Source organism: Panthera pardus, unplaced genomic scaffold, assembly GCF_024362965.1.
Source record: "Panthera pardus isolate Hobbes unplaced genomic scaffold, ASM2436296v1 HiC_scaffold_17, whole genome shotgun sequence".
Lineage (NCBI taxonomy): Eukaryota > Metazoa > Chordata > Mammalia > Carnivora > Felidae > Panthera > Panthera pardus.
Genome location: NW_026526732.1, coordinates 47,834,373 through 47,906,461, shown reverse-complemented (window position 1 = coordinate 47,906,461; position 72,089 = coordinate 47,834,373).

Below are 72,089 nucleotides of genomic sequence, written 5' to 3'. Positions count from 1 at the left end.
AAAATTTAGTCAATAAACTTGCCAAATGTGGGAGAAAAAATATCCTTCTTTACAATTCAGAAAACAAACAAAAGAGATGAAAAGGTCAAATCAAAATTCATATCACCTATAATCAAAAAGAAACTAGGTGCACAGAAGTAGTCTAATTATACCACATGCTGAGGCTAATGAAAACGTCCCATAAGTTTTCAAAAAGAGAGCCAAAGCATAAGAGACTCTTAAAAACTGAGGGGCGCCTGGGTGGCTTGGTCGGTTAAGCGTCCGACTTCGGCTCAGGTCATGATCTCACGGCCCGTGAGTTCGAGCCCCGCGTCGGGCTCTGTGCTGACCGCTCAGAGCCTGGAGCCTGTTTCAGATTCTGTGTCTCCCTCTCTCTCTGACCCTCCCCCATTCATGCTCTGTCTCTCTCTGTCTCAAAAATAAATTAAAAAAACGTTAAAAAAAATTAAAAAAAAAAAAGAGACTTAAAAACTGAGAACAAACTGAGGGTTGATGGGGGGTACGAGGGAGGGGTGGGTGATGGGTATTGAGGAGGGCACCTTTTGGGATGAGCACTGGGTGTTGTATGGAAACCAATTTGACAATAAATTTCATATATTGGAAAAAAAAAGAGAACAACACTCTACAGTACTATAAACACGTTCCTCAACACTATCTTTACAGTGAATGGGGACTATAAGATTTTTAAAGGCACTTTTGGATAACATCCTTGCAGGTGGGCTAAAAGCGCAATAACAACCCTTTTAACAATCGAAACAATAAAGCCCAACTTCCGGATAAGGATAAGGAAAGTAGAGCGCCTCTCCCATGAATTAAAACTAAAACACATGAATAAAAATTTTCAGTGTCTCTAGACAGAGTGACCTCCAAGAAAAACGCTCTTTTTTAGGTCAGAGAATTTGGAAGGTCCTCCTGTGTATGAGAGTGAAAGGAAATCTTTTTGTTTTCTTTCTCTTTCACTCTCCCAACACTGCCTCAGCTTGAGCTTTCCAGCCAGAGCACCAAAATCATTCCCGTGGGAGTGAAAGTACATGAAATACAGACAGAGTATGCCAGAGAAGCACAGAGATATTTTTGGGAAGTAAAAGGTGTTTAATAATGGATGAGATACAGGGTGAAGGAGAGAGGCTATGAAGAAAGGCTGTTAGAAATCTGGTTAGGGAGGGCGACAAAACAAAAGAGACTCATAAATATGGAGAACAAACAAGGTTGCTGGAGGGGTTGTGGCAGGGGGGATGGGCTAAATGGGTAAGGGGCATTAAGGAATCTACTCTTGAAATCATTGTTTCACTATATGCTCACTAACTGGGATGTAAATTTTAAAAACTAAAAAATAAAATTAAAAAAAAAAAAGAAATCTGGTTGAACTACATGCTGGATAGGTTCCACTCACTCGATTTACTAACCTAAGAAGAGAACCAGATTTGATGGGTTAGCTCTTGACTTTAATTGTGAACATAAGAGAGTTCAGAGTACTTTAGGAGCATCAAATTTCATAGGTCATGTATTTTTGGGTCCAAAGCTTAAGGAACACATTAAAAAAAAGATATATTTGGGAAATATTGGAGATACAGAGTTTTTTTAAGAGAACACAATTTTTTTTGCATTCTGTTTTTTATTTTATTTTTTTTTGCAATTTTACATGAAGGCTTTATTGCACTTGCACAATTTCTTCTATTTTTATAAATTAAAATACATTTATTTTTTATCTTTTTTTAAATTTTATTTTTTATTTTTTAAAACTTACATCCCAATTAGTTAGCATATAGTGCAACAATGATTTCAGGAGTAGATTCCTTAATGCCCCTTGCCCGTTTAGCCCATCCCCCCTCCCAAAACCCCTCCTGTAACCCTCAGTTTGTTCTCCATATTTATGTCTCTTCTGTTTTGTCCCCCTCCCTGTGTTTATATTATTTTTGTTTCCCTTCCCTTATGTTCACCTGTTTTGTCTCTTAAAGTCTTCATAGGAGTGAAGTCATATGATTTTTGTCTTTCTCTAATTTCACTTAGCATAATATCCTCCAGTTCCATCCACGTAGTTGCAAATGGCAAGATTTCATTCTTTTTGATTGCTGAGTAATACTCCATCGTGTGTGTGTGTGTGTGTGTGTGTGTGTGTGTGTGTGTGTGTATGTGTGTGTGTGTGTGTGTATCACATTTTCTTCATCCATTCATCCATTGATGGACATTTGGACTCTTTCCATACTTTGGCTATTGTTGATAGTGCTCCTATAAACATGGGGGTGCATGTGTCCCTTTGAAACAGCACACCTGTATCCCATGGATAAATGCCTAGTAGTGCAATTGCTAGGTCGTAGGGTAGTTCTATTTTTAGTTTTTTGAGGAACCCCCATACTGTTTTCCAGAGTGGCTGCACCAGCTTGCATTCCCATAAAGAGAACACAATTAATGGTATACAATTTTATCAAGAATTCAAGTCAAAAAAGACTCAAAAGCAAAGTTTTATTAATAGGTGGTCATTGGTGACATTTGTGATAGCTTAAGTATAGTGTTTTTATTTTTCTTCGAAGTAGGGAGCAAGACTGAATAAGAAGAAGAGATTGATAGTTATGAGGAGCATAGTAATGCATCTAGATAGCATGATGGGCAGGCCCAGTATGTTGGTGTGATTATAATTAATTCATGTTACCAATCTACCATATTTTTTCAGTAGTGATTACCTTACTGGACATTGTTAAGTTCACATACCTCTTCAAAGAAGAAATTTGAAGAGGAAACAAAATATGTGTTTTTTTATTCCTATACACTGAAAAGAACATATCAAGGATCCAATATATTTATTTAAAGAAGAAAAAGTTGGGGTGCCTGGGTGGTTCAGTCAGTTGAGCGTCAGACTCTTGACCTTGGCTCAGGTCATGATCTCAAAGTTTGTGAGTTAAAGACCCATGTCAGGCTCTGCATTGACAGTGTGGAGCCTGCTTGGGATTCTGTCTCTCCCTCTCTCTGTTCTTCCCCAGCTTGTGTTAACTGTCTCTCTGTCTCTGTCTCTCAGAATAAATAAACTTACAATAAATAAGTAAATAAATAAAATAAAGAGGAGAAGGTCATCTCATAAGAGACACAAAAAGCAGATGGGCTTTGTTGCTGATGGAGTAGTGATTAAAATTACTTTTAAGTAAAATTACTTTTAATGCCTGAGGGAGGGGGGATGCATTGACACATAGTCATGACTCCTTGGCCCAATTCACAATTTTATGTTACTCACCTTCTCTCTGTAGACATTTGAGTATATAATTCTTCCCATGCGATATGGTTACCATGATAGTATTTCTTATATAAACAATTAAGTCATATATAATTCATTAAGAAAATCAATGAATAGGTTAATTTTGAACTTCCCACCATAAATTAACATAGTTAAGAAAATGGATGAGATTATTAAACACAAACTGTTAAACATTAGAGATATCAATAAAAGTAATAATTTTGATTTTATAATAAATGTATGCTCTCCCTATCACTCTACCTATACTCTTGTATATTTAATCCCCTTCCTTTGAGTGTGGGTGAAGCCTATTTATATGATGGGACCATGATTACATCACATTATATGGCACAAAAAGATTTTGAAGATGTAATTTGGGTCTCTGATCAGTTGATTTTAGCTAATCAAAAAGGAGTTTATGCATGGTTAGTCTGACCTAATCAGGAGATGATTTTAAAGAGACTCAAGATGAAAGAGAATCTCCCACTGGGCTTTAAAGTAAGAAGCTACCATGTCATGAAAACGCCACATGTCTAGGACTTGAAGGCAGCCTCTATTACAAGTTGAGAGTGACCCCCAGTCAACCAACAGCCAGTAAGAAAATGGAGACTTCAGTTCTATAACCCCCAGGAACTAAATTCTGCCAATACCCTGAATGCACTTAGAAGATGAACCCAAGTTTCAGATGAAACTATGACCAAGCTGATACTTTGACCCAGTCTGTGAGACTGAGCAAAGAACCCAGTTACATGAACTCCTACACTACAGATGGATGGGTGGATGGATGTTGTTTTAAGACATTAAGTTTGTGGGGCGCCTGGGTGGCTCAGTTGGTTAAGCAGCCGACTTCGGCTCAGGTCATGATCTCACGGTCTGTGAGTTCGAGCCCTGTTTCGGGCTCTGTGCTGACAGCTCAGAGCCTGGAGCCTGTTTCGGATTCTGTGTCTCCCTCTCTCTGACCCTCCCCCATTCATGCTCTGTCTCTCTCTGTCTCAAAAATAAATAAACGTTTAAAAAAAAAAGACATTAAGTTTGTGATAATTTTTCATGCTGCAATAGAAAACCAATACAGGGGCACCTGGGTGGCTCTGTTGATTGAGCATACAATTTCAGCTCCCGTCATGATCTCACAGTTCATGAGTTCAAGCCGTGCGTCAGACTCGGTGGACAGCTCAGAGCCTGGAGTCTGTTTCAGATTCTGTGTCTCCCTGTCTCTGCCTTCCCCTGATGGTACTCTGTCTTTCTCTCTCTCTCTCTCTCTCTCTCTCTCTCTCAAAAGTAAATAAACATTTAAAAAAATTTAAAAAGAAAAAGAAAACCAATACATATATTAAAGCCACACCTACTTTGTAATAATTAATTCATAATATTCATCTACATGAGAATTGCCATATCTGTTTTCCATTTAGCAAAGTTTTAAAATTATCTGTCAAACATTAGAAACCTATTTTATAACTCCATAAAATTCAAAAGCAGTAAAAAATATGTATAGGCCATTTGTTTTTTTCTGAAAAAATGAATCCTTATAGGGTCCTACACAGGGAGCTCAGGGGAGGAAACGTATAATCTTACAGTGTAAGATTAGCTACTTCATCATATAAAAAATACCAGTGAAAAAATTGGCAATTCTTTTAGTACTAAAATGGTAACATCTGGGTATATATGAGAAGTCGCAACATGAAGGCAGCATTCAAATTTTTATATCCTGAAATTAGATATCAGGCTGTACTGAGAAGCCAGTCATGGCCAGGGTTTTTCATTGCCAATATGGACTATCATGAAGCAGTAGTTTTAAAGAACGCATTTTGGCTTTCTAACTGCCACTTTCCTATGCATCGTGGGATTTTATAGTTTCTAAATGCAAAGGGAGTTCAGAAAACCCCTTTCAACACTTCAGTATGAAAAAATGGCAGGAAGTCTTCATAAACATCATACTATGTAGTAAAAGAAATATTATCAGTATTGTTTTATTAGTCTTCTTACCTAGCTTCCAATTGATTATATTATTAGTTATTCCTGAATGTGTTTGATTTTGAAGCAATTTGCTTAGCCTTTTAAAGAATCTTTGGCTTATCCAATCTTATAAGAAAACAAAAGCATATATTATGGTTGCACTTTTGATTTTAGTCTTTGAAATTGCAAATAATTTTGAATTGTCAACTTGTTAGTTAAAAGAAAAGTTATGTATTTGTGTTAATGCTGTACTTCAGTCAGATGTTCAGGGAAGAGAATGGCGTGCTATTGGGCAAACCTCATGAACCATCTTTCATTTCTATGTGAAGAATACATATAGTAGTTACTTTGTAGGTAAAGATCTGATTTTCTTCCTCAAAATTTGTATTAGTCAAATTTACTTATCAAGATTTGTATTAGCATTCGTCAGCTGTGTTGTGTCATAACCCCTTCATCTCCTATCTCACTGGCTGATAACATCTAGCCTGAAGGACCAGCCAAGTATTTTCACAGTAGAGAAGAGCAGGGGCTGAGCCAAACCATGCAATAGTACTTAAAGCTTCTGCTCAGACATGGTGTACATCACGTAGCTCACTTGCCATTAGCCAAAGTAAGTCACACAATCAAGCTGGAGTGCAATGACGCGGGGATCAAGGAGAAAGGTAAAATCACAAGGCGATGGTCAGGGATATATAATCTTACTGAGAAAGAGGAGTCAGTAACTATAAAAAATAATACAATCAAGATCAGAATTGATGTTAAATGTTGTGGTAAAATGTATTTGAATACAATCTTTCATTTAATTAGTTCACTATCAAATTCAGAGATTTGTACATTCACAGATAAGAGTTAACATTTTCAAACTTTAGATCGTAAGTATTAATGGAAATTTAGGCATGAACAATTGCTGATTTCTACTCAAGCACAATAGAAATAGAGACAAATATACTCAGAAAATTAAATATTATATTCAGGAAAAAATAGTGATCAAATACATTTCAAAGGCAGAATGTGAATATTCTGTATATATTATAATATATATATATGTGTGTGTATATATATATGTGTGTACGTATATATATATGTATATACATATACACATATGTATATATGTATGTGTGGGTGTGTATATATAAATATATATATATATAATGTAAATATAAATATACATTATTTAGATTTCACCAAAATCAAGATATACTGTGATGTATTTTCAGGCTGACTAACCATATGAAGAATACAATCTTTAGAAGCATCCAGGGAATTTCTCCAGGCATACCCTGAAGAAATATACCATTAAATGTTTAATTTTGTTTTGAATCTTCACATCTGATGATTTTAAGTTTAATAAATAAAGGAGGACTTGTTCTACTATCAACTATTTCAAAAAAGTCTGCTTAAGTAGTATACTCAACAGCATTTTATAAAAGCTAGATCTCACTTGTAAATTTGCAATGAATTTGTTTTCATTTAAAATAAATGTCTTTGTCTTTAGCCTGACAAATAATTTAAGTTCGTCCTCTTTACAACACTTTCATCTTGTAATCTAGTATCTATTTCTAAAATATTTTCAGAATAATAGCCTTTAATATTAATAACCTATGCATGCATGGCTCTGAGTATATGTGGACCTACAATAATGTATACCAAATTGTTTATTTTGGTTATTCTGAAAGTGCAATGGATGGAAAATAGAATCAAGTGTTTTAAAAATGTTTATGTGTTGACTTGAACAAGAATATATTCATTTTTAAATAAATATGTTAAATGGTTAGACCAGAAAAGAAATTCTGTGCATTCTTTTTTATCCTTCAGAATTTTATTCTGAATTTTAGTTCAACATAGATCCCTGGGAACATATTAAAGTTCCAAATTATAAAACAGCTGGCTGTTATTCAATGATAATTCTAGATTCAGAATTCAAGGATGTTAAAAGATAAGTGTAGGAACATTTTTATTTTATTGGAAAATTTAACCTCAAAAGGTCTCACTTGGTCTCAGTATTGTGAAGCCATCAATGTTATTTCAAGGACATATGCACATTTCTGAATAAGAGATATTACAGAAGAAAAAGTTTAGCCAATTCTCTATGAAAAATTCATGTGTTTCTCAATTATTTTCCCATAGTTACCTGGATATTACCTAAACTATTTGGAATATTAAAATTAATTCTATTATAATTTAAAATACACTACAATATTTTGTCTAAATCTGTATTATCTATGGCACACAATTGTGGTTTTATTTTTTGGTAAAGAAAATTTATTCTATTATCTTTACATATTTTTTATAGCTTTTGTTTTTGTCACTGATAATATAGTCAAATTTGTATAAGGAACTAGGAAACTTCTGGGAAAGAAAGGGAGGCTAAATTGGTTTCCCCTTACCCACAAATTCAAAGCTACTGAATTCTGTCCTGTGGGTAGAGCTGATCTCTCTCAAAGCCACTGTCTGGCGAGAGGAGAGGGTCTCAAAGTGGTAAAGCTCAAAACTGATGAGCCACAGCGTAAAGTCTCTCAGTGCAGACACCACTAAGTCTTTCCCAAATGCATCATCCTGAAAGAAAGCAATTGTTCCAGGCTAAGAAGAATGGTGAGTAATTGTTTAAGGGACCAGTTTGGAAAACTCAGTTCCATTCTGACACCGGCTCAACTTTGGCAAAATTTGACACAGGCAGATGATCCCACCTTGTATCTTGTGGGCCTGATGCAGGCCAGGATGAGCTCTATCAGTTCCCAAGGCAGGAACCAGACTGAAATGTTTACAACCCACCTCCCTTCTTTGGGTATGACATGGAGTGGACTCCAGCCGGTACAGCAGCCTCTGAATGCAGAGACCTCTTTTGGCCATTTGTGTGACAAGCCTATGCCAGGCTCTTGTGGCAACAGAGCAGCACTGAACCAAATCATTTTGAAGCAACCAGCTTGAAATATGATTGGAAAATTCTCTATATCAAGGAGGCAGGTGAGTTCAAGGTCAAGCATAAGGTTCACAGAAGATACAAACAAGAAAAAGGACAGTATGAATCTGGGGGTTCTAAGACATCAACATTGGGAGAATGAGTGAAAAGGACATAAGGGCAGGAGACTAGACTTCCTGTTGTATTGCTCAATATTTCACGTGCTACAGTTTGAGGTCTCTGTTGCTTATAATCTAAAGAGCCTGTGGTTTGTATCTCAAGATTTTAAGAGGAACACTTTAATTAAAGAAACATTATTTTGTTTAATTTTCAAAACAACTCGTTATGAAGAAACTATTATCCCTATTACATACCACAAGGAAATGAAATTTTGAAAGGTTATCTTGCCTCAGTCCACACTGGTAGTAACAAGTGCACAGATAGGATCGAAAACTAGGTTTATCTGACTCAAAGCCTCTTTCTTTTTAGAACCTCAGGGTGAAGAAAGTAAATGTTATAACTATATTTTGGATGTTGAAATGCCAATTGTGATAAGTGGAGTGGTTTGCTTCAGAGTCCAGACCTTAATGAGTAGCAAAGCCAAAATGGGAACATGGGTTTTCTCATTCCTGGCATTGCATTTTATTGGCCCTTGAAGTAATTTATTAAATTATTTTCCTGTTTACTTAATGACAAAAAACCTCAGGAATATACTACTCACTTCATTTAAGGTCATTTCCCTCATAGTCTTAGATCTTTTGAAACCCAAAGTTTCCTAAGTGTGAACACTGAGACATTATTTATGCCAGAAATTTATCTCCAAGTGTATTTTTTAGGCTAAAGGAATAAAGCTGTTGGCCAAAAATAGACCTCGTGTTTGCACTGAAGTTCAGTCCTACAGGATGTTGAAAGAATAACTTAATCACATATTCATCAGTGTTTTCTTATGTTCTTGAAGCAGAGAAAGAGCATCGTTAATCTTGTTGGGCTTGTGACAATTTATCTTCAAAGACTTCAAGTGGTGTAGAGTTTATCAAAAGATTAATAAACCTTGAGTGCAATTTGGGTTGAATTAGCAAACTGTCCAAAGTAATTGATTTGGTTTAATATTAATCTTTATTTATGAAAATATAAATTTAAAAAATCAGGAACCTGGCAAAATGCTTTAGACTTTGAAATATTTGCAGGTTTATATTTTTGAGAATGTAGAATTAATACCTATGGTTAAAATACTTTTAATCCTGACCATTTGAAGATTTTTTTTTAAACATGCTAATTAGTTTCAAGCTATGAGCTGTATTACTACTTAGTATGGTATTAGTGCATATATTTTCTTTGTTTAATTTTGTTTAAATGACTACTTTTTCCAGCTTATACAAAGTCTTTTCAATCAATTTTTATGAAGGTGAAAGAAATCAAATATGAAGGAAATTGTTAGGATATTTTTTGTGTTGCCAATGTGTAGGTCCAAATCAGAAATTGTTCCTCTATGTATCAACATCTATTTTTTATCGCTTTACCAATTGCAATTTGTGATAAATTTGTGAAAAATTAATTTCTAGAAAAAAGACTTTAGTTCATATCTTGCTGGCAGCCAGATTTTTAGATAGGGTCAAATCACATTGTTCTAACAAAAGTCTTGCAGCAGTTGTACAATGACATCTAGTTTGCTTTAACAAAATAAAACTTCAGAATCATAGCAAAGCATAACCAGTTTAGGAGTATCAGTTAATGTACTCTGTTTACCTTTTCAGCAAACATTTATTAGGACTTACTATGAACCAGGCAGTGTACGTGGCACTGGTGATACTAAAAACAAATAAGACTGAGTCCTGTCTGCACAAAGCACACAGTCTAATAAGAAGGCAGGTATATGAAAACTATAATTACAAGATAAAGTGGAAGTGGATGTAGTGGGAGAATTGGCAGACCCAAAGCAAGGTGTGCCTTGTATGTTAAGGAACTGGAATGTTATCTATGGAAGGCATTAACTTTTTTATTCTGTTTTTAATCTCCTAATTTTATTTAAATCCAAGTTAGTTAACATATAGTGCAATAATGGTTTTAGGAGTAGAATTGAGTGATTCATCATTTACATATAACACCCAGTGCTCATCCCATCAAGTGCCCTCCTTAATGCTCATCACCCATTTAGTCCATCCCCCTACCCAACACCCACCAGCAACACACACTTTGTTCTCTGTATTTAAGAGTCTCTTATGGTTTGCATCCCTCTCTCTTTTTAGCTTATTTTTCCTTCCCTTCCCCTATGTTCATCTGTTCTGTTTCTTAAATTCCACATGTGAGTGAAATCTTATATTTGTCTTTCTCTGACTGACTTATTTCACTTAACATAATACACTCTAGTTCCACCTATGTTGTTGCAAATGGCAAGATTTCATTCTTTTTGATCACCAAGTAATATTCCATTGAATATATATTCCACATCTTCTTTATCTATTCATCAATTGATGGACATTTGGGCTCTTTCCATACTTTGGCTATTGTTGATAGTGCTGCTATAAACATTGGGGTGCATGTGCCCCTTTGAATCAGCATTTTTGTATCTGTTGGATAAATACCTAGTTGTGCAATTGTTGGGTCATAGGGTAGTTCTATTTTTAATTTTTTGAGGACCCTCCATACTGTTTTCAGGAGTGGCTGATTTTTTATTCAGTTGGGAACTTTGGGGAGAATAGTTGAAGAAGACTGAAGCAGAGGTGTAATTATGGGGGTCATCAGAGTCCAAGAGAAGATCTGATCCAGGACAGTGATAGCAACTCTAGAGAGGATATATTCAATTTTAAGAGATTCTTTAGAAGACAGATCAGCAGCATTTGGAAATATATAAGAAATATATAAGAAAAAGAAAAAGTAAATACAGTTAAGAATTATTGTTTTACTTGCTTTATTTAATTCTTTTGTATCTTTAATGAGGTGGGATTACACTACAATAATGTTGAGATCTTAAGTATATAGTTTGATAAGCTTTGAAAAATGTATACATCTGTGCAGACCATACCTTAAGATACAGTACATTCCCATCTCCCCAGAAAGAGCCCTTTTAACTTTTTTCTGTCTCTCTGTACCTCACCTGCCATATGGAACCACCATTCTAACTTCTATATCCTTGGGTTAGTTGGTTTGTTATTTAACTTTCATATGTACACCTAGCTTCTTTTTCTCACCATGATTTTGAGATTAATTCCTGTTGCTGAGTGTTCATTCTTTATTATTGCTGAGTAGTATTCTAGTGTATGAATATACTAGAATTTGTATATGCATTATTCTGCTCATGGGTATTTAAGTCCCTGATAATTTATTTGCTCTTTCCTCTGAGACTTCTTCCTTGATTTATGGATTATTTAGAATTTGTTTTCTAGTCTGAAAATCTTTGGAGATTTTCTTTTTATGTTAATAATATCGAATTCTAGTATAATTGCATTATGATCAGAGGACAAACTCTGTATGATTTCATTTCTTTTATATTTTTCAAGATCTGTTTTATGGCCCAGGATATGGTCTGTATTGGAATTTATCCCACGAGCTCTTAAAAAAATGTATGTTCTGGGTCACCCGGGTGGCTCAGTTGGTTGAGAGTCTGACTCTTGATTTTGACTCAGGTCATGATGCCAAGGTCATGGGATCAAGCCCCACATCAGGCTCTGCACCGAGTGTGGAGCCTGCTTGAGATTCTCTTTCTGTCTCTCTCTGTTACTTGCCTCTCTACCCACCTCTTTTTCTCTCTCTAAAATTAAAAAGAAAACAAAAGTGTATTCTGCTGATGTTGAATGGAGTATTCTGAGAATGTTGACTACATCCTTTTGCTGATGTTGTTGAATCCTTCTAAGTCCATGTTAATTTCTTGCCCAGTTTTTCCACTAATTGTTGACAGAAGGATATTGATATCTCCAATATAATTGTGGATTTGTCTACTTCTCTTTTTACTTTTTAAATATTTTTTAAAAATTTTAATTGTGGTAAAGTTCTAACACTCTTTGCTTTACATAGTTTGTACCTCTATTGTTTGTTTCAAACACACTTAGGATTGCCATATCTTCTTGGTAGGATTACTTTTTTTTTCATTTTTTTCAAGTTTATTTATTTATATTTAGAGTCATAGAGGGTCAGAGAGAGGGAGAGAGAGAATCCCAGGCAGGCTCTGTGTGGTTAGCACAGAGCCCGACATGGGCCTTGATCTCAGGAACTGTGAGATCATGATGTGAACCAAGATCAAGATTCAGATGCTTAACTGAATGAGCCACCCAGGTGGCCCTATTCTTTTTTCATTACACAATATCCTTCTCTGTCTCTTGTTACTTTATTTGATCTAAAGTCTACTTTATCCAGTTTACCTACTCTTGCTTCTATAGAATAATTATTGATGGATGCTGGACGGCTCAGCCAGGTGAGTATCCGACTTTGGCTCAGGTCATGATCTGACCGTTTGTAGGTTCGAGCCTGGCATCAGGCTCTGTGCTGACAGCTCAAAACCTGGATCCTGTTTTGGATTCTGTGTCTCCTTCTCTCTCTGCCCCTCTCTTGTCTGTGTTCTGTCTCACTCTGTCTCAAAAATAAACATTTAAATTTTTTTATAATGCAATTATTGAAAAAATTTATTTTGCATATATTTACAACCATAGCAGACAGTGCTATAATTTTTGCTTCAATCATCGAACATAACTTAGAAAATTCAAGAGAAGAAAAGTCAGTTTTATTTATCCACATTTTTACCTACTGTCTTCTTCTTTCCTTCCTGATATTCCAAGGTTTATTCATTTACTGTTTTCTTTGTGTTTAGAGAACTTAATTTCAATTTGGGTAATATCTACTACTCCATCTTCTAGTTCATTGATTCTTTCTTCTGTCTTCTTTATTTCTATTGTTGCATCCTTCTGTTGAGATTTATTTCAGTTATGTATTTTAGTTCTAAAATTGTCATTTCTTTCCTTTCTTATATACTCTATTTTTTGGAGTAGATTATTTCTTTATTGAAATTTTCTAATGTTTCATTTGTTGAAAGTGTGCTTGTAATTCTTCCTTGAGGCATTTTTATCATGATCACTTTAAAATATTTGCCAGATACTTCTAATATATCTGTCTTCTCGATCTATTGCTTGTCTTTTTTCACTCATTTTGAGATTTTCCTGGTTCTTGGTATGACAAATGATTTTTGATTGAAACCTTGGCACTTTTGTATTATGTTAGGAGACTGTATCTTATGTAAACTTTCGATTTTAGCTGGTTACCTCCCATACTTCTCTGGCAGGGGAAGGCCTGGTGCCTCTTTGTTAATGCTAAGGTGGCGATGAATGTCCAGATTCCCTACTTGGCTCCCATTGACACCTAAAAGTTTCCTTCATTACTGTTGGGCAAGGTAGAAGTTCAGGTATCCCATGTGATTTCTAGTGACACTGCAGTGGAGATGGCTTTATAACCACTGGGCAATTGTGAAAGTGCTGACTTTCTACTTATTTCCAGCACCATCCTAGTGGAGAGGGGAAGAGGTGTTGGTTGGGGATGGAAGTCCAGGCTTCTCATGTTGTCTCCACTGACCGGTGAGGTTCATAGGCAGGAAATTGGTGATGGTCTTATTTCTGGCTAATGGGGATGAAATTCTCAAACCTCTACTTGGCCTTCTCTGAAACAACCACACAACAGTGGCTTTAGGGTGCCTCAATACAGCTTCAAGAAGGTGCAAGTCTAGTTCCCTACCTGGCTTTTGCTGGCATGGGTGAGTGTGGGGAAAAGGTTTATATCTTGCTCTATCGCCCATTTCTTGGTCTGTTAGCTAGAAAGTAGTGTTTGTCAAAGCTTTTGTTATCTATGCCTGTTGACATTTCTGGGTTGTCAGTTTCTTCAACTCCATGCCTGGGATCTATGGGATGAAAAAGAAAACCCAGGAGAAATCACCATCATGTCCCAAGATAGTCTCTTTTCTTCTCTCTACCTTTCAGAATTTTCTTGTGTTTTTGCTATATGTAGCTCAGAGATTTTAGCTATTTTTGGAGGACAAATTCTAATTTGTTCTTTTGTATATCTTTCATGTTTCTTCTGAGATTTCTGTATCTATTCATCAATCATTTGAATCTTTTCCTGTATATTTGTGAATTTATTGATAATAGTTGCTTTAAAGTCTTTGACTGCTAATTCAAGTCTCTAGGTCATCTGAATGTTAAACTCTGTTGATTTAATTCTTGATTGTGTGTCACATTACTTGCATCTTTAACTTTCCTATGCTTTAAAAAAAATTTGTACTGGATATTTTCCATAAAAAAGAACAATGATGAGGCAGGTATGGTAATATTTTGTTTTTTATTCACCAGAAAGTGTGAGCTTATTCCGATGCGTTCTATTTAAGCTGAGAAGCCAAGTATTCTGTTTGTCTGGTATTGAGCCACAGCATTAGGAAGATTGACCTCACTTCTGATTAACCCAGCTCTTATTCTGCATTACCACTGCTGCTGGGAGCTCATAGTCTCATTGGTCTTAACAGTGTTTTAGCTTGAAGCCAAGAGTCTTGTTGAGCCAAGGTATTACCTTTGGGTGAAAGTTCTAGACATGGGGAAATTGAGTGAAGCTGTCAACATTCTTTCTTCTGTTCAGTTTCAACTTTATTGCACTTTTCTCAGCAAAATTGGGATAAGTAGAGATAGGTATAATACCAACCCAAATAATTGTTGCATTTTGGGAATACTGCAGATTTCAATCTTTCCCATCTTTCCCATCTGTCCCTATCATCACCAATAGCTTGGCTGGCCTCTTTTAAGCCCGGTGAAGTGACTGTTTCTGGCACATCTTTTCATCCATCTGTCTGAAAGACATGGAATTTGTTCCTGCTTGTACTGTGATGGAATTATAGGTCCGGAAACCAGTTCATAAGGTTTTCTGTAAAAAGAAATTAAAGATCTTTTGGGATCTTTTGTATCCTAGTTATTGATGGTTGTTTTATTTCATTTTGTTTTATTTTTTTTCATATATTAGTTAGCTTATTGAGAGCCAATTTGTGAACAAAGACATTGAATTTGAGATTTTTCAAGTACAAAAAACACCTCACACAGGTAGAATGCCATTCCATTCTGAAACCAAGCACAGGTGTGGAAAGCTATGGGAAGGCTCAATTAGAGAGCTGGAAATAAGGATATGGGTGGTGGAATATTTACAGACTTTTCTTTTTCTTTTTAAAGAGGATGTTCTATAATTTTACCAAAATGACTATACACTATAGATAGAATTTTTTTATACCTTAGATAATAGAAAGAATGTGGTAGAATCACTCTAAATGGATTTGAAAATGCTTACAAACTTTATCTTCATAAATCACACCTTTTCTTTCTCTGTCATTACTTTCATCCTCCTAAGGCTTATACATCTGTTTGCTCAATGTTTCTGTCTTTCTCCTTTAGTGCCTGTGCTCCAACAGTTTTCTCTGTATCTCCATTATCTTTAAAATTTCCTCCTTTTCTGGCTATTTCTCATAGTCCTTTAAATGTTTTCAAATCTTTCTACCTTAAACACAAACAAATAATTTTCCCTTCCTCATCATGAATGATAAAATTCCTTTCAGAATGATCATTAAGCATATTTAAAAAAAATCTGAACAAAATATATAAAACAAGTCCCTGAAGACACTGGAGAGTGGATAAAATAAGGTTGGTATTACAGGGGACTTAACATTTAGACAAGAAAAGAGCCTGGGGTTAGTTTTCCACTTTTTAGGAATTTTGATTTGTTTTACAGTTTCTTCCCTGACATCTGCTCAAGTCAGCTTGGCTACAAGAGGGTATCTGGAACTCAGATAGAAACCTATGTTTCACAGTCATGAAGAAATGGGAAGTCAGACTTCAATGCAAACATAGGTACCAGAAATTGACATATGAATCTCAGAAAGAAGACATCCAGTGAGAGGAAGCCCAGGTGCTATGTTAGCTTTATTCCACTCTTTTAACCATGTAGTATAACTGGCTGGTGAGGGGGGAAAAGTGAACTTACACTTGATCTGTTGTTCTGCAGGTGACAGGGGCAGTTTCAAATGTTAGTTCATCAAAGTTAATTGCCTACTTAAAAAATTACTGACACACTTTGTTTCATTGAGCTCTACTTGATTGCACTTTGCAATTACTGAGTTTTTTTAAAAAAATTGAAGGTCTGTGACAATTCTTGGGTTGAGAAACTCTATTGGCACCATTTCTCCAGAAGCATTTGCTCACTTTGTTTATCTGTGTCATATTTTGGTAATTCTCACAATATTCTAAGTGTTTTCCTTATTATTATATAGTGATCTGTGATTAGTGATCTTTGGTTACTGTTGCAATTATTTCAGGGTGCAACAAACCATGCCTATATAAGACAATGAACTTAATTGATAAATGTATGTATTCAGATGGCTCTACCAACCAGCTGGTCCCTCATCTCTGCCCCTTGCCTCAGGCCTCCCTATTCCCTGAGACACAACAATATTAAAATTAGGGCAATTAAGAACCCTTACAATGGCTTCTCAGTGTTAAAGTGGAAGGAAGAGTCATATATCTCTCACTTTAAATTAAGGCTAGAAATGATTAAACTTAGTGGTGAAGGCATGTCAAAAGCCTAGATAGACTGAAAGCTGGGCCACTGCACAAGTTAGACAAGTTGGGAATTCAGAGGAAAAATTCTTTTCCTTTTTAAAAAGTTTATTTATTTATTGAGGGGGGAGAGAGAGAGTAGGGGTGGGGAGCAGAGAGAAGGAGACAGAGAATCCCGGGCAGGTTCTGTGCTGTCAGCACACACCCAAATGCAGGGTTTTAACTCACACACCATGAGAGCATGACCTGAGTTGAAATCAAGTCAGTCACTTAACTGAGTGAGCCACCTAGGCACCCCAGGAAAAATTTTTGAAGGAAATCAAAAGTGCTACTCCAGTGAACACAAGAATGATAAGAAAGTCAAATAGCCTATTGTTGATATGAAGAAAGTTTTGGTGATCTGGAGAGATCAAACCAGCCACAACATTCCCTTCAGCCACAGCCTAATCTACAGCAAGGCTCTAACTCTCTTCAATTCTATGAAGCCTAAAAGAAGTGAGGAAGATACAGAAGAAAAGTTTGAAGCTAGAAGAGGTTGGTTCATGAGGTTTGAGGGAAGAAGCCATCTTTATAACATTAGAGGGCAAGATGAAGTATTAAGTGCTGATGTAGAAACTGCAGAAAGTTATCCAAAGATCTAACCAAGATCATTAACGAAGGTGACTACATAAACAGTAGATTTTCAGTGTAGATAGAATAGCCTTATATTGTAAGAAAATGGCATATAAGATTTGCCATTACACTAGAGAGAATTCAACGCCTGGCTTCAGAGCTTCAGAGGACAGGCTGACTTTCTTTTTAAAGGTTAACGTAGCTGGTGACTTTAAATTAAAGCCAGTGCTCACTTACCAGTCTGAAAATCCTAAAGTCCTTAAGAATTATACTAAATCTACTCTGCCTGAGTTCTCCAAATGGAACAACAAAGCCTGGATGACACCTGATTACAGCATGGTTCACTGAATATTTTAAGCCCACTGTTATGAACTACTGGTAAGACAAAAAGTTTCCTTCCAAAATATTACTGTTCATTGACAAGGTACCTGGTAGCCCAAGAGGTAAGCTGGAGATGTAAAATAGTAATGTTTTCATTGCTGCTAACCCATGGATCAAGGAATCATTTCAATGCTGAAGTCCTATTACTTAAGAAATACATTTTGAAAGGCTCTAGCTGCCATAGATAGTGGTTCCTTTAATGGATTTGGGCAAAGTAAATGGAAAACCTTCTGGAAAGGGTTCACCATTCTAGATGCCATCAAGAATATTCATGATTCATGGGGAGAGGTCAAAATATCAACATGTACAGGAGTTTGGAAGATGCTGATTCCAACCCTGAAGGATGACTGTGAGGGGTTCAGGACTTTGTTGGAGGAAGTAACTGCAGACGTGGATGAAATAACAAGAGATCTAGATAGAATCAGAAGTAGAGTCTGAATATGGGACTGAATTGCTGCACTCTCATGAGAAAACTTGAGCAGATGAGGAGTTGCTTCTTATGGATGAGCAAAGACAGTGGTTTCTTGAGATGGATTCTACTTTGGTGAAGTTGCTGTGAAGATTGTTGAAATGACAGTGAAGGATTTAAACTATCCCATAAACTTAACTGACAAAGCAGTGTCAGGGTTTAAAGAAACTGACTCAAATTTTGAAAAAAAAATTACTGTAGGTAAAATACTATCAAACAGCATCACATGCTACAGAGAAATCATCTGAGGAAAAGTCAATCAATGTGGCAAACTTCATTGTCATTTTTTTTGACATTAGTCATCAGATATATGCAAATTAAAACCACAAGATATGACTACATCCCCACTTGAATGGATTCAGCTAAAGAGAATGTGAACACAGATATTAAGCAGTATGTGGAGAAACTGGAACTCTCCTATATTGTTGGAGAACTACTTAGCAAAACATTCTGACAGTTTCTTGTATCACTAAATACATACATATTCTACGAGTATATGATCCATTCCTAGGTAATTACCCAAGAGAAATAAAAGCATACATGCCCAAAGAAAGTTTCATAACAATATTGACAGCATATTTATTCATAAGTGCTGAAACTGGAAACATCCTATGGGTCTATCAACCACACTGCTGTATATTCATTTAATAGCAAGAAAAAGAAATGAACTACTAATACATGAAATGACATGGATAAATCTAAAAAATATATTCTTTGAAAGTAGCCTCTAAAAGAGAGTTCATAATGTAAATTACACTTCATATGATTCTAAAAGAGGCAAAACCAATATGAAGTGGAGAACATCAGAATACTGACTGTCTTTAGGGAGTGATTGGGAAGTGGTAAGAAGGAACTTTCTGTGTTTGACAGCAATGCTCTGTATCTTAATAAGGATTCTGTCTGCAAATCCTTAAGCCTTTGTCACAACTCAATGTACAGTATACTTAAAATACTTCTGCGTTTCATTTTATGTAAATTTTATCCCCCAAAATAAAAGAACCATAAATAGACATTGGATCCTTTAATTATATGAGTATTTGGTGGAATGTATTGATACCTACAATTACTAAGCAAAGCATCAAAAATAGATTAGATCAATGGATGGGTAGAGGGCTGGATAGATGAATAGATGTGGTAATGCAAATGTAGTAAAAATTAGTTGAATAATAATAATAATAATTAACAATGTGTGGGGCGCCTGGGTGGCTCAGTTGGTTAGGTGACTGACTTCAGCTCAGGTCATGATCTCGCAGTTTGTGAGTTCAAGCCCCATGTCATGTCGGGCTCTGTGCTGACAGCTCAGAGCCTGGAGCCTGCTTTGGATTGTGTCTCCCCCTCTCCCTGCCCCCTCCCCTGCTCACACTCTGTGTCTATCTTTCAATAATAAATAAATGTTAAAAAAAAAAACAATGTGTTAGTGGTGATTGTATGGATTTTCACTGTACATTCTTTCAGTTTTAGGACACCTGGGTGGTTCAGTCAGTTAAGCTTCTGACTCTTAATTTCAGCTCAGGTCATGAATTCACAGTCGGCGAGTCTGAGCCCCACATCAGGATCCATGCTGACAGTGCAGAGCCTGCTTGGGATTTTCTCTCTCTCCCTCTCTGCCCCTCCATCATGCGCTCATTCTCTCTCAAAAAGAAATAAATAAACATTTTAAAAAATCTTTCAATTTTTTGTATATTTAAAGCTAATCTTAATAAGATGTAGGGGGAAATACACATCTGGCATGTCTAATATGAATGAACCTGACAAAAATAAACAAATAAAAACTCATTCTCTCATAGTCCCTCTTTTTACCAGGATTTTGAAGGACTGGTTTACTATGATCTTCACAGCTCACCTCTCATTTGCTCATCAATTCATTACACTTTGTCTCTCTTCCCACATAATTTCAATGAAACTGCTTGCTCTAAAACCCTCCTTGTTTAATGCAAGAGTCACGGATTATACTTAAACTATTTGATATGTTTACTAAATAAATCTACTTCCTCTAGGCTCCCATGACATTACACTCGTTGGGATTCCCCTAACTTGTTTTATCTCTACTCCTCAGGAAGTTCCTATACATCTTTTGTCTCCAGAGTTTTCATAGGCTCTTTTCTCTGTCTGGCACACCCTCCTTTATTCTTATGTCCATCGTTTCCATAGATATTTTTATCGATATTTAAAGTCTTATTATTGTAATAGGCTATTCGCAGCAGAGTTAATCTATCTGCCCTCTGATACCCGGACTTTCCCCCCATCAAAGTGCTTGTCACATAATATTAAATTTTTCCATATTCCTGCCTGTCTTTCTCACTAGCCTGAGGCTACTTCAGGCAGAGATTGTATTTCATTTATTATTTTATCTCTTTCATCAATCATAATTCCTGGAATCTGGAAGGCCCTCGGTAAATATTTTTGAGTGAATGAATAAAAGTTATTACAAAGCAAATAAATTAACTCTTTTAGAATTTGGCATTTGATAAATATTATACATGTCCTGAGATTACTAAAGTCAATCATTTTAACAAAATGGAAAATAAGAGGAGACTATATATGATGTCTTTTGATTTCTCTAATTATCTAGTAATCTTTAGTCCTGTTATATCCATCTCAAGATTGTTGTTGCTCATAGTTAACATGTTCTTAGTTATTGGGTTTTCATGGATTTTAAGTTTAGCTATTTCACCATCCCTAATATTATCATTTCAAGTCTGTGTCAGCTGAGAGATTCTTTTGCCTTTCCCAGACCTAGCTATTTGTATTTTTGTCTATAAAAGAATGTTTTGGAATTTTATAATTTAACCTCCTCAGTCTCCCAACCACAACTGCCTACATACCAGTCAAAGGCAAAATCCCATTAAGAGAAGTGACATACTGAAAGACAGTAGCTTGGAATGAGTCTGGATAGAAAGGTATATATTTTGGGGCACTAATATTTTCTACGTTAGCTGCAATGGACTCTAACATCATGAAGCCCTCAAATAAATCAGACACAGGGCGAAGTGGGTAAAGTAACTGGAAGATATTATTACGTTTGGCATTTGTGTTTGTGTGTTTGAGTTTAAAGTGACCTTTGAAGTTAGTCTCCATTACTTCTAAAAGAAAGCGCTAGAGTGTGGGACAGTAAATCCAACAGTTCACAGTACCTCATAGCTCCGAGCTGCATTCATATGAGTCCAACAATTGTCATAAGATAATATTGAGTCTATCAGAAATGATGGTCAGAAATCAGGGCACCTGGGTGGCTCAGTTGGTTAAGCATCTGACTTGGACTCAGGAGCCTGCTTCTGATTCTGTGTCTACCCTCTTTCTCTGCCCCTCCCACATTTGTGCTCTGCCTCTCTGTCTCTGTCTCTGTCTCTGTCTCTCTCTCACAAATAAATAAACATTAAAAAATTTAAAAGAAAATGATTGTCAGAAATGTTGGGCAGGGACTTCAGTGATTGGTTTATGCCCACATGTGTCATATATGCCCAAGTCAGGACTTCAGATGGTTCTAGGAGTCACATCTCTAATATAGATAAAATTTAATATGCATATGTAAGTTTTAGGGGAAGGTAATTCACAGCTTTCATTAAGATCTCATAGGAGGCAATGGCTGAAAAAGGTTAAGACCTACTGCGTTTAAACCACTTTGTAAAATATATACCCCTAAGCTTATTGATGGATTCACAATACACCAATGTAGTTAAAGTACTATCAAATATAAATGTTTATAATAATCTCTAACATAATTAATAACTCATAGTCATTTTCTATGAATGCTAAACAAAACAAATACTATATAGAATTTCCTAGGTTTCCTTTTTCTTTTTATTGTCTTTCTTCCACATTATGATAATTAATAACCTAATTGTATCCTGAAATCTAAAACAATGTCCTTGCTCCACCTTTTGCCAAGTAATGTATCTTTGCAATGATTTTCAAAGCTAAAGAAGGGTTTAAGAAAATGAATTTGTTGTTACTTTGGTAAAAATTTCGCTGAGGCTTTGACCTCTAATTTAGGGACTCTGTGCCTTCAGGCATCATAAATCTTCCCCACAATGGCCTTCAGAGAGCAGACTTCATTTGCTGCTTTCACAAGCCACATGAAACAAAAGTTTCCTTATCAGTGACAACCATATAGAAACAGAAAACTTTTAACCCTTTGGATGTTCTCTATTCCAATATATAGCAAAATAAAATGGAATATATATGAAAGAAAATGGATTAAAAGTAGGGTTTTAGATTTTAGCAATTACAAAAACAAAGTCTCTACAGAAACTGAGAGTCCTAATTATTGAACACAAGCTATTTCTTAGCAATAATCAATGAACCAACTTAAAGGTAAAAGGCTGATGTATAAAAACTATACTGTGAAGTCAAAAAAATATGGGTTGAGAAGCAGTCTAAGTGAATCTGACTGGATCATATTGCTAATTTGTTGTGAAACCAAGCTAATGAAATGTGCAAACTTATAATCAGAAAGCCTTGATTAGAGATCCATCTCTGGAACTTTTCATGTACATGAATTTTGGCAAATAAAATAACATCTCTAATGCTTCATTTAGTTAGTGTGATATAGTATGTCTACTCCACAGCTTCTATTTATGGGATTTAAATTAGAGAATTTCTATTATAACACCTTATAAATATAAATATATAAGATCCTTCCAATGTTGCCTCCATTTACTTTAGAAAGAACTCTCTTCCTTCATGCTTATATATATATATATATGTAAAATATATATTATACATATAATATAATATATAATATAATATATTATATATAATGCATGAATAATGAATATGTATATATGTATATTATATATATGTATATTATATATACATATAGTATATATGTATATTATATATATAGTATATATGTATATTATATATATATAGTATATATGTATATTATATATATATATATATATTTTTTTTTTTTTTAGAGAGACAGAGCACGCACATGAGAGGGCATGACCAGGGGAGGGGCAGAGGGAGAGGGAGAGAGTATCCCAAGCAGGCTCCATGCTCAGAGCAGAGCCCCACACAGGGCTCAATCCCACAACCCTGGGATCATGACCCAAGCTGAAACCAAGAGTCAGACACTCAAACAACTAAGCCACACAGGCATTCCTCATGCTTATATTTTTAAGCTTTTGAATCGTACTTTGTTTCCTCACTATTTTATAAACTCTTTAGTGTTGTTCATATATTTATTGTACCCAACATAATGCTTAACACACAGAAAAACCTTAAATAATTTATATGCCTTAATAACAATATAAATACACCTACTAAACTATTACTCATTAATTTGCCATTAGCAATGGTGGTATTTCTCTAATTAGACATGGTAACAGTGATTTTCAGTTAACTTTATTTTGGGGAAAGTTGCCTTTTGTGGGGAGAGGGAGATACTTTAAAACTTGAATGTACATAAATAGAATTTAAGAAAGTGTGACCTTGCCCCTCTCTGACAACATGTTGCCTAACAAATACTTCAATTCAAGCTAAAAATAAAGAAATTTCCTCATTGAAAGGGTGAAGATAACCTAAAATTCTACAAATATCTCCTTTCACCTCTTCATTGTGGATAGTATTATGATCATACTCGTAGTTGCTACTATTTATTGATTGCATAACAGGTTCTGACACCTGTACTGATCTTTTATGCATCATATCACTGAATCTTCATAAAAACCCAGGGATAATTATAATGATTCTTATTGCCAAAAATGAGGAAACAGGACCTAGAGAAGTCAATTTGTTTATTTTAACAAAAAATAATGATAAAGCAAGGATTTGTGTCTAAACATGATGAGTACACATGTTCACAGTTTAATGAGTAATTCAGAATTATTTTTGTAAAGGATTTTCAGTCTGTTAAATCAGAAGTTCTAGAAATATCGAGACAAGTCACCAGATTGGTCTCCCAGCTATACTCAGATTTCTATTTTTTTTAAGGTTTGTTTATTTATTTTGGAGACAGAGAGAGAGAGAGAAAGAGAGAGAGAGTGCAAGCACAAGTGAGGGAGGGGCAGAGAAAGAGGGAGACAGAGAATCCCAAGCAGGCTTTGCACTGTCAGCACAGAGCCTGACACAGGGCTTGAACTCACAAACCGGGAGATGATGTAAAAGTAAATACTATACTATAAATTGTACTATGAATTGTAAAAGTACATGCCTGCAGAACCAAGAAGTCTTGCCCAAAGATGTGGATGAAGATAATGTTGTTGTAGTTGGAAGTCTGTCATCAGTGTTATCCACACTAACCTGGCCAGTAAGGACCAGATTGAAGACAATTAGATACTGTTTATGAAATATCAGTCAAGGAAACTATTATGCAGAAAAGTTTGCACAGACAGAAACTATAAAGCTATAGAATGTCCTGGAGTTGGGGTGGAGTAGAGGACATAAATAAGGATTGGCTTTAAAGAAGAAATACAATGAGTTATTTAAGTAAACATGAACGTTGAAAGTGTGTCTATTTCTGTTTGCTTTTCAAGTAGTTTTCTTGGTTCCTAAGACGAATTCCAAGAAAATGGTGGCATCTTGAGGATACATCTGATTCACACTTCCTCACTGCTCAAAGAAACCACCTAGAAAATGTACAGTTTGGAGAGTAACATCTTTTGGATTGGAAGGCTGAGATGAGAGCAAGCCAGAAACTCTGAGGGATTTGGCAGTTTAAATGCAGATGAAATCAGACTAAACAGGAGAACAGAATTCTGGCATGCAGGATTCTCTTACAAGTAAGACCAGGACTTGGAGAAAGAAAGGGCAAACACTAGTCCAAGAAAACCCAAGATGAAGTGAATGAACAAAGTCTTATGAGGACTTAACACCTACAAAAAAATCTCCATTGAGTCCTTTTATTTCCTATGAAGTCAACAGAGTTTAAGAATACCTGTGGATGGATGCCTGGGTGACTCAGTCGGTTAAGTGTCTGACTTCAGCTCAAGTCGTGATCTCACAGTTTGTGGTTTCAAGACCCACATCAGGCTCTGTGCTGACAGCTCAGATCCTGGAGCATGTTTCAGATTCTGTGTCTCCTTCTGTCTCTGCCCCTCCCCCACCAACTCAAAAATAAATAAATGTAAAAAAATTAAAAAAAAAGAATACCTGTGGCATCACAAAGCAGGGCTCAGGTGACTACAATGATTATGGTTATGATACAAAAGATTATGGCAGAGATAGCTGTCAAAGCAAAAACTGTGCCCGGTGACCTTAAACAGGCAGGGAAGACATTTTACTCAAGACTATTGCAATAGGGTAGGGAGGCCAGTCTGAGCTCCTGTTGAAACAAAAAGCAGGAGAGTTTGTAAGAGCTGTGTTGGTGGAAATATAAGGCCATCTGTGTTCATTAATTGGCCTTACCCAAAGGAAAAAATAAACTTCCTCCTGTCTTCATGACAGGAGGTATCTGTACAACTTAGAACAAGGCATCCACTGAAGTTAGGGTTCTTATCCTCCCACAGAGGCCAGGAAATAAGAAGTGTTGTCTTGCCTAATGACTACATTCCAAAGCACTGGGCTCCTGGTCTTGGTGAAAGAAATTCCTGGGTTATAAAACTGGAGGGAGACTTTTAAAAAGATTTACATCTCAAAGGAGTAAATAATTTACAATTTTACGTTTTCTAAAATCAATGCTCTACAAAAAGGGCTTACAGTCTGGAAGTAGCTTGGCTAACGGTTAGTCAAACTGAGGGAATTAAGTCACTGGTTAAGTCACAGTTTAAAGAATCATTAAAAAAAATAAGATTTATAATATAAAAACAAGAATCCTTCTTTAGTCTAATATGTCAGGTTTTCCTCTTCCACATTTTCCCCAATGTCGTTTTTCAGTACTCAGCCTTAAGATCGTTTTTCATTTTTTTCTCTGTACAATTTCTTAAGTTGTTATCATCACCCTCCATGACTTTAATTACTGTTTAATGCTGACATTTCCAAACTATGATTTTTATACTCTCAAAAGAAATGCATTTTACTATTCAAATGGGTACATGCACCCTGATGTTTATAGCAGTGCTATGGACAATAGCCAAATTATGGAAAGAGCCCAAATGTGCATCAACTGGTGAATGGATTATATATATGGGTATATAATGAGCTATTACTCAACCATCAAAAAGAATGAATTCTTGCCATTTGCAAGGATGTGGATGGAGCTGGAGTGTATTATGCTAAGTGAAATAAGTCAATCAGAGAGAGACAAATGCCATATGATTTCACTTATATGTGGAATTTAAAAGACAAAACAGATAAATGTAGGAGAAAGAAAAGAAAAACAGAGTGGGAAGCAAACCATAAGAGAGACTCTTTTTTATTTTTTTTAATTTTACTTTATTTATTTTGAGAAAGAGAGAGAGAGAGTACAAGCAAGGGAAGAGCAGAGAGAGAGGGAGAGAGAGAATCCCAAGCAGGCTCTGCATGTCAGCGCAGAGCCCAACTCAGGGCTCCATCTCATGAACCATGAGATCATGACCTGAGATGAAATCAAGAGTCAGATGCTTAACTGACTGAGCCACCCAGGTACCCTGAGAAACACTTAACCATAGAGAACACACTAGCTGGGAGGCAGGCAGGGGGATGAGATAATGGATGATGATGGGTATTAAGGAGGGCATTTGTTGTGATGACCAGTGGGTCCTGTATGTAAGTGATGAATTCTTAAACTCTAATCCTGAAACTATTATGACACTATATGTTAGCTAACTGTAATTTAAATAAAAAACTTTAAACATAAAAAAATGCATTTGATTCAAACTTCTATATTTAGTGTCCTTTTTGTCTATTAAAAAAATAAAGAGATATAAAGGGTACTCAAGAATGTAAACAAATGAACAAATAAAAACAAGAATTAAAATAACAAAGGAACCAAGTGTTGCATTAGAAAACTACTCTAAATATAATTGTAGGAGAATATTAAGATGCCATTGTTTCTTAAAAGAGATTTATTATAGAAATTAATTTAAAAAAGTAAACTAGATATAAATTTCCATATTATTCTAATAAAACTGGGTAGAAAGAAAATAATTAGGGAAGATTAGGAAATATTATGTGCCTAAATTATACTCAGTAGAATTGGTTTTATAATTAGAGAAGATTTTTAGAGAAAAGAATATATGTATTTTCTTCATTCATATACAAAGACTAACATGCTGTATATATTTTTATTTATATTTCTTTTTCCTAACAATATATTCTGAATATCTTTCTATATGACTCTGTAGAGAGACATAAAACGATAAAATAAAAAGACATTAAATGATAAAATGGAAGTACTGATAACTGCATTGACATCTAATTCATTAAAGAGGTAATCAAGAGTTCAATAAAACATGACATGAATTATAAAAATGGGTAATAGCTAGAGCTATATTAGAATGTTTTTAAATAATACAACATATATAATTCTTTGCAGTTGAATTTAAATGTCTCCATTAAATATATGCCGTTTTAGGAAAACATAAATGATCAAATTGACTGAAGGAGAAATAGAAACCTGAACAGTACAATAAAGTCTGAAGAATTTCCTTCAAGTATAAATTGATAAAACTCTTTCAAAGACAGCATTACAATAGCCTTTAAAATTTTTAATTTGTATATGCATTGGTCTACTACTAGAAACCTTTCTTATATATTTGCAAAGGCATTCAAATATATATTTCAATGATATATCATTGCAACATTTTAAATTAAAAAATACTTCGAAAGTGTGTGAATACTTGCCTTAAAAATCATTACAAATATTAGAATAAAAGCTCCATGTGGGTGTGAATCTTTGGTTTTCTGTCATTTTTCATTATGGCTTTATCAATAGGAGCTGTGTTTGCACATAGCTGGCCCACAACAATATTAAATGCACAAATAAGATGAATACTATTCTAGTCATTAGGAATAATAAAATAGATGTTTCAGCATGTTTTAGGTGAGAAGCATGTATTTATTTTTTCCCATAATTATTATTTTTTTTAATTTATGTTTATTCCTAGAGAGAGAGAGAGAGCATGAGCAGGGGAGGGGCAGAGAAAGGGAGACACAGAATCTGAAGAAGATTCCAGGCTCTGAGCTGTTAGCACAGAGCCCAAGATCATGACCTGAGCTGAAGTCGGACACTTAACCAACTGAGCCATCCAGTTGCCCTGCCACAATTATTGTTTTTTTTTTTGAAATGTTTATTAACTTTTGAGACAGAGAGAGAGAGAGAGAGAGGAAGTTGGGGAGGGGCAGAGAGCGAGGGAGACACAGAATCCTAAGCAGGCTCCAGGCTCCAAGCTATTAGCCCAGTGCCCAACACAGGTCTTGAACTCACCGAGGGCAAGATCATGACCTGAGCCAAAGTCGGATGCTTAACTGACTGAGCCACATAGACACCCTCACAATTATTGTTTTAAAGGTCATTCTAATACACCAGAGGCAAAAGCTATAAACTAAAACAGTCATCGGGGCACCTGCGTGGCTCAGTCAGTTAAGTTCCAACTCTTGATTTCAGCTCAGGTCATGATCTCACGGATCAAGCCCCCCATTGGGTTCTATGCTGACAGCACAGAGCCTGTTTGGGATTCTGTCTCTCCTCTCTCTCTCTCTGTCCCTTCCTCGCTTATGCATGCACACACGTGCTCTCCTTCCCTCGCTCTCTATCAAAATAAATAAACACGAAGAAAAAAAAGAGATAAATGGCAAACAAAATAAATAAATAAATAAATAGGAAACGAGCTTGTGTAAAAACCTTCCTATTTATTAATAATCAAATAAATGCTATTCAATAAATTGACATTATAGATTTGTGAATTAAGGGATCAGAGGGAATATGTGAATTCTGGCTCTATCACTTACTACTTAGGCACGTTTATTAACTTATTTATTCCTTCTCTGTATTTTGTTGTAAAGTAAGGCAATGCTACTTATCTCAGAGTGATGTTAATTAAAGATCAAATGTCAAAAGCAATAATATACCAAAGTTCTACTTTTACCTCAATAAGTAGTGTAGGCCTTTGAATATCTAAATAATGTAGCAACTAGTGGAATGAAATTTCTTGGCTTTGAAGACCTCAAGCAATATCAGTGATCTTTGATTGGTTTTTACCTTAGTTAATTAGTATAACAACATAGGTAATGAAGCAAGACTTCCCTTGCATTATTTGCTAATAGCATATGTAAGCATTTTATAGATTTCATTATGTGTTTTTGTTAAAATTCTAAAGTTGGCTAAAGTTAAATCCTACACTTACTATTATAAATAAAATACTATAGTAAATAATGATTTTTGTAATATGTATAAACTTCATCAAAAAAATAAAGTTTAGAATCTTAGAAAAAATGCTTTTAGCCCAATGTCAAAAAAAGAACATTAAAAATTCTTGGGGCGCCTGGATGGCGCAGTCGGTTGAGCGTCCGACTTCAGCCAGGTCACGATCTCGCGGTCCGTGAGTTCGAGCCCCGCGTCAGGCTCTGGGCTGATGGCTCGGAGCCTGGAGCCTGTTTCCGATTCTGTGTCTCCCTCTCTCTCTGCCCCTCCCCCGTTCATGCTCTGTCTCTCTCTGTCCCAAAAATAAATAAAAAACGTTGAAAAAAAAATTAAAAAAAAAAATTCTTTACAAATGTATATAATATTGCAAGATAGCACAATAGAAAATTAGATTTTATTATATTAAACATTTATAATAGGCACATTAACATTCTTACTCCTAAAAAGTTAACCTTTATGAATTCTATTTCATTTTTATTTCTCAAATTTCATTTAGATTATGAGTCTTCCAACAAGTCTTGTATAAGGATTCTTTATATCTTTTGCAGGTGAATTAAAAACAGGTTACCAACTCTGCCATGTTGAAATTTCATTAAAACTCTAATGTCATATGCAACAATAACTAATTGTCTATATCCAGACACAATAGAGAAAAGAGAAGAAAATCCTGTAAAAGAAAATACTCCTATTTTGTGCTAATGAAATGTTAAAACAGGAGACATTACAAATGGCTCCAAGACATCTCCTTACAGTTTGGCATTATAGTAACGAAGAATTTATTTTTTATTGTTTTAACGTGTGGATTCCAAGAGATGGCGTTGGTCATTCCACGGTGGATAAACTGTCTACAACTTTTCTGGGTCACATCAGATTTAGGCTTTTTGGCTTACTGCTCACTACTCAGTGCACTTTTATTCACAAGCTTAAAGTGTCATGCCTGCAAAAATTGATAATGTAGATTCCTTTTTCATATGTCTGGTTGAAGGCTTTGTAGCAGTAAAGTATGATACAATTATGGAAAATGTGCATGCTTAGAGCATACAAAAGGAAAAGTAAGTAAATGAGTGAGAACAACCTGATTATTTATAAAATAATCAGAGTAGATGCATGTATATATACAAATGGATACATTCATTTATTCAAGATAAGTTTTCATGATAAATTGTATTTATTTGTAAGAGTTCAATATTTTAAGAAATTTGGGGTGTTTCCTTTTTCTTAAAACTAGTTTTCTTACTGTTTAAGATGAACAAAATGTAATTATCAATTGCTACACAGTAAATTAAGCAAATAATTATTTTAAGATTTAAAAATAATCTGATCCTTACTCTATCTCCTTCAGGGAATTTTTTTTTATAATGTTTATTTATCTTTTGACAGACAGGGCACCAGTGGGGGAGGAGCAGAGAGAAAGGGAGACACAGAATATGAAGCAGGCTCCAGGCTCTGAGCTGTCAGCACAGAGCCCGATGTGGAGCTTGAACCCATGAACTAAGAGAGCATGACTTGAGCTCAAGTTGTTGGATGCTTAACCGACTGAGCCACCCAGGCACCCCCGGGGAATCATTAAAATTCAAACTGAAATTGTGGTACCTTTTTAGATAGAAGCATATTAAGATATGACTCTGAGATTTAGAAAACAAATCAAAGTGTCCCTGCATTAAAAGTTTCTGTATTATACCATTTTGTTTAATTATTTGAAATAAAAAGAATTCAGTGTAGCAGTCAAGTTCATGGGGTGTATAGTCAGATTACTCCAATATGAAATATTATATGACCTTGAGCACGTTACTCTTTGTGCTTCAGTTTTCTGACATATTAATTGAAAATAATAATAATATCTCTCATTTTAGGTGTTTACACATGTTAAATAAGTAAATATATCCATGGAGCATCTGGGTGGCTCAGTCAGTTGACCATCCAACTCATGATTTTGGCTCAGGTTATGATCTCATGGTTCCTGGGATCAAGCCCATATCAATTCTCTCTCACTGTCTCTCTCTCAATAAATAAATAAAACATTTCAAAAAATGAGTACACATCTCTAAAGCACTAAGAACAGTGGCACAATGAAATGCTATAGGCCACTATCTACCTCGAAGTGCCATGTTGCATTAATTTTTACTTTTTACATGAAAACAAGAGGGAAAAAGGTGGGTTTTTTTAGCGTACCTAATTGGAATATGAATTTAATGAGGTTTGATTATCATTTACATCAACAATCCCTTCAAAAAGTAATCAAAATTTAATACTAAGCGACTCAATTCATGGTAGAAAAAAAGTTAAATTGTAATTAAGAAAAAGTACTTCTTATTAATGGAATGGAATACAGCTGTTTGCTTTCATGGAAAATAATTATTTTCCCCTTATTGCTTTTAGTGAGTGAGTGTATTTCTTAACACACCAAAGATTTGTTTGGTTTTTATTAGGAAAATAAACCATTTTCACAATTTTACCTCATTTATAAGTTTATCATTCATAATTTTGCCATTTTTTTTGTCTGATTTGTGATAAGAGTTATATAAGCAGGGAAGTTTTGCTGCTATTATCACTAATACAAAAGTTAGACTCCACATCTGGCTCTGTGCTGACAGCTCAGAGCCTGGAGCCTGCTTTGGATTCTGTGTCTCCCTCTCTCTGACCCTCCCCCATTCATGCTCTGTCTCTCTCTGACTCAAAAACATATAAACATTAAAAAAAATTTTTTTAAAAATAAGGGGTGCCTGGGTGGCTCAGTCGGTTGAGCCTCCGATTTTGGCTCAGGTCATGACCTCACGGTCTGTGAGTTCAAGCCCCACGTTGGGCTCTGTGCTGGCAGCTTAAAGCCTGGAGCCTGCTTAGGATTCTGTGTCTCCCTCTCTCTCTGACCCTCCCCCGTTCATGCTCTGTCTCTCTCTGTCTCAAAAATAAATAAACATTACAAAAAATTTTAAAAAGAAAACAAAAACAAAAGTTAAGTTACATAAACATTAAGAACCATACACTAAGTAATAGTTAACTTCAAGTAAAAATAAGACTAGAATTTTGATTCTCTGACTGGCATTTCTAGAAATGATTTTATAATATGACTTACTCATTGCTTTCAGGTCTATAGAGTAGTATTAATAAACACATTTTTTTATTATATGATAAAAATTACTAGGGATCTCCATACCACCAGCTCTATAGGTAATTACTAGAGCTTTCAAGAAGTCAAACCCACCATTCGTTTTAAATATTGTATAACTACATAAAATGGATATAAACCCCATCTGTTAATCAGGATGAGGACAGTGCTTCTAAGAGAAAAATAACCATTCTTTTAGAAAGTAGCTTAATATTTAACCTGTGATACTTTGGTTTTTTTCTATCTTTTGAAAGGACTGTGAAGATTATAAAAGACTTTACAACTCTTATTTTTAGTCTATATTGCACACAACCTTTCTTTAAAAAACTATTAAGGTAGTTTTCATAATATTTAAGGATTATGAAAATGCTTCCAGATATTGATAGGTAAGACAGCAGATTTATACCAATCAAACATTATTAGGCATATACAATTGTAACCTTTATAAAAGATACAAATATGGTTAAACATATGGAAATCATACAAAAATAACTACTATCTGAACATACACAAATTATACCTATAACCATATTTTAACAGTAGCGATTTTTTTCCTGGTGATCCATGGTTAAATTATATAGTTCAGCTATAGACATTAAATTTCTGTGCGTAAGTCCATCCTTACATGTTGAAAAATTATTCAAATTCAATTATCTGGACAATAAGTGTTGGATTGTTTAAGCCAGTATAAAAAATTAACAAGTAAAGCTTTTGTAAGTTTCAAGACAGTTGAAAATATTATGGTTTTAATAATATAAGCATATAATTTATGCTAAATGGGTGCTAAGATTATGATTGGGATTCTAAAATAATGGTATGCATATCCCTATATTGTCTTTAGCTATGGCAACAGAGATAGAGAATCAAAGGTAAAACGCAGCATGTTGCTTCCTAGAATTGTAATTTTATTCCAAGAGTTAGAGGAGCAAATACATTATTTTATATAAAAATAAACATGAATATATTACTCAGTAAAATTCAAAAATTAGCATTAAATTTTAGAATAAAATTTTTTTGCAACTTTATAGTATAACTGGCCAGTTCTGGCCATATTTCTGATTTTCAGGAGACTATTTTTGCTCTTTTTTTTTTTTTTAACTTTAGAGTGAGAGAGAGAGAGAGAGAGAGTAAGCATGGGAGAGGGGCAGAAGGAAAGACAGAATCTTAAGCAGGCTCCAGGCTCAGTATGAAGCCCAATGTAAGGCTCAATCTAATGACCGTGGGATCATGACCTCAGCCAAAATCAAGAGTCTAACATTCAACCAACTGAGCCACCCAGGCGCCTCTGTTGCTTATTATTAAACTATCTGGTGAAACCATTTAAGAAGTATTAGATTAATTACTTCTGTCTCAGTTCTTGACAGAATACTTGCATGTTTTTATCAGGTCATCATTCTTTCTGGATGATTTTATGACTAAACTTTTATTAGTGTACTTCTTTAATAAATACACATATGCTGTCATTAACCAGATTAGGAAGTCAGTAATGAAAAAGACCCACTTCTTGTCCCCAAGGTGGCTCATAATCAAGAAATCAAATCTACAAAAATTATCAGCTACAATGCTACAACATGGATGAAGCTTGAGGACGTTATACTAAGTAAAATAAGCTAGTCACGCACACACACACACACACACACACACACACACACACAAATACTGTATGATTCTACTTACATGACACAAATAAAATCAAAATCATAAAGACAGAAAGTAGAATGGTGGCTGCCAAAAGCGGGGGGAGGGGAAAATAGAGAGTCAGGGTTTAAGGAATAGAGAATTTCAGTTTTATAAGATGAAAAGAATGATGGAGATGGATGGTGGTGATGGTTCCACACCAATATGAATGTATTTAATACCACTAACCTGTGCACTTAAGCACGGCTCATATGGTAAATGTTGTGTTTTGTATTTAACAACACACACACACAAATTAAGCTATTATCTACTTTAAAATTGTATCTTCTTTTAATGGCTTAGCTTATAAATTCGAGTGAAAACACATCTAAAGAAGATGAATTATTTAACAGATTGTATTAAATGATTCACTTATAAATATTCATAATACAATTTGCACAATATTTGGGATTTTCTGTCACATGGTATAGTAGATGGAGATTTTGCACTGCGAAAAGTGCAAATTTTAATCACAGAATTTTAATCACCACTCTGAGCGCTCTGAGATTCTACTATTAACTTCTATGTTCTTAATTATAAGAAAACTTTTTAAAGGATTTCTTCAATACCTGAAAAATAAATGAATATTGTGGCATTAGTTAGAATGAGATACATGAAAGTTTGCTGCCCTCTGTTATAGGTTTTCTCTTAGTAGATAAGTGTTCTTAGAGTCTGTAAGTTTTATTTCACCATATACATCCTCTTGAGCCTAGAATTTGATATTCTCTGAAAGTGTATTTTTCTTATTCAAGAATTTCTGTCATTTTCTAAAAAAAAAAAAAAAAAAAGAATTTCTAGCATTTTCTGATCAGGATTTTAGTGACTTTCTACCAGAAATTTAATTAACTCAATGTATTTTCTCCAGTGTGTCATCAATACTACAACTAAATAAGTAGAGATTTACCAGGCAATTATCTTTTCTGTTCTTAAAAAAATAGCTTCCATGTAAATAAGTGTTCTGGGTTTCTGCTAATTCCACATAAATATAAAAATTCTCTACCTTGAGAATAATTAGTTGAATTAAATTATATAACCATGGCCAAATATGTTATTGTTTAAATTGCAAAACAATTCTCTTTGATTCACAATCAGACTTAATAGATTTTTTAAAGTAAATCTTAAGTGTAATCACATATTTTAAAAATAGCAACTTTTACAGATGAAAGAGTGGAGACTTTCACTTCTGGAGAGATGGATTAGTCATACTGCTGCTTATTCCTCCAGCTAAATACAACAAAAATTCCTGCACATGACTACAGAACATGCACAAGACTCTGAATGGGAGATAAAATAAGTCCCACAAGCTAGGAAACTCAGAATTCAAATAACAACATGGTGGTGATTCCCCTGGGATTCTTTTTTTCTTTTTTTGCCTCATGGCCTGGAGCTAAAGAAGCTAAAAATCAAAAAACATCAATGGGCACAGACAAAAACAAACAAACAAACAAACACTCCAACAAAAAGTCTGCTTTTTCTAACCATAGAACCAAGAATGGGCAGTATAATAAGAGAGAAAAATTTTAATCACCACTCTACTCCAGCCAAACACGAGAAAAACTGCTCCACCCACCCATCCATGCCAAATGAGCTGGGAGCCTAGACTTCCATGCTACCAAGTTATAAGGAGGCAAGCCTATCCTCACACTATGATGGTGTCAGAGATGGAACCACAACTTTTAATCCCAGAAGGCAATAAAGAAGCCTCACTCAAAGCACAGTGACAGTGGAGACCACATGGGCAGTCAGGACTTCTACCTTTACCTGGAAGTAACAAGATGCTCTTCTTCATTAAAAAGATGTTAAAACAGGCCTGGTGGAGAGTCATGGTTTTTACCACCAGCAACAAAAATGAGGCTACTTCTTGCCCTTTGGCCCCCATGGCATCAGATAAGACCACCTGGGGAGAAATTATTAGCTATTTCTTTTTCTATTAGCCAAGGAAGTATTAGTGGAGTTCTAAGGGAAAGCCAAAAATTGCACCTCCACCCAATGGTAACAAGAAGCCCCCCACTCCCTTCAGGTGTCAACAGAAATTGATGGGGGAATCTGGATCTTCCACTCCTGCCTGGCAGTGACTAGAAAGTCCTTTTCCTTTCTGTGCTGGAGTGGTGTTGGAGGAAGTGAGCTTAAATGCAAGGTACAAATAACATCCAGAGTCTTAGAGCATAATACTTAAAATGTCTAGCTTTCAATAGAAAATCGCGTTGTGTCAAAAACCAGGAAAATCTCAAACTGAATGAAAAAAGAAGCAATGAATAGATGCCAATGAGGAGAAGACAGAGATGCTCAAACAAATATAGAATGAAAGTATGAGTAGATAAATAAAGGGATGGATAAATAAATGACTGCCAAGATAATTTAACCTTCTGACAGTGTAAAAGCCAATCATACGGGCACTATGTAATCTTCTAGCTAAAGAGAATATGAAGAATTTCCTGCCGTATCTACTTGCCCTAAAATTTTAAGCTTGTGTGCCACTGAACCCCTTGTATCCAGGGGAAATGACTGTTAGGAAAGTAAACTTGGTTTCTCTTTTTATCAGAAGCTATTTTCAGGATGGAAAACTAGGCAGCGTTTTATAGACTCAGAGTTAATAACATCTTCTTTTGGTTCTCAAGTGCAAAATTGTCCTTCAGATAAATTGATTAGGTTTTTGGATGGAACAGAAAATATAACTAGCTCTGAAATATGGGATGCTAAACATAGGAAACAATGGCATCACTTCAGGATTCAATAGGAAATTTTCCAGATATTAGAAAGTTCTAAAATATAGACCTATAGAGTTTTCTCAAATGCCAACTGCTGACTGCTGGCAGTGTCCGAATCCATGCTGCTGATTGCTTCATTACTGAGATCTCACATTGCTGAGGTTCCTCTTTACTAGATCCTGAGACCACCCTCTTTTTAGAGTGGTGGTTCTCAAACCCAGCCAAAGAATCACTTGGAGATTTGTTAAAAGACAGATCCTGTTCTGATATGCCCCGATTCGAGAGACCCCCGAAAACAAACCACCAGAGTCCAGAGTCAAAGCCAAGCGGCAAGGGTCGTTTATTGCAGGTTCGAACCCGGTCCTCCGCGTACTCCTTGCCAGTGATGCTAAGAGGCCCCGAGCGAGGATCTTACAGCTTCTTTTATAGACAGGCACAAACAAGTTAGGGATTTTTTTTTTTGCAGTTACAGAGCTGTTATTGGTTGACATTTAAATTTGAACACTCAGCAGAACTTGATTGGTTCCTGCCTTTTTTTCAAACCACTCAGCAGAACTTGATTGGTTCCCACCTTTAGGTCAGACCACAACTGGGCACGCCCTGGCTGGTTCCGGAATGGTGGGGGGAGGGTGGGGGGGGGTCTTTTCTTTGCAGTTGTGAGTACACCTGGTAATTTTTCTCTTAGTCTCTCAGTGCCTTACCTCCGGAATTTCTGATTCAGTAAGCTTGGGGTGGGGCCCAAGTTCTGCATTTCTAAGTTTCCCCATGATGTTGATGTTGCTGGTCCAGGAACCACACTTTTATTAGCTCTGCTTTACAGTAGCATTTCCTAAGTATGAAACCATATTTATTCAAGATTGAGCAAATATTCTACACCATATCTCTTAAAACCTATTAAAAGAAGGATTTATGAAAATTCTGTTAGACATAACTTTGTCTATTATTAGGAGAAGCTCTATCTTTTTAAAATGTGCCACAGCTATAAAAACCAGGGAATTGAAAATCACCAGACTCAAATACCCTTGGTTTCAAATTGCCCACAGAAGCAGCATTTCTTGACGTTTTTGGTGTGATTGTTGCTGGTCTATAGACTATGTTGTATTGTTCTTAGTAATATGTATTAATTTATTACTAAGTATATATATGTGTGTTTTGATTATATTATTTTTCATTTTTGTTTCTTACAAAACAAGAAGTTCTATGAAATCAAATTTTGATCATTTTATGGCAGTAAGTCTGCCGGTTCATTCCCCCACCCCCACCAGTTATTTCAAGTTACTATTAGAGCCTAAAAGTTCTGGTGGATGTGTCATCCATACATTATGAATTACAATACACTTCATTATCATACAATCATATGATAAAATACTCAAAAGCATTTTACCCAATACTACTCAGTAATATACTCTTTGATAAAGGTGGGTTAATCCAATACACTTATTAGAATATATTTTCAAGATGAGCAACTTGAAAATTCATCAGATTGGTTCTCACAGAAATTCTACTCCTGAAATGAATACTATGTGGTATGTTAATGAACTTGGCTTTAAATAAAATTTTTAAAAAAGAAATTTTATTTTTATTCACTAAGAACACTTTCTTTAAAAAGTATAATCCATAAGTGTGTAATGCAGTTAGGTAGCCTTCATTTGGACACAGGCATTTGTTTTTGCCTGCAAGGTATATTTTATTTTGTTCTGTCCAACAAGAATTCCTGTGTAGTCGCTCACTTGTAAACCCAGATATGGCAACGTTCCAAAAGCTTTTAAAGTGTCTTTCTAAAATATTGGCAGGAGCCAATTGGCAGGATTTTGGTGGTTTTATTTTGATTTCTTGTTGCATTTTTCCATCACTCTTTTGTTTCCTTTTTTCTCTTTGGAGAATACAAGACTTTGCAAACAATTCTGGGGCTTGCCTGGAGTGCTGCGACAGGGAATTACATCCTGTTTTAAAGGGAATTGTTTATGATGAGGTATTTACACTGGATGCAGATCAGGAGGGGAGAGCCAGACCCACAATTAGTAGGAGAGACATTTATCTCCCAGTGCACGGTCCTCCCCATGGGCAGAGCCAGGAAGCCAGGCAAAAGTGGATGTAAATAGCCTTGTGCAAATCAGCAAAGGTGGAGTCTGGGTTGGTTTGAGGCCCACTGATTGTTGCCAGAACAGTTGGCCCAGGATAAGCTAGAAAAAGCACATGTGTGCGTAGCTGTCTTCTCTCTTTCATTTAAGTAGTTTGCCTCAAAACCTCTACGCATAGTTTCTTTCTATATGTGAACAAGCCCTATCATTTTACACAGTTTGAAATCATTTAAGAGTATAGGCAATCCCATGGGGCACCTGGATGGCTCAGTCCATTAAGTACTAGACTCTTGATCTGTTTAAGATTCTCTCTCTCCCTCTCTCTTTCCCCTTCTGAGCTCATGCTCTTTCTCTCTCTCTCTTTCTCTCTCTCTCTCTCTCTCTCTCTCTCTCTCTCTCTCTCTCTCTCACACTCACACTCACACACACACACACACACACACACACACACACACACACACACACACACAAATATGGACCGTTCCTGATTTATGATAGTGCAACTTTTAACTTTTTGACTCTACAATGGCGGGAAGCAATATGTATTTAGTAGAGACTATACTTCAGATTTTGAATTTTGCTCTTTTCCTGGGCTAACAATTTGGGGAACAGTCCTCTCTGGTGATGCTGGACAACAGTAGTGAGCCACAGCTCCCCATCAGCCAGGAGATCATGAGGGCCAACAACGGATATACTTACAAGCATTCTGTAGCCATACAACCATCCTGTTTTTCACTTTCAGTACAGTATTCAATAAATTACATCAGATAGTCAACACTTGATAATAAAACAGACTGTGTTAAATGATTTTGTCCAACTGTGGGTGAGTGTCAAGAGTACGTTTAAGATCAGCTAGGCTAACCTATGATATTTGGTAGCTTAGATGTATTGAATACATTTTTGATTTATGGTATTTTCAATTTACAATGGGTTTACCAGACTGTAACCCAATAGTAAGATCTGTATAACAATTTTCCATATACACAGTATATTTTTCAAGTTAGCAGAACAAGATCATCTGGCAAAAGGTGTTTAGCCTATGGTTTCTCATTGTCATCCCAAATTATGTATAAAAGACAATTTACCTGTTTGATAGAAATTGCCTGTCATTACAATTATATGTTGATGATATTTTTGTAGCATGAAATTGCAATGGTTGGCTCTGGAAAACAATTACAGAGCCTGGAGTGGGGGAGAGTAGAGAAGACGTAAGGAACCAAGAATGAAGGAGGAAGATAAATGAGAAGCCGATTTCTCTGGTGAATCAAAAAGCACCCAGGCAATGCAGAGAAGGCTGCATACAGAAAAATGTAAAGTGTCAGAGCAACAGTTGCACTACACAAAGTTAAACAGGCAAGGGAGATTTTATTCAAGTTATTACAATAAGGGAGGGAGACCAAAACTAAATTAGAACTCAACTCCAGTGGAACAAAGAATGAGAGTATTTTGAAAGTCTGGGATAAACTAGTGGAAAAGTGTGGGATGACACCAGGGGGAGATTAATCAATGGGGTATGATGAGCACATGGACATATTCCTGAGTTTGCAGGATTAGGCCATTTTGTGATTAGGCCATCTGTGTTTGCTAACTGGTGTCCATTGAAGTTAGGCTCCTACCCTCCTGGGACATAGGGATGCTATCTTCCTTGATGATTATATGTTGAAGGGGTGGTTTTCAGGTCCTTGAGAAAGGCATTTCTGGACTACAAAACTGGCAATAGGTTTTTTAAAAGATTCACATATATCCCAAAGGCGGGGGGAGGGGAGAAAGGATTTGCAAGCATGAGTTTTCTAAAGAAAATGTCATAAGAAAAGGGAAGTCAAGGAAGGGCCTAGAGTCAGGAAGAGATTTGTCCAAAGTTTCAAGTGCTTACGGGCCCTCTAGCCTGTGGCAGTTGCCACCATTCTCTGTCTCAGTCTCACTTTAGCCAGATTCACACATATAAATCAGATTCCTGGGTCCTTTAATCATTTAAATTAATGTTTTCTGCTCTGGCAGTTAGAGTGGGAAACTATCCCTAATTCTCTCATGAAGAATACATTCAATATAATAACTCTTGCAAAAATGCCTCAAGCTGTGCCTGGCACAATTTGTGGTCTTCAGTGAATACTAATAATTGTTCTTTGTTACCTTCCTTTTTTTTTTTCTAGTAAGGATGGGACACAGGTTGGAAAGTGCTGTGGATATAGGACGGTGAGTGATGTGGATATTGTAAGGGAATGTGCTAACGGCTCTGATTATTCTCCTAAAAGGAGAATACTTGTCCAAGGTATATGTGGACAAGTATTTTTCTTGAAATGGTAAATGTAGAGTCCTCAATACACACAAATATGTTTCCAGCCATGATCATCCACAACATATTCAAACAAGTACCACAGCAAGAATAGACACCTGCCAAAGATTTCTAACTAGAAAAAGTCAATAAATGTAGTTGCCATCAGAGTTTCTGGCTTGGCAGAAAAAAACCCACCTGAGTTATGTGTCTTCATCCTTCAACTGACATTAGAATAAACTAATTGTTATAGAGTGAGATATCATCTCACATGCACACTCACACACATCATCACACATCCATAAGGAGATAAATATATCCATTAATATCCATTTTAATTTTATTCCTTTGATTTATTTTCAAATAGAATATGGCAATTCTATTTTCCTAAAAGAGTCACAGCAATATTTCTAGTCCCACATGCTTTTTCAAGAACTTGCCATTCCCTATCATGTGTTGGAATCTATCTCTCTTTCCCTTGAAACTGTGCAGGTCTTTGTGACTTTGTGATAAAGAGAATGGGGCCAATAACACTGTATGTTAACTGTATTGGAGTTAAAATAAAAAAGCTTAATTTAAAAAAAGAGGGAGAGAGAGAGAGAACAGAGCCCAAGAGATGCTGTATAACTCTGAGTACAAGTCTGAAAGGCTATATGGCAAATGCCTGGATTTCTCTATCTGTCCCTGTCTCTTTTTTCTCTCTTTTACGTGTGCTCATACCTTTGGATAATTTCACCCCCTAACTTTGGAGTCTTGCAGTTAGGACCTCAGTCCTCTGGAGAAGAAAAAGAAGCCATCCTTGTACCCAGTCCAAGTTCTCGACATGCAAACTCCATGATTATAATAAATGGTAATTTTATACCACTAAGTTTGGGAGTTATCTGTTTTACAGTTAAGTAATCATAGCAGAGACAATGGGAGTTGTGACTTGTATATGTTTCAATTATTTGTATGCTTTAACCTCTGAAAAAAAAAGGTGTTTTTTTTTTTTTTTTTTTATGTTGGCAAATGTAATACTCTGAAAAGAAAGGCAACAGTCTAAATGGCCACAGATGGTGACTCTATGGTTGAACTCATGGCAGCCTAAGGACCTAAGAGACCATAGAAATCGCTTAGCCTAAAACCTTCTCGTTCACATGTTCTGGTAAAATTGCCTTGATGTGTGTTGACCTAGGCTCCAAGTGATGTCAGACATGAGAAATGTTCTCTGGTTGATTTTCAAAAATAGCTTGCTGTGCAGTTGACACAAAGTTCAAACAAAACTTTATTCTATAGTGAGAGGTTTATTTGGGGTTTTTATATTTATTTTAATTTTTAAATGTTTCTTTATATTTGAGAGAGAGAGAGAGAAAATCTGAGACAGGCTCCAGGCTCCGAGCTGTCAGCACAGACCCCGACGCGGGGCTCGAACTCACAGGCTGTGAGATCATGACCTGAGCTGAAGTCGGACGCTTAACTGACTGAGCCACCCAGGTGCCCCTGATTTTATTTTAAATTCCAGTAGAGTCAACACACACTTTTATATTAGTTTCAGGTGCACAATATAGTGATTCAACACTTACATTCGACACCCAGCGCTCATCATGACAAGTGCCCTCCTTAGTCTCCATCACCTATTTCACCCACCTCCAACCCACCTCCCCTCTGATACCTATCAGTTTGTTCTCTATAGTTAAGAGTCTGTTTCTTGGTCTCTCTCTCTCTCTCTCTCTCTGCCTCTCTCTCTCTCACTCTCTCTCCATCTGAAAGGGTTTATTTGAGCCTGAGAAAATTTTCAACCAAATTCCATATCCTGAAGCATTGTCTCTCAGTGCCTTGCAGAGTTGATAAGTGGATTACGAGAACATAGGTTATTTTTCTAAAAAATGTGTGTCCTTGTTATGGCACTCAGCTTGCCTAGCCCCCTTGCACATCCTAATCTTTTTCATTATTTAAAGTCTAAACTTTCATAAGGTCAATAAGTGGGCATAAATGACAGATATCATTCTACGTGTGTCAGTGTCTATATCCTGGGCTCATATTGTCTGAGAACACCTTCTATTACTCAGTTCTTCAGTGACTGGAAAGAGAGCATGAATACATGGCAATGTCTTTGTCCTTTAATTTAATAAGGAAATTTTACTGCATAACCATTGCTGGTCTAATGAGGTCACTTTATAAATTCCTCTTTCTAGATCTCACTCTTAAATAGACCCAAATATCTTATTAAATTGTTATTTCCTTCCCCAATAAAAAACTTTCTTCAGAATCCTTTTAATCATTTTATTTTGATGAAAAATTTATCCTTGATAAAGCATTCTTCATTAACTTACTAGCATAAAAAGTATCTTATTACTTCCTTCTATTTAAATCAGAGTAAAAAGTAAAGTGTTTCAGGGTTGCGAAACTAGAAAAGTAATGATGCCATTGTAATAAATAGGAAATTTGGAAGCTTGATATCTGTATGGAGTCATGCAGGAAAACTTCCATCTGAACAAAAACGTCCAGGATAGAGCCATAGAGTTTTGAGATTTGTCTGTACAGACATAATAGCTGAAATCATTAAAATGAGATAGCTCTCTGAGTGAGTGTAAAGAAATAAGAATACCACTTATGTATTAATTCATGATATACTTCCAATTGTCTTCAATTCATTTAAAATATTACTTTTGTCTGTTTATACACATCAACCTGCTACTAATATTTAAAGCAGCCCGGGGGCACCTGGATGGCTTAGTCGGTTAAGCATCCAACTTCAGCTCAAGTCATGATCTCACAGTTGGTGGATTCAAGCCCCATGTCGGGCTCTGTGCTGACAGCTCAGAGCCTGGAGCCTGCTTTCTATTCTATGTGTGTGTGTCTCTCTCTGCCCCTGCCTTGCTCACGCTCTGTCTCTCTCTCAAAAATAAATACAAACATTAAAGCAGCCTGAAGTTTCAGACATGGTAGAAATTTAATATTCTTTACAAAATATTTGTTACAAGACAAAATCCACTGAGAAGCTAAGAAAACTTTCAAAGCACCCTCAGTCTTTCTCACTATTTTGAACTTCTGCTAAAAATGCCCAAAGGAAAAAAGAACACATATTCTGTGCAAGGCACTATCCCAGGCAATGGTGATACAATGAAGAATGAAACAGATTAAAAACCCTGCTCTCATGAAACTTATATTTTATTAGTGATGGAGATGAATAGAGACAATATAGTCAACAAACAAGCTACTTATACAGCATCGGATACTGCTGTGTGCTTTGAAGCAATGTGAACAAAGTGAATTGTGAAGGAGGATAAGGGAATGCTGGGCTGGAAGTTAAGAGTTATAATTTAAATAAGGGGCACAATGCAAGTTGCACCGAGACATGGCAACTGCAAGCCATGAAGGATATGTGACATTCCTAGGGGAGAGCATGCCAGCAGAAAAAAAAAAGTGCAAGGCCCTGGCACGGTGGATGAGTGGCATGTTGGAAGAACAACAAGGATGGTAATATAGGTAGGGAAGAGGGAAGTGAGCCAGGGATAGGTAGCAAGAGAAGTCAAAGGGAGATGGGAAAAGGGTAGTTCCATAGACCTTCAAGGACTTTGTAAGGACATTGATTTTTTTCATTTTTATAAGATGGAAGCCTTTAGAAGAATATTAGCAGAGGAGGGACATGAACTACCTTACATTCTAAAATGGTATTTCTGCTGCTGTGTTAAGACTAAATTCATGGGGGTAAAAGTGGAGACAGAGAGGCTATTGTAATAATCCAGGCATGATTAACGGTAATTAGGGCAGGGTTATTTGTCAAGAGGAGGTGAAAGAATAACTAAAGGGATTTCATGATAGGTGTTAAGAGGAGGATTGATAGAGATCTCAGTGAATGGAAAGGAATATTAAGGTTTTCAAGGATGTATTTCATATAAAACTAGAACCACAGGCACCTGGGTGGCTCAGTCCATTAAGTGTTGGACTTCAGCTCAGGTCATGATCTTGCAATCCGTGAGTTTGAGCCCCGCATCAGGCTCTGTGCTGACAGCTCAGAGCACGGAGCCTGCTTTGGATTCTGTGTCTCCCTCTCTCTCTCCCCTTCCCCACTTGTGCTCTGTCTCTCTCTCTCTCTCAAAAATCAATAAATGTTAAAAAAATTAAAAAAAAAAAACTAGAACCAGTGGCCCATAGTATAAATTGTGGTCCTTTCATAAACGTGGGTTAGAATACTGCCTATGTCTGAACTAGATCATTAGTATATTGAGTTTATAAAGAATGCTCTATAAATATTTATGTATTTGAATTTGATTTTGAAGTTACAGCATTAACATGTGGATCCACCAGTCTTGTTGGCCAATTGTTCATTTCCATGCTGCCCTATAATTATTAAAGCTTTATTTAATATTTTTAAAACACATGTAAGTAGAACTTCTCATGAAAATGCTATTTGACATAAACTCTCAGTAACAATTAGAATTTATAGAGGTATAAATACACTGAATCCACCATAAACTGGATATGGTTAGTATGAAATACTATGGATGAAGATTTCTTTTTTGTTCCACTCTATCATGAAATACTTTGGGGTAAAACTGTTAGAAAAAAAGTATTTGGAGTTGGGTCAGTAATACGGATCATTAGTATTTATCAAACACTTTAGTAAAATATGTTTAGAAAATACGTTGGGCATGTCTACCTTGAAGAGCTATAATTTTAAATATAGAGAGAGGGAGAGGGTGAAGGAGAGAAAGAGATTGAGAGGAAGGGAGGGAGGGGAGAAGAGAGAGAAAAAGAGAGAGTGATTTTTCCAGACTGACCATGTCCTAATGTCCCTGGGCCCAGATGATTTTTGGATTACCCACTGCTTTGGATACTTTCTGTCATTCATAATCTCCATTGATGTCAGTAATGATATGATTTTAGGAATATACCCGTCTAAAACTTGAACAATACCTTGAGGTACATGCAACTCGGGAATTAGCAAACTTTCCATGTCTATTTACCTGCATACGATAAGACTGTGGCAAATGAAGGGAGCGTAGTGCACATAAAGAAAGGGATCTGGACCATATGGAAGATTCTCCAATCAAGAAGATCTCCCTCATGTTGCTCACTATAGAAATACACTGTGAACCACCAGGTATCTCTTTTTAAATGCAAATAACCCCTGAGAAGACTAAGTACTGGCTTTGGGATCAAATATATCTGTTCTTGAATCCTGGCTCTCCCATTTACTACTCATGTGACCTTGGGAAAGTAGCTATTATTTATCTATTGATTTTTTACAGAGACTTGCTTTCTTTGGTATAGTAGAAAATACCTGCTGTTGTTGATTAACTGCAGATAACCTCTCCCTCTATGTATTCTTCTTGAAACACTGACACTCATTCCTCCTCTCTCCCCCTCCCACCCTCTCCTCTCGCCACCACCTACCCCCTTCACACACAGTGGTAGGCTTTCCTGGGAGATTTATATCACTTTATTCACTTATTTCCAGATAGAAATGTTTCTTTCATTCCTTTATCTATTCATTCAATCAGCTAAAATTTATTGAGCATGCCAGTAAGTATTATGTACCCTTAGGTATACAAAACAGTGGTGCCTGTCTTCACAGAGCTTACCTTTTAGTAGGGGATGTAGATGATAAACACATATATAATAAAGCATCACTGTCTATAGAATTTTGAAAGATGATAAATGCTTTGAAAAAATGAAGTGGAATACAGTATTTGAAGGGTATTAATCATAAGTTAATTGGTTATAAGAAGTCTCCTTGAGAATGTGACATTTGAATAGACGTGTATAAAGAAAAGGAACTTAAGGAACAGTCAAGAGGCCAGTGTAGCTAGGAAAGGAGAAAGATGGAGATAGGAACAGGGCTGAGTTAGACCTGGCAGGGCCAGGTTGATGAGGGCATGACCAGTCACACACAGGGCCTTGAGCTTGGGGCTGAATGTTACATGGCCACCTTCTTGGAATTATTAATAATTTGTCTTTAAATTTGTTTTTTGTAGATGTGTGCTTATGGGACAATGCCATACTTTCCAGACCTTGGAGGCTCAGTACATGAGCAATCCCACCTTCCAGTGCTTTGTTGACTAACCCTCCTGTTGCCCACACCCCCACCCTGAAGGCCTGATGGGATCTGGGTGAGGACTGGAAGGGGCCTAGGTTAGTGCCTTAAAGCACAGCATGGTGGTGGCCCTCTGGTTCAGGACTAGCAGTACTATGTGCATTCTGTGGTTGAGTCAGTGGGGGAAGCCTCACCCATCCCAGATCCAGGTGTCTGTGGCATCTTGTTAGAGTTTGCAATGCCCTTGGCAGTTGTTCATCAACTGTATGTTGGGGCAATGGGCCTGTGGGAAGTGGATATACTTAGTTGGACTTCCTTCTCCCAGCAAGGGCACAGCCTCTGAGTCTTGCAGTTTGTGGGGAGGAAGGAAAGGAAGTCCAGGGGCCAGTGAGTGCCCCACCTTATTCAGTAGTGAAGCAACGCCCCTGGGCATCAGGGAGGGCCCTTCCTTTCCCAAGGGAGAGCCTGACAGGTTAAGAGAGACCATGAAAGGAAGAAAAACAACCCTATATTTTAGTACTTTTAATGGGACTTAGAAAAGCAGAAAAAGGGAACCTGCATTTTTATTTTGATCTGAGCCCTGCAAAACAAGTAGCCAGTCTTACAGATAGATAACGGAAAGAAGGCAGATTCTTTAGGAATGTATAAGCTCTTCATTTCAAGGACAGCCCCTGAAGATTTTTGAAAAGAGTATGGACATGGCATAATCTGCTTTATGTTTGTAAAAATCTCTGCTGTTGTTTTGAGAGAGCCTAAAAATGGGTTAGAACATCATTTCCAACCCAAGGGAGAGATGATGGAAGCACAGACCAGGTGAGACTGGAGGTGACGAGAAGTTGCGACAATCAGAGTAAGATTTGAAGGTGGGGTTGAGATAATTTACTGATGGATTGTGCAGGTCTCTGGGCTACACAGGTATATACAATTTCCCAGACTCAGTGAGCTGTACACTTATGATCTGTGTATTTTACTATATGCAAATTACACCCCAGTAGAAGTAAAAATAAAAACAAAAGTATTGTGCAGACCAATTTTCATGGTATGCCCTCTTGCCCCACCGCCGTGTGAAGAAAACAAGGAAGGGCTTTCTTCTTTAGACAAATATCCTTCTATATATGAAATAATAATTTCTGGGAGGTTACACAAGATACATTAGCAATATTAACCTGTTCAAGACCTAGGTCAGGAAATAAGCAGAGAAAGATAATCATTCTCTAAAGACTTTTTATAATTTCTGGATTTTTTTAACCATATAAAATATTACCTAATAAACTGCTAAATAAATATGTTTTACATTATGCATTTGGGACACATTTTAAAAGTTTCCACCATCCAGTGTCAAGGAAATAAAATATTCCCAAGCACTTTCAATACCAATAAAAGAATCTGTGGTTTGGGCTAGCATGAGGTATTAGCAATAGTTTTCTTGGTGTGCTGAATCCATGAAATTCATAATTTCTAGTCATGACAAGAACAAAGCATATTTCTACACGTCACTGTTGAAAAAGGACACAAAGGGGCTTTGATCAAGTATCATAAGGCAGGGGAATCAGAAAGTTGCATTCTGTCTTTGGCAAAATCCAAACAGGGCAGATAAAGGAGTAATTTTCTAAAACTAATAGAAAATGGGCACAAAGAAGTATAATAGAGAACAATCACCACCCATGGAAGAAAATATCTGACCTGAGTTAACAACAACAAGCGGCGTGTTCTAGGGCAGAGAACAATAGCACCATCTGCTTTGCCTGGATTCACCATTTCTCTCTTCACTCAGCCAACTGTGCTCATCTCCCTGTCGTCCTGCCCCACTCCTGCTTGCTGTGCCTAACTGCACCACCACACCAGAGAAACATTTTTAAACTATAAAGCCAATCATTTCATTCTCTTACTTAAATCCCTTCCAGTGTGTTAACAGGATCAACAATGGTCTGCACCATGCCTGTATCCATCTCCAACTGTAGTTACCTTCTTTTTCATCTCCTCAGCACACTGGCCCTATTCATCTCTTTCTTGCCTCGGGATCTTTGCATGTGCTCTTCCCTCGGTATCTAGTGCTCTCTTTCCTACAATGCTTTGCCTGGCCAACTCCCAATCACTCTTCAGGCCTCAGTAAGTGGTATTTCCTCAGAGAGGTCTTCCATAACTTTTTGATCTAAGGTAGTACTCTTTGTTACAATCTTTCCATTACTTTTACTTAATGATATTTATCAGAATTTATAATTTCATAATTATTTAGCTCCTGTCCCCTGAGTATACTGTTGACACTATCAGTGCAGAAACTATGTGTGTTTCATTCATCATTGTTCACCCAACACCCAACAGTTCATAGTTGTTGAAGGAATTATAACCTAGCATTCACCTGTCCTCCTTGAAAATTCTCCTGTCCTCCTTGAAACAGTTACTCAGCACTGTTCTGGCTTATAACAAAATTTTAAATGAAGTTTATATGAAGGATTGATAGACTGTCCATTTTTTCCAATTCTTTTTTAAGTTTAGATTTCGGTCTCAGAAAAGGAAAAAAGACTCAAGACCAAGAATTACTCAATCATATAGGTGGCTGGGGTGGGGTAGAGGGTAGAAAAGAGCCAAGCTGGTTAAGTTTTTCATACACACACACACACACACACACACACACACACACACACACACTCACACACACACACAGGATTTATGAATTAAAATTACTCTCTAGGTTTTCACCTAATTATTCTCTGGCACTAGGTGAACATACATGAAATCTGTCTGTTGTCCTTATGTGATTCGAAGCAACTATAAATAAATATAAAATGTATTTGACACATTCCAGCAGTCTTCCTGTTGATATTAATACAAATGTTTTTAGTTTGCAAAATGTTAAGTGTTTTGTGGGAGCAAAGCGCCTTTTCATAGAGCAATTCTCACAACAGAATTATCCTTCTCATCTTAATTGATTTATTTAAAAGGAACACCAAATTCGGTGCTAATTCGGTGACAGTCAATGGGCTGGGGTATGAAAGGCAGCAAGAGAGGAAAAAAAAAGAAGAGACCTGTGGAAACTTACTAAGTTATTTCTCTGATTTTACCCACCAGGCAGAGCCAAGAAAGAAATATTAGAAAGCCTACTATTCTGAATTTCATTATAGTCCATTCTGCTCCACATCGCCGTGACCTATTTAAACCAGAAAGTACGCATCTCATGACTAACACAGCCGACTGGCTCCTTCACTGGCTTTCTGCAAGCAGGTGATCAGAGCATGGAGACACTGGCAATGTCACCTGTGTGTTTCAAGCTTCTGCTGCACATTGCGCTGCTGAGAGGGCAGGGGCTGGAAATTGAAAAGAAGGACACAAAGCAGCAGGACTCCAATGTTCCCACTCCACAGAGCCTGCTAGCCATATGGCTCTCCCAATGCCCCAGAATGCACACATGCATGCATGCACAGCACATGTATTTCACAAGACCTCATTATTTCACAGTTACATTTCTGTTTATGTACATTAACAGAATCTTCAGTTGTCCTTTTAAATTTATTAAATTTATTATGGAAAATGCTGAGAAATCTTAATTATGAAATCAGTGGGGTTTTTTTGTTTGTTTTAAAAATTGTGTCTAAATTAGCAATGAAAAGATGGATAACTCAAGTGATTCAGAAAAACAGACCATGAGGAGAGTCTTGAGATTATCGAAGCTTTGATGGTCAAAGCTAAAAAGAGGTTAAATATAAATGTCAGGGAGCTAGAATTTCCTGTCTCCCCTTAGGTCCTTCTAGCTGGACTAAGCATTAAATATACATGAGACAGATTAACAGGAGAAAATCAAATTTAATGGCATATATAGGGAGAATCCACATAGACATGGAGATCCCAAAGACAGTCAGGCAAAATGAGTATATATATGTCATCATAAACTAAGGAGAAGGGAGTAGGGGTCTGGGACTTCAAAGGGAAGGAATGTAATTTGCAGGGTAATAGAAGAACAAATGTTTGGTAAGTAAATAGATATTTTTCCTGCCATAGAGACAGGTCACTCAGACAAACTTTATCTCTGGTATTAACCCTTATTCTGGAAAGGACCATCAGTTTAGATTCTTCTATGTAGTTAATAGAACAGCAGAACAGCAGTTTCTCTTGAACCGGCAGGGTCCCCGTTGCCTTCAGCTGAAAATAATCATACCAAAGTGATCCATCTTGAGGTGGCCTGTCCCTGTTCCCTACAATATCATCTACCCAATGCTCTCTCTTTATAGCCAAAAAATATGACGATGTCTATGAAGGCAAAAGACTTGTCCAAGATACTCAGGACCATGAAGAAGGGTACTGATGGGCCTAGAACCCAGACCACATTAATCCCACTCCAAGCCCCTGTCCAACCTACCAGAAAATACAAGGATATTGAAGGGAACAACTGAAATTTTGGAATAAGAAATAGAAGACAATAAAAATGAAGAGATTGGGATTATATAGTGTATATTCCTTGTTTATGTGGGTGATTTTTCACCATGACAGATGAAGTGGACATATTTAAGACCCATTAATATTAATGGGCCCCTAATATTAATGTTTTAATGACCCATATTTATTTATTTTATTTTATTTTATCTTATTTTATTTTATTTTTTTATAGTTCATTTATTTTGAGAAACAGAGCATGGCAGTGTGAGAGGGGAAAAGGCAGAGAGAGAGGGAGAGAGAGAATCCCAAACAGGCTCTACACTGTCAGTCCAGAGCCCATCATAGGGCTTGATCTCACAAACGGTGAGATCATGACCTGAGCTGAAATTAAGAGTGAACACTTAACTGACTGAGCGACCTAGGAGACCCAACCCATATTTATTTTAAATAATGTAAAGTGATAGTAAAGTATTTTAAGAATTTTGGGGAAATTTTAAAAATGTTGACAATTATACAATAATACCTCATATTTGCATGATGCTTAGCTCACTTAAATCACAATATTTGCAATCCTATTAATAAATAATGTTTCAATGTTCTGAATGTAACATATTCTTTATTGGGTTTTTTGGGAAGAATTCTTCCAATTTGCTGCATCGACCTTACTGCTCTTTCTGAAGGGATTGTGAGAGTACAATAAGCATAATAAGAATATGCCAAGATACTATATAAACATTATATGAAATACACTAATCTCTAATTTCCTTGAACATCTGGATTAAGAACAACATATCATGCCCTATTTGCAAAAGAGGATCCTGCCTCCATAAGTTGGTAAAATTCATATTGATCTAAAAATTCCTTTATAATAAGAATATTATATATATGTCATATATATATATATGTCATATATATATATATATATATATATATGTGTGTGTGTATGTATACCCAAATAGAATAAAAACAATTTTTCAATGTATAATTTCTATACCTTTAAGACTTCCAAATTCCAGAACTTAGTATATAACATTTTAAAAAATTCCTGTTGTGCTTTGGTATCCAAAGTTTCTAAATGACTGCATCTTCATAACCTAAAATAATAATTCAATCTGGAAGTGTCCAAGCAATACATTCTTTGATATTATTTCTTTAAGAGCTACTAAACAACCTTCAGAGTTTCATGGGTTAGTAATATTTTTTCCTTATTTCTATTCATACAAAAACTTGAGGAAAAAAATCCTCATTTACATTTACTATAAATCATACTCCTTGTTCATCTGGGAGGCATGCAATATAACAGAACATATGTTCAGAATCTCACAGGAGTAAGGAAATTGTAAAAATGGCAATCAAACTGTAAAAATGTAGCTAAAAAAACCCTTTTCTGAATTATAGTTTCACAGAGAGACTGGTTATTTGGGTGATGGTAAGGAAGCCATTTTATTTTGTATTTAAAAAAAATACTTTTTTGTTCTAAGTACTTGTTCTAAGTAACTGTTTTCCTTTTCCTCTACATAGCTAAAAAAATCAAGAAATGAGTTTCTTTTTGTAGTGAATATATTTCCAAATTTTTGTGATAAAAAGTATGTTGGATGTATATACATATTCATTGTCTCAGGTAAACAAGCAGTAGGTTGACTTAGATAAAGAAATGTTGGACAAGGAAAGCTACAGTCTAATTAACATCCTGAACTCAAGAGACAACTTTGCCTGGCCCACACCCACCAGGCAGAGATTTTCTGGGCCCTATCGGACCACTGTAGAGTATGGTTCCTCTCATTTATTTGAAACACATAATCAAAGGCACATGGCTTTCCAACCACCGCAACATGATGTTGTCCTTCTTGGCTTGAGCTTTTTTCCCATATACTTTCACAATAAGTTGAAATGTTTATTAAGTGAGGTCAAACTTCGCATATTTATTGTCCTCCATCTGGCCCCATAAACTAACAAAGCTGTCACATTAAATCACTGATTTTTTTTTGTTTTTTTTTTTTGTCCTTAAAACTTCCCATTCTTTCCCATTCCCTTACATCCTTTCCATGCAAGATCACTGAAGATACTCATTGTTTTCCAGTTAGAGCATGGACAAGGCAACCTCTTAAATGGCTTACCAGTCTTCAGACTCACCAGCATACATCCATTCTCTCTGAGAGTTACATTCCCATAATGTGAATTAAGGCCAAATCTCTCCTGCTTGAAATTCTTCACTTTTTCCCTTCTTTGTAAATAAAAATTTGACTCTTTTGTGTGGCATTCAAGTTTTTTCAGAAATCCCACCTCCCAGATTATTTCTCCTGCATTCTTGTCACTTCTGAACTTTCTCCAATTCTAAAGCCCAGCAAATCTAATTAGAAGTCCTCTAAAGTGTCGCTCTTTCATTTTTTCCCTTTTGGCTTCCCCTGCTTGGCTTCTTTTTAGCTTGGCTACCTCAATCTAAATGAAATCTTCTTGCTTCTCTGAACCTCAATTTGAGCTGACATCCTCAAAGTCCCAAAGGACTCTGTGATTTACTCATATCTGGTTACTCTTTAGGTATTAAATTGTCTATTTTAGGGACAAAGCACAAGCTGCTCCAAAATGCACCCCTTTGGAAGGCAGATTATTTTAAGCTGAAAATAATCAAGGCCCCAAAACTGAAGAAGAAACTTTGATCCCTTCCCCTCAAAACTGCATTAAAAATTTTAGATAGAGGACCTGCTTCAGAAAGAGCCATCACCGTAGTTAACTACATTATAATATGAACCAGGTATAGTAGACAGGGAGGAACCTAGCAAGGGCTGTTTGATCAAAGAGTTCTCTATGTCCCATTGTTTCTGAATGGCCTAATTAACATTTCTTTACCAAACATTTACAAGTATTCATCTTCTTGTGAATTGTATTCCTTCCCTTTGAAGTCCCTTCTAATCTCATGCTTGGGTTACAACACTGAAGCCCACTAAGTTTTTGTTTCACTGAATTTAAGACTAAAACTCTTGACTTTCAAGTCCTGCAAAAAGCTCTTATGCCCAAACTAAATGACCTTATTTATTATAGGTTATATCTTAGTGTCTTCTCCAATTTCTTTGTCTTCCATGGCCTTAATTTAAAAAAAAAAAATTAAAAAAAGACATGCTGAAGTTATCTTGAGATTTTGAAATAAACGTACAGCTGTAAAAATTATAGTTCAAAATAGATAAAGATTAGAAACAATAGAAGAGTCATCATTGCTTGTCATCTCCTTAGTATAACTCAGGGTGTGTGTGTGTGTGTGTGTGTGTGTGTGTGTGTGTGTGTGTGTGTGTGTGTTAAATGAGGCCCAGGTAGCCCTGCCACAGGCTGTCTGGAGGGTGCAGTGGCTGTTTCTCGTCTGGCTCCAGTGAGAAGCAAGGCCATAGATGCCCTGTGCACCTTCTCATTTAGGTTCTTCCAGGATTCTGGTGAGGTCCCAGATTCTTAGGGGTGAGAAGTGCCATTCGTGTCACAGAAGAGCTGAGTAATGGGCTGACAGCAAGGAACCAGACTTGTTCTTCAGCCTGGCTGGTGTGTTAGCACTGTCCCAGTTGGCCTGAGGCCAAAGGCTACACTTATCTGCTAGTCCAAACCGCCCTCCTTAAAGTCCATTTAACTCAGTGGGTTCTTAAAGCGTGGTCCCCAAACCAGCAGAATCAATTGCGAATTTTTAGAAATGCAAATTTTGGGTGCTATCCCAGATTATTGAATCAGAACTTTGGTTCCAGCAATTTGTGTCTTACAAATCCCTTTGGATGAATCCACTTGCTAAAATTTAAGAACTGTTGATATAACTTTAATACTCCTAAAATTAGGTCTGAGACTAAATAAAGCAAGAACTAGCATAGAACTATTTTACTGAAGAGTCATCATTGCTTGTAGAAATTTTCCTCTTACTCCAGTTCCTTGCAGTTTTCCAATCCCCATGCTTTTGATGTGCAAAACAGACATTTTGAAGCTTTAATGTAGGTTTTTGTTCTTCTAAAGCTTGTGATGCATTTCTGTCCATGTTTCTTAGAAATAATGGAGATTTTGACTCAACTAACCTGTGATATGAGACTGTAATTTGGGTACTTAAACTCTTTAATTTTGACATTAAAGTGGGTGAGTGAAGACTTTGTAAACCCTAGACAATGCAAATTTCTCAAAAGGCTAACCCAGGCTCCTTAGAGGGTTGTTCTTAGTCAACAAGCCCTAAGGATTGGAATCACTTGAGACAATTGGTAAGAATATTGATTTCTTTACTTCACAAGAAATCTACTGAATCAAAATTTGAAGGTGAAGCTACCAAATCTTTATTGTGAACACACTCTTGTTCTAATTCTCATGCCCACTGAAGTTGGAGATTGTTTGACCAAAGGGGGGTAATTGGGAATTTAGAGAGTTGTGGCCAACCTACAAAGCAACATTCTCAGAATAGTTTGGTGCAAAAACTGACAAATTAATTTGTATAATTGTCTCACACAGAAAATATTTGCACTTTCATGTGACTTAAATATCTTTTTCTTTTCTTATCCCAAGATTTCACCTTCAAAGAAATGGTATGCAGTGTCTCATTAGAGTCAGTCAAGTGTTAAAAAAAGTGAAAAGCATGACTCAAAATTACAAAGATGTAGGAGTTAAAACAACTGCTACCTAGATTCTTCTATTCACAGGTACATCATGTGCATACACGGATACATTAAAAGACCTCAAAATATAACTGTTTCTGACATGCTCAGGGACAAGTTCTTTATAGATTTGTACCTGTGAAAGTTGAGGTTAGGTGCTCAGAGCCTTACTTAATGATATGCAAGAATTTAATTAAGGAATAGAAAGGAAATAACAAAAAAATGTGTGTTGTTTGGAGATTTTGAAAACTATAATTTCTTGATATTTAACCTAATTATATTCAGTGCTAGAGCAAAAAATAAGTAATTATTTGTGAAGAGCTATATAAATATAGGTGTTTTTCTTTTATATTGCTAACAAATTCTTGGCCAGCCAGTCCATTCAAAGCACGTTAGTCTAAATACCTTGGTTTTATAAATGTCTCAACATAAAAATTTTAAAAATAAAATATTTTTGATATAATATTTCCAAAATCCATTAACAAATATTCTATCACATTTAACAGATAATTCTGAATGTAGATATGTACACACATATTTTCTTTTGCTTATTGACTTAACAATCACCATGAATACAATGGTATTATGCAGAGAGGAACAGTGTGGTCCATTCAGGATCTTCTGAAGAAGAAAGGACTATCTGTCTCTAAAACCACATGGTTCTACCTTGCTGAGATTCCTGTTCTACTGCTCAACTGTGGTATAACTCAATATGTAGAAACACAGTAATTGTAGTCTTGAGTGTTTTACTAATAAAACTGCTGATAATCTTGGTATTAAATCTACAATTTCTCTTCTTTCTTTCTATGGGTGTGTACGCATAATTGTATTTGTGTGACTCTGTGTGTGTGTGTGTGTGTGTGTGTGTGTGTGAGGAGGAAGAGTAGGAGTAGGACTAGTGGTAGTTGTAGTTATTTCTCCTGCATTCTGAATTGCTATTTCTCCTGGCAGGAACCTTGTCTTGCAGAAATTCTCCACTCTAAAAAGCCTTATTAGAATTACATGTAAGGTAGAACAATGGTTGTCTCATAGTCCTGACTTTGACATGTTTGAAGACATAAAGAATATCAATAACTGACATTTATGCAGAGCTTTCTATGTGCCTGGCATAGCTTTATAGTCTTTGTGGATGGTATTCTATTTAAACCATACACAAGTATCCTACAATCTTATAAACCCTTTTATACAGATGAAAAAATTGAAGTTTTAAGAGCTAATTAACATAGATTTGGATTGTGAGCCTGGGCTGTCTGATGCAGGCATTGGGTTTCTCCCCTCTAAGCTTTACTACTTCTCTTTCAGCAGAAGCCTGGAGTTTGGCCTCTGATAATTTCACATGTAAAGGATTCTGATAATCATCAAGTTTTGACAACAAGTAAAAGGATTTTAAGTAAGGTCTTGAAAGGGTTTCCTTGACTCAAAAACATGCACTTTAGTGCATTTTAAAAAGTAGACATTTGTTTTGTTTTGTTTTGTTTTGTTTTGTTTTGTTTTGTTTTGTTTTCCTGCTTGTGCCCAAAGAGATTTAGTTATGAAACAGCAACCTGTAGTCTAGAAACCTGTTCAAAAGTCTGAGAAACTGGAAAATTAGAGAAAGTGAGGAGGCCATAAGGAATATCTGGTTATGCTTTCTGCAAGAACAGTCTCCCAAATAGCATTCACATAATTGTATTCTGTCAGAAAACACATGATAGAATTAAATAGAACCTCCAAACCGATGAGCTGATTGGAAGAAATTAACATATATTATGTACTTACAATGTATCAGGAAATGTATGTTATATTGCTCTGATGAACATTATTTAAATCTCTCATCACTAAAGTTTACTCATTTATAAACTGATAACATTTTCCACCTTTAAAAACTGTTGTCAAGAGTAAATCTACCATAAGGTACCACTATACTCTACATGAGTTATTTGTCAGTAGTACACTTGAGTATAGATTTTAAAAACATCTTCTCTATTCATAATCTTTTCATGGGCTATTGATACTCATACCACATTGTTCAAAAGAAAGAAAAGGTATAAAATGATTTGAAACTGGGCTGACTTCAAAATAAATTTACTTTGGCATGTTTTATGCATTCTATATCAAATCAAGATAAAGCAAGATCTAGGCATAACAGACTCTTCATTCTGATTCTCTCCATTTCAGCATTTGGTCAGGTAACTGTTAACATCATAAAAAGCAATTGTAATTCAAAAGCAGCTAGTGACAATCCATTGTACATCTTCCATCAACTTACAGTGGGCCATTTATCATGATGATTAGCAGTTTCAGGTACTTTCAGGAACTATAATACTTGTCTGAGCCTTCATTCAGAATTTGAGCTCATTTCTACCATCTAATACCACTAAATGTCACTGAATAAAAAGAAACATTATGTACAGCTATTGCATGAAAAGCAAGAAAAATGATAAATGTTTCTATAGCTACAGGTTTGAAAGAAACATGACATGCTGAGATATAAACCAGAATAAAAGTGGTGCACAAGTACATTGGGCACCCTAGATTCTTTTCTCTAAAAGCAAATAGATTAAAACACAAATACCTAATAGGTACGATGAAGTTTTGGGGTGATGGTGGGGTGGTCTGGAGCCAACGGCTAAGAAAGAATTCTTAAAGACACCTTTGGTGCAAAAAGGTGATTTTATTAAAGCACGGGGATAGGACCAGTGGGCAAGAAGAGCTGCAGTGATGTCATCATGGGTAATTGATTATATACCCTCAGGTTGGGAGGGGGTTAGAGATAGAGTAAGTCTCTAAGGAATTTTGGAAGCAAGGTTTCCAAGACCTTGAGGGGTTAGCTGTTGCTAGGGAAATGCCATTTATTACAGGTTAGTAAAACCTCGGTCATGAGACCCTTCAGATGCATATCGGGGGCCATAAGCTTGAAGTATGATTGCCAGTATGTATCTTGGGGGAGTTGAGATAAAGGAAGTTCCCAAAGGAATTTTTATATGTTAAAGTAGACTTACAAGATCCTTCACATCGGGATAATGTCAAGCTAAGATTCTCTTTTGCCCCCAGCAAAGTGTCATCATCCAGGCAGCTGAGCTCCTAGAGGGAAGTCATTCTGCCGGTTTCAAGGACTTGTCAATGGGTTAGGCAGTAAAGGAATTTAATTTTTCATTTGCCTTAGTTTCCCACATTACCATGGCAAGAACTTAAACCCCTTTCCTTTGTTCTTGGGTAGCCAGGAGTATCAAGGAATATCACACATATTCCATCTGGATCGGCATGGGGTGGGGCGGGTGCTGTTAGCCTGTATTTTGCCCTCAGCTTGACTCACGCTCCCTCATTCGGTAGTCAGGACACCATTTTCTTAACAAATGGATTCAAGAAAGTGTACAGGAGATAGGCATCAAGGGGTAAAAGATTGTGTGTGTGTGTGCATACACACACACACACAATCAAAATCATGTTTGCACAAATAAAATTATCAGAAAATAACTACCAAAGGAATAACTACAAGAAATAACTACAAATAACTACAAGAAAATAGACCACCCCAACGGGGAGAATTTAGAGTTTTGCCCACTTTATCTTGATTGTTGCTGTTTTGAGGTGACTGACTGGCAGTATGGGGCCACAATTAACATGAGTATCCTCTCCTGAGCACCAGCTACCAGATCACCTTTGCTCTCTACTTGGCAGAGTCTGTTTTTTAGATTCCAGCACTCACCTGCCAAGAGCTCATCAAAGAGGACAGTGTGCCACTATGGGATGGTTTTGCTAACAGGATGCCATGTAGTACTTCATATAGCCCCATAATGCATAAGGATAGTGCCCATGTCAGCTGTTTGGACTATTTGGATGCACTGAAGACAGGCTTAGAGAGAGTTTAACTTAATTTGCCTCTCTCTGGTAGTGTAACTATTGCAAGAAATGTTGTTTTTTTTTCTTAAAAATCTTTTAGTGTTCTTTTCCATTTAGATATAATTAAGGATACTTCATGATTAATTTATGCATCTTTTTTATTTTTTTAACTATTCAACATGGTTTGCCTATTTCAAGGTCAGTGAGCGCTGGTGGAATTTGCAAAATAAGGCATGTTTCTACTATCCTACCATTTGGGTTTTTATTTTTTCTCACCAATCCCAATTTCTGAAGAAAATCTACATAAGAAAATAATAAAGCAATAAACAAGTGCCTTGAAAAATGCAATTGCTGCTTTGAAGTGATAGAGGATATAATACAGCTATAAAACAAGTACAGGGAATTAAGAAACAAGAACAAGTATTTAGGAAAAAGAAGCAATAGGAGTGCATTTGTTGTGATGAGCACCAGATGATGTATGGAAATGTCGAATTAGCATATTAGCTTGAAACTACTATAACACTATATGTTAACTAACTGGAATTGAGAAAAAACTTAAAAGAAAGGCAAAAAATTTTTAAAAAATAAAATGAAAAATGTAGATATAAAAATATAACTGCTAACATAAATTTTCAATAGAGGACTTTTGTCTGTAAATATTTTAAGCTTTATGTTTAGATAAGTAATTGCTGATTCAGAACACCAGAAATACTGGATAATACTTGTAAAATATTTTTAAAAACATGGCTGATCAATTAGATAGTAAAAAACACAATTCAGAACCAAAATTCAGACAACCCAGATACATGGGCATCAGCAAACCCCGGAGTTAGAATTTGATTTGGTAATCAGTGTTTACCTAGAGCTTGGGTTTTAGCTAAACACTCAAATCTGGGTAACAGGAGGTTTTAACAAGATTAAAGAATATCAGCGACATATGGAATAAAAACAGAAGCTTCAAACTACTTCGATTTCTTGGCAACTTGGGGGAGAAATGTCTTGAAGGGAAGGGTTTTTTATGCTAACTTGTTTCAGCCATGTCACTGGGTAGAAAGGGGAAAAAACCTGTTAAAAATTTAATTACAAAATTCAATTACAAATTTAATTACAAAGTGAGAATTGAAAACAAACAAACAAAGAAACAAAAATAAAACATTGTCTGGAGCTTCTCATGCTCATATATATGGGAAAGAAAATGGAACTTTTCTCTGGGGTTATGCACTTAAACACATGGCTCAAATATATGCTATGGAAATGAGTACACACACAAATATTCACACACAGACATGAACACACACACACAAGAGGAAAAAAGCCACATTAAGAAAAAAAAGCCTTAAGAAGCAATAAAATCATAAATTTTATTTGAACTAAAACAGACTAAAAACAGTAAAATCATCTGGTAAACAAGTCTTATAAGCAGCAATATATGATATACATGTTATGTTTAAGGTTGGAAAAAATATTAAATGTATGTTGAAAGATAAAGACTGACTTTTAGAATTTAAATAGAACTTCTTGGGGCACCTGGGTGGCTCAATTGGGTGGGCGTCCAACTTTGGCCCTGATCATGATCTCACTGTTTGTGGGTTTGAGACCCGTGTTGGGCTCTGTGCTAACAGTTCAGAGCCTGGAACCTGATTCAGATTCTGTGTCTCCCCTCTCCCTCTGTCCCTCCCCTGCTAATACTCTGTCTTTCTCCCTCTCAAAAATAAATAAACATTAAAATATTTAAAATAATTCAAATAGATCTTCTAGATATATAAAATGTGATCATGAACAATTCAATAAGCATACTTAAAGAGCAGAACTGTAAGAAAGATGTATTTGAGGAAATACTCAGAATGCAGAGCAGATAGATAGTGTAATGAAAGTGATATTACAAGCCATGAAGCACACAGGAGAAAAGCTATTATATCCAAGATCAGAATGTCAGAAGAAGACACTAGGACATGGAGAAGAGACAATATTTGAAAAAGACACTTTATAAGATTGATAAAAGACAACAAGCCGAATGGATATCAATACAACAAATAAAAAGAGATTCGTGCCTAGATACATATCAGAATGATTTTGAAATCTGCCAGAAGGTACAGGCAACTGCAAGTAGACTATAATGAAACTAACAGCTGACTTCTCAGCAGCAGCAAAGGAAACCAGAGAGAGAAGACTAAAATTCTGAAAGTACCAACAACAAATAAGTGTTGACAAGAACTGTGTGCCCCCCAAAATATTTTTGAAGAGAAACTGCTGATAGAAACTTTACAGATAAGTAAAATTAATACTTTACCCAAACCAACTTCTATTAAAGGGACTTATAAGGTATATGCATCCATATATCAAAATGAGGGAAAATCTCCACACATGGAAAATCTGAGATCCAATAATGTAATGGTGAGCAAAATAAAGATGAAAATATTTGTTAGATCTAAAAAGTCCTTATAAAAGAATAACAATTTTTTATGATATTTAAAATAAGCCATAATATCAAACAGTAATAATGTTGCTAAGGGTTGATCTAAGACAAAATATTCTAAAGTCCTTGCATTGTATGTGGATGTGAGTAGATTGGTTAGGATGTTGTTGATTAACTGATTGTAGTCTTAAGTATTCATTTTACAGTTGCAAGGGTAAACACTAACTAACTGAACACACATGAATGTGTAATTTCTATACCAATAAATGGAGGACAAATGAGAACAGAAAACGAATGTGTGAATTCAAAATATAAAAGTAAAGTCAGGGAAAAAAGTGAAAAAAGGATGGAAAAAGTGAGATATGTCCCAAAGTACAATATAAGATAGTCATGGGGCACCTGGGTGGCTCAGTTAGTTAAGATTCCAACTCTTGATTTCAGCTCAGATCATGACCGCACACTTCATGAGCTTGAGCCCCACATTGGGCTCCATGCTGTTAGCACCAAGCCTGCTTGGGATTCTCTCTCTCTTTTTCTCTGCCCCTCCCCTGCTCACGCTTTCCCTCTCTTGCAAAATAAATAAATAAACATTAAGAAAATGTTTTTAAAACAATCATAACAAGAGTAAATAAACTAAGCTTACTAGTTAAAGACAGATATTGTCCAAAAGGACTTTTAATCCAGCTGTAGTTGTTTTCAAGGGTCATTTATGAACAATAAAGGCATAAAGGGCTGAAAGGAGAAAGAGGGGAAAAATATACAGTCAAAAACTGACTGAAATAAAGCCAGTTATAAAAATTAATAACAAATAAATATGGCTTTAAGATAAAAGCAACACCAAAAAAAAAATAGTATTAGTACCTAAAGAGAAAAAGTTTAACTTAATTTACTAAGAAGGTAAACACATTTAAACTTCTAATCATCTAATGTCACCAACTATATTTTATAAAACTGATAGATATATGGAGATGTTTATAAATCCTACATCATATGGAAGCTCTCAAAATATCCTTTCAATTTTATAGGTGAGGTAAGCCCAAACCAGTTTAAATATAGAGGAATTGACAACACAACTAATAACTCAATATTATTTATTTATTTATATGTGTATTTATTAAACTTCTTCTATGTGTCAGGTATTATTTTAGTTGGTGCTTCTTAATCATATTTACAACATATTCTAGAACTAGAGTAATGTTAACATATTGAAAAGAGGTGACATCATAAGGAGAGATGAGTACAATAAGTACAATTGATAATAATACACAATTGGAAATTATAGTAGTTCCAAATAATGTAAATATTGAAAAAACAAAAAAAGTAGCATACAATGCAAAATTTCAAATACTTAGAATCTAGAGCTGTATGATAATAAAATGACATAGCAAAGGTAAAAGTTGGTTCTTTGAGATGACTAGTAAAATAGGCAAACTTCTACTGGGAGATGAATCGAGGAGAAAACAAAAGAACATTAAATTATACCAAGAATGAAATAGGTAGGTATTTATACATGAAGAGTAAATAAGATAAGATATATTACATATAATTTTCAGAGAGCCTGAAGCATCTTCAAACAATAAAGAAGTTGAATCAGTATTTTAAAATTTTCTGAGAAAAAAATCAACATAAATAGTTATGAGCTAGAAGTTATCAAATTTAAAGGCAGAACTACTTTTCAGTCCTGTACAAACCCTTCCTGACAGAAAAAGGAGGGGAAATATGCCCAACTTATTCTAGGAAACCAGCATAAACTTAAAGTGAACAAACAAAAACATACAAAGGCAGCATAATAAGGGGAAATTATAGGCTAACTTCATTAACGAAAAATAAACGCAAAAGTACTAAATACAATATTCATGAAGTAAATGCACAAGTGCATTTGAAACAATCAATCATTACCAGACTACTTATCACTTTATCATATTAAAGGAATAATGTGATTATAATACTTGCAGAAACATTTTAAAAAATTAAAAATTTATTTATTATAAAAAATTGGCACACTTGGACAAGAAGGCTATTTTCTGATGATGGTAAAGTTTAGATACTGAAGAAATACAGCAAAAGTCATTCTTAATGCTAAAATATGAAATGTATTTGCTTTAAGTTAGTAACAAAATGAAAATACCCACTTTTTTTAAAATAGGGTTTTTTAAAAAAAAATTTAAAATGTTTATTTATTTTTGAGAGAGAGACAGAGTGCAAGCAGAGGAGGAGCAGAGAGAAAGGGAGACACAGAATCCGAAGCAGGCTCCAGGCTCTGAGCTGTCAGCACAGATCCCGATGCAGGGCTCAAACCCAGGAACTGTGAGATCATGACCTGAGCTGAAGTCAGATGCTTAACCTACTGAACCACCCAGGCACCCCGAAGGTGCCCACTTTTATTGTTTCTGTTTAATATTTACAAGTCCTAGACTAAACTGCAAGACAAAAAAATATCAATTGATTGATTGATTCAGGAATAAGGAACATAAAAGAAAGGCAAAATTTGTCTTTGCACGTGATATGGTATTCAAAAAAAAATTATAAAAATATCTATAGATTTTTAAATATAATTAGAAAAATTTTGTATGACTATTTATAGGAGTAAGTCTGCTTAGAAAACTCTGTAAAGAACAATTAGAGTTTAAACTTCTAAAACATACCATCTATTCCATTTCTTTAAGACACAAAAAAAGGAGAATTTAATCTGAGCTGTTAGAAGTCAGAAAGGTGATTTTATTTGGGGAAGTTTATTACTAGAAAGAATATGAGAAGGAGTTTTCGGGTGATGGTAGAGTTCTGTTTCTGAATCTGGGGCTAATATAGACATGTACAGTTTGTAAAATTCATTCATCTCTACAGTCAAGATACTTACATTTTAATGGAAGATTATACTTTAACAAAAGTAAACAAGTAACTCAGGAATTATTTTAAAAATAAATTAAATTATTTAAAATGTAAATGAATTAAAAAATTTATTGAAATAATTTGAGAAATAAACAGAGATATACCACATTTTTGGATGAGATTTTTAATATAGTAAAATATCACCATGGTGACGTATGTATTAAGCACATATCGAACAAACTTGGAATTCTTCAAGTTGAAAGTAAAAGTTACTTGGAAAAGCAGATAGCCACATATATAGCAAGGTGCTCCTAAAGAATCAGCATACTTTTATAAAATGTAAAATAAATGGGGCTCACATATGCCAAGTCAATTTCATATAGATTAAGAAAATACTTGACTGAGACAAGCTCACTTCAAACTTAGAAAAAACGCAAGGGCATCCAGATGGTCCCAGATTTATGATGATTCAACCTACAATTTTCTAACCTCGTAAAGATGTGAAAGCTATATGCATTCATTAGAAGTCATACTTTGAATTTTGAATTTTGATCTTTTCCTGGGCTAGTAATATGCGGAACCACCCTCTCTTACGATGCAGGGCACTAGCAGTGAGTCAAAGATCACAGTCAGCCACACCACCACCAGGGTAAACAACCAATGCACTCACAAGCATTCTACACCCATACAACCATTCTGATTTTCACTTTCAGTACAGTATTCCAATAAATCACAGGTCATAGTCCACACTTTACTTTTTTTATTTTTATTTTTTTTTATATTTATTTATTTTTGAGAGAGAGAGAGAGAGAGAGAGAGAGAGAGAGAAAGGGGAGGGGCAGAGAAAGAGGGAGTCACAGCATCTGAAGCAGGCATGACCTGAGCTGAAGTCGAACACTTAACCGACTGAGCCACCCAGACACCCCCATAGTCAACACTTTATAATAAAATAGGCTTTGTGACATTGTGTATCCAGACAATAAAACAATTCCCATAAAAAAATAGGAAGGACAACAAGCAACCCCACAGAATGTTGGGCAAAGACTAGAAAGATGTGTTCCAGAAGATTAAAAGACAAAAGTGCTATATACTTCTGAAAAGTGCAATTGCTTTGATAATGAGGTAACTCAAAATAAAATACAAAATACTGTATCTCACAGGTACACACACACACACACACACACACACACAAGCACAACTTGAGTAATTGATATAGCTAAATGTCCTTTAATATATTAGAATAAACAATAAATACTAGTGTTTTTTAATCAAAATAAAGAGTGAATAAAGAAGCAATCCCAGGAGAATGCATATATTATTTTTATATTTATCTGAAGTACAAAAATAAATACAACTATATATGTGTGGAAGGTATAATTATTTGTGAATAATCAAGAGGAGTCCAAAGATACTATCAGTGTATTCTTTATGTGGAATTTTAAATGTATCAAGAATTCAGTTTATAAGTTTTAAAATTGTAAATACTTGTAGATATTCTGTAGTGCAATATACTACAAAATAAAAACACACAACTAATGTGAGTAGATAGTATATTGATATAGCTGGAGAACAGATTAGTGAGCTGAAAAATTGAATTAAGAAAATCTTCCAGAAGATAGTGCAAAAACATAATAAAACCAAAGGTATGAAAGGAATTTTAAGGGTCATATAACATTGATACAGAAACCCTAATACCCATTTACTTAGAGTTTCAGAAAGAAAAAATAAACAGACTAGAAATATGTAGTGTTTTAAATAAATATTTAATAAATTATCCTAGAAATACATAAAGAACAGGTCATATAGATAGAATGTCTGATGTCAGACAGAGTATACTAGAATAAAAACCCAGATGTAGGCACATAACATATCTTTTGTGAACATGAGGGTTAAAGATAAAATTCTCAAGGCTATCAAGGAGAAAGGACATATTACTTTCAATAAATGAAGCTGCCAAATTACTTACAATTAATTGCAATTGCATTATTTGCAAGAAAACAGCAGTACAGTTTCTCACAAGTAGTAGGGTAGCATAAATTTGAATCTAAAGCTTTATGAAAAATACATATTATCCAAATGTTAGTGTTGAAATCAAGACATCTCTGGATATATGGAAACTAAAAATTTCTCACAGACAATGTTTTAAAGCACAAATAGAAGTTGTTCTCCAGAGAAAAAAAGGAAATTAATCCATAAAGAAGTACTGGGAAGCAATAAGCTATAAAAACATACTTGTGTATTAAATATATAAGTAAAAACTAATATTGCAAAAAGACATTTAAGTTATATGCCATTTTGTAGTGCAGGCTGGCCCTACAAATCTAATAATGGACATTATTATTATCAAGGGAATATTGATTATATTAATAGAGACTTTCTTAGACAATGACTTAACTAATAGTGGGCAATCATAAATGCAATTCAAGAAAAATCTCAGATGTGTATAGGAGGAGGGTTTTGTGGCTTGCTTTCTTTCTTTCTTTCTTTCTTTCTTTCTTTCTTTCTCTCCTTTCTTTCTTTCTTTCTTTCTTTCTTTCTTTCTTTCTTTCTTTCTTCATTCATTCATTATTTACTTATTTGGTTGGCTTTGGTGTGTTTGTATTTTCAACCAAAGTGTATTTCAATAGCTTCATTTTTGTCTTTTTTATATTTGGTAGTGTTTGAGGAGACTATTTTCTTTAATTAGTTAACACAGGCTATGATACATACCCAGATTTCTTGTTAATCTAAACAACAGTGTCATGGAAGGACCCATTCTAAAGAATTATATTTCATCAAACCTTGCAAATTTGGCAAGCAAATCAACCAACAAGAATATGGAGAATATAGCAGATATGATATTTTATTGGATCTAGAAATATTAGGCCAGATGAATACCAAAAAAGGCAAAATGTCTATCATGATATTGCAGAATATTTATAATTGGAGCTCACAAATTGCTATTGCCACATACTTTACTACAGTAGACTACAACCTCTTGGAGGGGAGGAATACTATCATAATTTTTTTATTCCTAATTCCAGGACCATCACAGCACCCAATCTTTGAAATTAAAGTGTGAATAAAATGGTAGAAGTTTGCTTGTTTGTTTTGGTCTTTCTGTTTTTTTTTAACACCAGTGATAGCATTATGAGGAAAAATCCTAGTAATTAGTGAAGGTGCTTCATCTGTATCACTTCAGCCTTGCCCTGCTAGTGCACACCAGCCTTACTTCCAATTCCCATATCTCTTTTCCTGAGAGATTCCATTAGTGGCCAGAGCCAGTTGTGCCTGAATATGGGAACCAGAAGTAATGGTGGAATAAATGCTGCCAGGAGCAGTGTCCAACCAAGAAGACTCAGGAATAACTCTGATGTGTGCTCACCACTGCATCTCTGAGTTTCCCAGTGGAAAAACTTGCTTGAGAATTCTTTGTTGGTTGACTTATCATTTTCGTTGGACTTTCCCACTCCCCTACTTGTGCTTCTGGAGATGACCTCACAAATAAACAATCTGCGTCTAATCCTTGTCTCAGGTTCTGTGCTCTTAACTTCAATTCACACAACTAAAGAACATTCCCTTTATGTGATTTTGTTTATTTCTTGTCAATTCCCTCCCCAACCTATTGTGGAAATTTTCTTGCAGTGAAAATGCTTAATGCTGCTTGATGAAGACCAGACCTTAATTCAACCAATGAAGTACTCCCTTCTTCCTGTTATATTAAGTGTTGTTTTCAGGATTGCTACAATACATGAATTCCCTCACAGATGCTTCAGAAGGAGCTGCATATGGGTTTTCTCTTCTTTATGGTTGTCATCAACTCCATCTCTGCTGACCCTCCATCAATCTTTCCTACCTATCAACTTGGTCATAGTCCCTATGTACCTCCTCTCCATCTTAAAAATGGTTGAGATGAACTATTTTTAAGAAAGAAAACTGGGCTCAATGAATAGTACTGTCAGATATCTTTATTTCTATATATTTGCATTCGAGAAAACACAGAATGACCGACTCATAGTGTTTTATTTACTAATTTGTCCTTTCACAAGGTTAGTGGACAATTCCATGAAATAGACTTCAAAAATTAGGGAGGAGTAAGGGGAGATGGAGTAGTTTTTGCTCCTCATATTTGACAATAGTGTAATGTCTTGGTAGATTTTTCAATTACCATCACCAACAAGGGGTGCAGGGAGAAGAACAGGGATAGTATAATCAAATATAATTTGTAAATATAGCAGACACTGCTAGTCCCCAGATCCATTATTTCTTTTAATAACAAACCCCCTGAATTTCAGAGGAGAACATGCCATTCAGAGTCAAGACTGGATTTCTCACTCAACATGCCTTCAGCCAGGTATGACCGGGTAGCTCAGTTCTGACTGATAGAATGGGAACGGAAGAGATCTGTTGCCTCAATCTTTCTCTTCTCACCTTTCTGGAAATGGGTATGTGGACATAAGGGTGGGAACAGGAGCATCCGGAACTGTAAACTAAAAGATCCCTTTTAGTATTTCAGCAAGATAGAGGGAATTTTTGCATCCAACATGAATAAGTCACTATAGTGGCCCTGAGTCACATACACATATCCCGGGGAAAATGTACTTTTACCTTGATTAAGCCACTGTTGTTTAGGTTCACTTTGCTATAGCAATTAACTTGCAACCTAATTATTATAGCATCCTTGCAAGACTAATGTGGATTTGTCAACATTTGACACTAATTCTAGAAAGCAAATTCAAAATAAATTAAATTATGGATAAATTAAAATATATGGTATTTAAACATTTTGTTTGCTGAAACTATATTTTATCTTATCTAAATAATATATGTATTATTTATAAAATAATATGCTTGAATTGACTTCTACAACTAAGTGAAAATTATATGCATCTTATAATGATATCAAAGGTAGAGTCTACTGCTATCTTTAAGTAATGACATAAAATAAAAGTGGAAAACAAATCAACAAATGACTACTTTCAATATAGAAATGTAAATATATTCTAGCTATCATTCTCCAAGTATTCTTCTTTGCTACAAGTGTGCTTTAGATCAATTCTGCTCCATTAAATATATATATTCATAAATAACTCTATGACAAATAGCTTTTTAATCATAATCTTATTATAGAAAAATTGTTATGAATATATATTTCCATATATATGAAATATTCATATTTCATATATTTCATATATATATGAAAATATATATATTCATAAATAACTCTATGACGAATACTTAGTCTTTTACTCATAATCTTATTATAGAAAATTTGTTATGTATGTTAGTGAAAGTGGAAGGGGAACCTATCTCAAATCATTTAATATATAAGGCATAAATATCCAATTGCTTGTCTAAATTTAATGCTTTGCAAAAAATGTATTAAATCTCATTCAGTTAATATCCAATCATTACATCAAAAGTACACATCAGTTTTTTCTAAACTTTATCAAAAGTATTAAATTGTTTTGCTCTAATTTTTGTTTTATATATTCCTACAGAATACATAGAAAAAGTTTTGACCAACTCATATCAGCATTTGTTAATCTAAATTCCTGGTTACATACATCTGCTGATCACACCCAGGCTTTAGGAATAAACATGTAATTGATAGGAATAATAAGAAATCTCACTGCTTGTTTGTAATATATTATAATATATACATAATAAATACATAATATATTAGTTTCAGAGCAATTAACCAAAAGAGAGAGAGAGAAATGGCACTTCAAACTCCCTTCCAAATAATTTTTGTCAGTTCAATTTATTTTAGAACAGGTAGTGCATCTGGCACAAAATGCAAAAGGTACAAAGTATCTTATAAACATCTTCATTCTCCCCTTCACCAGCCATCCACTTCTGTCTAGAGGCTACTGTTGTTACTACTTTTATGTGTTCTTAAGTCTGTTTATATTCTTGTTTTCATAGTAATAGTACAGATCTTATCATACCTAGCCTTTGTACCTTGTTTTAGTTTTTATTTTTCGAGTCAGAATATCGTGGGGGATATGTATCTATTAGTGCTCACGGAACAACAGCATAGTATTCAATTATATGTATGCACCAAGAATTATTTTTAATCAATTTCCAATATTTATGGGTACTTAAGATGTTTTTAAACTGTTATAAAAATATTGCAATTAATAGTACCTATTATATATGTCTGTTTTCATATCCTATCTGTAATATTAATATCTAGAATTAGAATGGTTGAGTCAAAAGATATATACTTGTTTAACTTGAATAAATAATGTAACACTTTTATTCATAGATATTTCAGTAATTTACTTTCCCACTAGCATTAGATAAAAATTCCTTACCCACTACCTTTCTCTTACAATCAGTACATTGTCAAACATTCTCACCTTTGCCAGCCTGATAGTCAAAAATTGGGTTCTCCATGTAGTTAGTTACACTTCTCTTATTATGAATATTATTCTTAACATGCTAAGAGCCATTTTTACCTATTTTTCTTTTTTTATACACCTTATCCAAGTTTTGGGTCTAGTACTACCTGATTTCTAAGAAGTCTTTCTACATTAAGGGAATTCTCTCTCTTTCTGTAACATGAGTTACAAGTAATTTACCTATCAGTCATTTGTGCTTTGATTTATGTTAACAGTATTTTCTCTTACATTTTACCAATTTTAAAAATTTCATGCAGTAATATTTATGAGTGTATTTTTATAACTCTTTGATTTTATGTCCTATCTACAAGTCCTTTTGGACTTTGAGATTATATAAGATACTGTATTTATTTTCATAGAATATTTTAGCTCTAAATTATAGAAATATTAGAAATGTATTATCTTACTAACAGTGAAATAGGAAATTATTACAGGCAGTTATTAATATTTTTAATTCCCTTTAAAGACAT